Source organism: Pleuronectes platessa, chromosome 14, assembly GCF_947347685.1.
Source record: "Pleuronectes platessa chromosome 14, fPlePla1.1, whole genome shotgun sequence".
NCBI classification, from domain to species: Eukaryota; Metazoa; Chordata; class Actinopteri; order Pleuronectiformes; family Pleuronectidae; genus Pleuronectes; species Pleuronectes platessa.
The window spans coordinates 17,521,513-17,593,601 of NC_070639.1; the positions used below are offsets into that span (position 1 = coordinate 17,521,513).

General features: G+C 42.4%; 1 protein-coding gene across 1 annotated transcript; it reads right to left on the bottom strand.

Moving 5' to 3' along the window:
- Positions 1–37,527: 37,527 nt before the first annotated feature.
- kcnj3a (potassium inwardly rectifying channel subfamily J member 3a) lies at positions 37,528–58,710 on the bottom strand. The gene is made up of 3 exons (XM_053440206.1): positions 58,033–58,710; positions 56,604–56,820; positions 37,528–38,123 (listed from the first exon to the last, which is right to left on the bottom strand). The coding sequence occupies exons 1-3, from the start codon at positions 58,708–58,710 to the stop codon at positions 37,528–37,530; spliced, it is 1,491 nt and encodes a 496-aa protein (XP_053296181.1).
- Between the last annotated feature and the right edge of the window lie 13,379 nt (positions 58,711–72,089).

Sequence of the window (72,089 nt, forward strand, 5' to 3'; positions counted from 1 at the left end):
TAATATTCAGTTTTATTTTGAAAATGAACTTGGTGGCCCCCATCATGAATCCAATATATGTCTTAATCTTCTGGGCTCTTGAAGCCCACAGCTCTGGAAGAAGGCCTTTGACTCCTGAACCTAATAAGGAAATCACTTGTTTTCTCATCCATCTTCTCATATTTATAAGGCCGGACACAAAACAGTTCTTTATTCATGCTATATTATATTAAGACGTCTCAAGTTCTTTCCTAAAAATCTATGCGTTACAGAAGAGGCCTGAAGCAATAAAACTGATTAATTATAATTCATTATTGTCATTCATAATTGTCATTATGCTTTTACACACATTATACATACATTATACACATATATGCTTATATCTATATACACACAAACATACATATTTACACATATATGCATTTAAACATAGGGATAATATAAATATACACTAACAGATACTTGTAAAAAGAGATATGTATATATACACACACACATATATATATGCATATAGATATCTATATGCATATACATCTATATATGCATATAGATATATACATATATACGCTGTACGTCCAGTAGACAAGATGAGCATCTCAGCTGTTGTTCCTTTGAACTGAACATGGTTGTCAGTGGCAGTGAATTTAAGCGTTAATTACGTACTAACCTTTTCAGAATGGATATTTAGACGAGCTGTGTCCTGCAACTGTGAATGTTCAGGAAATTAAAACATCCAAAGACCAATGAGTATCTACTCACATTAGCATAGTCTGTGAAAGCCCAGTGCCCCAAAACATGCCACGGAAATCCTCCCCGATTTATCTTAAAATAGCCACTTAACTTTGACTGACACTAATTCTTACAACATGAAACTGTAGAAACCCCTTCATTTCCCCCTTCTGTCTCTGTCAGAAAATTACAAAAGACAGAGTTTTGTGATGTCGCCAGCGTGCGAATCCCTTTATTCTGTCAGATTACAGCATTTGATGTGACGTAGAGCGGCACTCTGGCCTCACATGCCTGCCAGAGAGGGGAGACCTGTCAGCGGCAGAGCAGCGCAGTGCGGATCATCACTCTGACTGATCCACGGGCCCGGAGACTGTCATCTCCTCCGACTGTACAAGTCAACACAAATAAAAGTGAGGAAGCAAAAGCCATAATGGCCGGGAGAGATCCGGGCACATTGTGGCCATTACTTTTATTCAAACCTTACAGATGACATGATGTGAAAAATGAGCCTGTGTCTAGTCGGGTGCCCATTAGTGAGTGAGCACATTATCTCCCCTTTTTCACATTGAATCTCCTCCGTGCATGCAGTGGCAGATGCTCCTGAGGAGTCACTCACTTTTATGGGCTTTTGACTGCCGCACTCTTTTAAATACAGGGGCCTGCACCAGGCAGAGATGACGTATGGCTGTCAGTGCTCTTTAGCTCCCTGACAGATGCCTTTCAGTGGATCTCCTCTTTTAAAACCCTCCGTTTCAAACTGAGGGGGACAGCTCACCTCTTCCCTCACCCGGCAGACAAGCATGCATCAAACTGATTATTACAGCAAAGGGGGTGATTTTCAAAAAATCTTTATTACCAGACAATTACAGTGCAATTTACTCAAGTATAGACTAAAGGCAGTCGTGAAATACAATTCCCCAAAACCCTAAAGAGTGATACTACACAGGGGAAACTAAAAATTAATTAATATTGAGTCTATATTGAGGATTTTAGGGGAAGATAAAGGTAAATTTGATTGGTGATAAATGATAGACTACACATACTAAGAACATTGTAAATTATTTTTATTTAGCTCAGATTTTAAAAACAACACTGACTCCTCTTTCTTACACCCCCAATAGTCCTTAAAACAGCTTCCCCAGCTGATGAAGGAAAATCAATTACTTTGTCAAATCGCTGTGTTCCTGTCATGTTGCTGTGGTTGGAGCTGACATGGCGACCGAGTGCTTCCTCTGTGCTTTGTCCATCCGTGAGAATTTCACAGGGGTCTGCGTCAAATTCTACAAACTCATAAATATCTGTCCCCCTTAACATGCCAGATCTTTCTTGTTGTCACATGGGAGAGCGTTATATGAATCTAAGGAATCTAATTACAGTTTATTGGGTTTAAGGTGCCATTGATGATTATCTGCAGATTGTCATATCTGCCAGTTTCACCTCTATTGGTTGATTGACAACCTTTGTATATATAATGGAATTAGAGGATCCACTTGACGCTGAAACTGATAATGAACTAGAAAGGCACTCTCATACCTCTGCCCTGGCCCAACAGGCCCCTGAGGAAGCCACATTCAAAATCCCTGGAGCCACATTTTTATTTATTTAATTTTTTTTCATCAAGATTTCTGAGTTATTATTATTGAGAAATCCAGGAAGGTATTGAAAAACACCTTATTTCACAATGTTAAAGAAAATTAAAAAACTCCTTGGGTCATGCCCCACCACTCCGCAAAATCCTATGGAAAAAGGTGGGGTGGTTTTTGCGTAATCCTGTTAAACAAATAGGCAGCGGTATAAAATTGACTTGCATGGAGACATTTTCATCAATATGTTAACTCCCATGCAAGAGCAAGATTCACTTCCTGATGCAGTCTTTAAAATAAATGAAGCAAAAACTAAATTTAAGTTAAGTTTGTCTAATTAGGTTCTTTAAATAATTCGTCAGACATCCGTTAAGTCCCTTGCCAACAATATAAATCTGACCTTTTCAGTGGTTGTTGGAACATAAGTTAAGAATTACTCAGCAAACTAATTAGATACGTACAAATATAGGAAATAAGAAAAGTGGGAAATTAACATTGACATCATAAAAAATCTGAAAACGGAGAAATGTGTATGCGGTAGCCAGCAATGCATCAGTGTGGTACAGTTGACAAATATGCAGCAGCACGGAAACCACGGGGCGGCTCGAGTCTATTTGAAAGTAACATGCACATTATTCTACAATAAGAGATGCAGCGCTACAGAGCAGAGCTCAGAGGTGGTGGTCACTGACAGAGGGTGTTGGCTTCTCTCAGGCATGAGAGTGAACCAGAGCCGCTTGGTTCAATCTAATCTCTGACAAGAAACAACAAGCCTCTGGGACGCCCCGCGGTCCACCTCTACACCACACAACATCATAAGCAGCTGAACTCAAGGGGGTTAAATCTACTGTAGCTGTCAGGGGAGAAATAGGTTTCCATTTTACAACTCCAGTGGCAGAGAGGACCATACCAGTGCTCCTCTGTTTCCCCCCCGCTACTGCTCACTCGTTTGAATCTCTCTCGTCTCTCTCTCTCCTGCTGCTGTCAGTTTTCCCTCAGTTCCCACAGACACACACTCGAGGGGTTCCCCCGGTGACTGCGTCCCATTACTACCCTGAGACGGCTGCACCACAGAGCACCGTCACCCCAAGTGATGCCACTCAGCTCCCCACATTTCACCGTCGAGCAGTGCACGAGACAAACAGGGTTCAGTGGTTGAAGCGCCGGCACAGGTTTAACTCGTCGGTTGGTTAAAACTGAGAGAATTCAAAGAGAATCCATTAAGTGCATGACTGTCTCTGTATTTTGGGTAATCCTTTAAATAATAGTTATTCTAGGCCTTAACCTATTTATTCAAACTGGTACCAGACCCATCATACAATATAAAAAATACTGATTGGATCAGAAAACATTTAAAGATTATGTAATCGTACTAGTCACATAGAACAAGACAGCTTCACAGTTTTTATACAGCGGTCGTTTCAGATAACTTTCATTCCAGCAGCAGTTCCACAATGTTCTTGTAGAGCAAAGCTAACCTGGACAGCAACAGAGTTTATTGTCCTACTCAATTTATAAGTTACAGGTATATTGAGAATAAAATTACATATTTGACAGAGTTCTGTTGATCAAAAACTATTTAAATATAACGTGGTACTTTACACTTTGAAATATTGTTTGAGTTTAGGGGTAATTCTGGCTTCCCATAGATATTTCAATATTCCAGTAAAACTACATGAAAGAGAAAAAAACAGTATTTTTACAAACGTGCTTGTTTTGCAAAATGTTTGTGTGTGTATTGGTATAAAAAAGAGGAGGAATGAGGTATTAGCCATTTGATAAATTCTGAGATTACATCTTATCCTTTTTTTAAATTACCTTTAACCTTGTGCTGGGCAATAAAATAAAATAAATTTGAATTATTGCAATATAAATTCAATCAATAGCAATAAAACAATATCGATATATAGCTTCCACTATGCTGACGACATCAGGGCAATGCTTGGTAATGCTTGGTAAAGTGTAATGCTTGTGAGGTGTGTTTACAGAGACACGATTGTTCACAACGTCTGTTCGGCTGTCAGCGTTTATCCGAATACACCAAGTTGCTGATGTGATTCCACATGGATCTCACGCACCGTCGTGCTAATCACCTGACACACCTGATTTCCCCGCTCACTCTCTCCACTCATCGAAAGCAAATGTAGCGGCAGCTTGCGATCTGTTTGTTTGGAGATGTCGGAAAGGAACCAAAGGCATGTATCATCATGGAATAAACGCCACTGCAAGATGTCACCGGCTGCACGTGATATGATGAATTACAATCATATGTTAATCAGTCAGAGTTGCAGTAATGGGTTGTTTACACGGCGCTCCATCACAAGCCTCCTCGGACTGTTTTCTCATATGGAGATACGGATTCTTGAACAGACGCGACTACAATGAGAATACTAATGAACAGATTCAACTTTTTATTTGTTTGCTTTTCTCCTCTTTATTTTGTTTATTTTTAACTTAAGATGCATCCAAGGAAAGTACGCAATGAAACGTGTCTTCGGTGAAAAATTAACTGGGATTTTTCAAGCGATTATAATGACTTTGTTTAAGTCTGCCTGCACATTGTTGTTGTTGTTACACAATCTACGTACTGCTGAGACTTTCCATCATTACTCACTGTATTTTTCTCAGACATGGATGCAAAATCATATGTGTGTGTGTCTGTTTGCGTGCGTGCGTGTGTGTGTGTGCATGTGTGTGTGTGTGTGTGTGTAAGGTTGGCCACAGAGCAAACAGCAGTAGGTCCAGCAACAAGGTCAATACCTGCGTAAGTACCTTTTTATTTCCCCAGCCACCCACAGTGTTGAATCCTGCAGTTTGTCCAGCAAACTAACTAATGACTGGAGCAGCTCTCCCGCTTCGCTATTGTTTTCCTTTTTCATCGGTGGGCGAGTGTGGAGGATCTGGGAGGTATTTAAAGTAATTAGCAATCATATGAGGATACAAAGATGGGCTATATCCTATACATCCATAGGGGGGTTTGGATAAGAAAATCAATACATAGGTTTAGAGAGATTTAAAAAGCTCTGATGGTTCCCTTTGGCAGCCCTGGTGTTTTTCAGAAAATGTACGAAATTGAATGATTTAGAGTTCAGAGAGCAACATTTATTATAGTGGGGAAAAATCACTGCCTAGTTGTCAAACCATATATTAAAAATGTAACTGTTTCTCTACCAATTTAAGTATTGTATAAGAAAATATCAATAAATGATTCAAAAGCAACTAACTGACTGAAATTCATATTCAAAAGGATTCATAACATTAAAATGAACAATTTGGTACAAGCAAAATCATAATATAGACAAACTGGCATTTGATACAATCAGTGGTCTACTATTATGTCTTGAGACACACTTAGATGTACACATCAGAATTGTCAGTAAGACAGTTTCCTTAGAATCGTTTTGGAGAACAACATAATAAGATCATCACTTCACAACACTGTTTATGAAGTGCGGGGCAATGAATGAACAATAAAATTGTCACACCTGCTCCAACAGCCAATGAAATCCCAGAAAGAAGGTAAGGGGGGGGGGGGGGGGGGGTTCACTGCCTATGAAGAAACAACACACCACCTGAGACCTTTGTTTAGCTGCTATCTCACCTGCATGTTGTCTGACTGGAACAATAACGAACATTAAGCATAACGGAGAAAGCACATGAAGTTTTTCAGTCTGAACCGACTTGGGGACTTTGAGGACTTGATAAATCCAGCTCAGTGAAAGCAGCCTTATCCTCAGAGGAGGATATTAAATCAGTGAAATTGCAAACAAGGTAATATTTTTAGAATATAACAAACGACAATATAACTAAAGTCATTATTACAGTATATGAAATATGCGACGGGAGGCGACTGTCTTTAAATAAATGAGAACCGAGAGTAAACAGAAACATGGCGCGCAGAGACACACTTATAAACTCTGCTACAACTAAATTGCTTCCCCACTCCACATGGGCTCAATATGCGATTTAAAAGAGCCTGGTGGTGGCAATATTCCTCTGATATGGTGTTTAGTTTTAATAGGAGCCGTCAGCTCAAATATGAGCTGACAAACACAGCAAGACAAACACAGCCTCTCTCTCCGGCAATGAAATATACACTATCAAATAGACCTGTACCTTTTTGAATCCGCTGTGTGGGTGAAACTAAAGCGCAGAACAAACAGCATTCTGATATGGCTCTGAGGGTGATAACGGCGTCTGACAGGGCGGAGAGAGCAGGCTCTGGGCTCGGTGCGAAAACACAAGCCGTGATTGACATGATTCCCTGGCCTTAGAGAAGTTTACCTTTTAATAATAGCTCAGAGAGACCCTCTCAACAACCTGGCCCAGACTTTCACCATCAGCAGGCACTGGCTGGGGAGGTGTATGTGTGTGTACTTATGAGTTTTGGGGTTGTGTATGTAAGTGGGTGCGTGTGTGGATGCACACGCGTGTCTGTGCCCACTTGTAGCAGATTTCAATCAAGGATTTCAGTCATGCCCAAATAGCCCTTCTCTTTTGGGCCGAGTTGTTTGAAGAAAATGAGTGGATTCAGGATCAAGAGCCTTTCTGGAGGAATTTAAGTCTGTTTGAGGATTACGACTTCTTCATCCTGTACAAAGCCTGCTGAGCGAGCTAGACGCTAGCCCCTGGGTGGCCGGGCTTACCAACGCATTCAAGGCAGTGATATAGCATTGATAAAACCTGGGGAAGACATCACAGACACAGATATTCCAAATAAATAAGGAAGTTAAAAACTTGCCGGTTTCACTCCAGACATATTCTGCTATCGTGGTTCTAAAATTGTTTAGAAGTCGAATGTGTTTGCACTGAAACTCACGTAGGGCCTTTTACTCTTAAGATGAATTAATAGCAGGCCTGCATCCTGCCTTGGTGAAATCCTGCAAACATTTCTCTGTATTTCTGACTCATGCTTTTCTGTTCCTGCAAGAGCTCGTTTCCCTGAACCCAACAAACCTCTGTGCAGAAGCCACACCTCCGTCCATCCGACTTATGAATTACAATTAGCGCGGCGACATGGTCCCCTGCCAACTCCCATCAACATCTTCAGACTTCAACAGTACTTCCTGCAGCATCGACAACATGCCCGATCCGCTTCTGAGAGATGTCACCAACACACCGAGCCTCCACAGACAAAAAGCCGGAATGGCCACGCGACGGAATCTTCATTAGTCAAACGGCTGATGAGCGAACCGTGTCAGCGACGTGGCCAGCTCGGCGTGGATCATCTCCGAAGCTCAAATCTGTCACCATTTACCCTGTTTACAGCACAACCTCAGAGCAAAAACAAGAAATCAATAGAAAACGGGGACAAATCACTGGAAGTGCCAATATTTAAGACAGCTGAGATAAAGGGCTCGCAGCCCGTAATAGATTCTTTCCATTTACTTTAAGCTCATCGACCAGAGGTTTCATCAATTCCTGATAAGACCATTAGTTAGTTGTTGATAAAACTATTTAGTATCATTATAACTAAATAAAACAAATGGAGGCTGTTCACAGATGAGATAGATTTTCCAGCAGTTATGGGATATTCTCAGAAGAGCTCATCACGGAGATTTAAGCATGTAACGTGTCTGCTTATCCAGTCAAATCTACCCTGCAGATCCTGCTCTGTAATACACATGTAAGTGGATGTGTGAGCTTATAACACACACACAAAAATAATCTGCATTCAGACTCCATATTACATACAACTCCCGCCATAATGGAACAGGAGCATTTAACCTTTTCTTAACTAATCTGAAATCTCAAGATTCATTCCTATCACCAATAACTTTATTGTTAAGCCCATGAAAGGATCACACAAACGACTAAATTCCTGGGAATAATCCGGGCTAAAGGGTTGTGAGGCAACGTGCTATTACATCATTAAATTTGGCACTTTTAAAAAGATGCGGCCACACTGATCTCAGCCGACTCCCGACAGCGTGGAGTCTCCAGAATGCCAGCTTTGTTTAGAAGGTTACGGGACCTTGTTTGACCCGAGAGCGGTGCTACTCTTGGAAGTGTGGCACTGCCGTACTTCACACTTGTACCTTTAGCTCCTGATCGAGTGCACCCGTCCGTCCCCATACAAGATGCAGCCACACAGAGCAGAGCAGAGCCGGGTGAGGCGAGGCGAGGGGAGACGATCATCTCGGGCAAACGAAGCCACGGAACGGGCAGGAAAGAGGAAGTAGCATCTCCTACAGACAGTCACAGCAGGGGGCAGACTAACTATAGCCACATCAATGACTAACTCTCACAGCAAGGACACCTCCCTTCACTTTGAAAAGAAAATAAATTAAACAACAAAGGGGGACACTGACATTCACTGCCTTTCAGTTTATTGCACCAAATAACAGCTTGCTGTACGGCCAGCACCAGGATGACTGTGGAGTTCAGCGGCCAGCGAGGCGCCGGTGAAATGAGGGAAGTGGGTTTTTTTTAGAGCTGAAGTTCCCTTTCCAGCAGGAGTGATGATCGCTATATGGATTCAGAGATGAAGCAGGAAAAGTTTGCCTTATATCTCCTGGCCCTAATGTGGTCATTCTAACACAGGAGGAGACACATCTTTGTAGTTCTTCATGCATTACACACACAATCAATAATGGAAAAATATACACTGCGAAAGGCCTTAGTCGCACTGCCTACGAGCGGCGTTGATAAATGATTTTGTGCCAGTTATGACAGCAAGGTGCATGCAGTGAAGAGAGTGGAAGGCCTTTTTAATAGTGCAAGGAGAGAATTAAATCAAACCCAGGAGGGCCTCCACTGGAAAGGAGAGATGCTGCATCTCCCTGCTCTAAATCACAGCTCTACTTAGGCACGGCCCTCTCTTTCCCCATTTCTCTACATTATCAGAGGAAACCTGTCACTGCTGTCTATGGCAAAGTTTACAAATCATGATTTATCAGAGAGAGGATCTCTAAACACCTGTGAGAGGAAATAAGCGTCCGCTGCATTATTATTTATGGGCCAAAAAGTTTTTTCAGTCTCCCTTTAAGTTAAGAAAGAATCTAAAACATTGTAAATTTACATTTTTTTTTTACAATGCAATTATATTTTTAGCATGAGAATTTTTTGGGGAAAAAGACTTAAAATTGGATGTATATTTATAAAAAAATGCTGACTGCATACACCCTTTTTTTTTCACACTATGGCGTGTAATTCATGTGCAAACAATGAGCCTGTTTCACATCCTCACTGTAAAACCTGTGTAATACACAATTCCTTATTATCCAAGTGTGGGAAGAATAAAAAAGGGGGGTTTTAAAAAAGGAGTGAAAAGTTTCCAAAGGTCAAAAATGAATCAAGCTCATTACCTGCATGTAGAGGATCCAGGTTGTTTCTACCTCATTTAGCAGATTTTTAACCTCTATTTTCTTCCCAAACGGCTGGAGGTTCCCAAAAGAGAGGACATCCATGGCTCCTCACTTACATCTGGATGAGCAAATCACTGTGCTGCTCCTTTGGGCCTCCTGGAAACACAAAACACCACCGTTCTGTCAAACAGACACAACAAACTGTGCACAGTCTCATATTTGTGCACAAACATCATCATACATACTGCTTAATTATTTTTAAACCTGAGACTTCATGTGCATCATCAACCCAGTTTCAAACCACTTTGTGCAGTACAAACGGGCAAAGCCAAGCCGGCTGGGGAGAGAGAAAATCCTTCTTACTGGCCACCGAGGCCAGTAGCCAGCACTTTATCCAGTAAACACTGCAGAAGAAAGCCACAGAGCGAAAGCCATGTGAGGGGAAGAAGTGAACCCAGAGGTCAGGCCACTGTCTTGTGTTCGATCCTGACGCACAACTTTCTCCAAGCAGGAGCTTCTCATGGAGGAGACACAGGCAGAAGCAGACACACACACAGGCCTGAATATAAAGAGCTTTTTACATATTGAAAATGTATTATTATTGTAAATATATTTTAATTACTTGCCTGTCAATAAGGAGCAATGTGCAAATGCACATGCTGAAATAGGTAGCTAAGATTAATATATTCTAAAATCCAGATCAGTGTGACTTGTTGTTTTCCTCAGGGAAAGAGATCCAGGACAGAGTGAAGGGGGATTTCTCCTGCATAAATAGCTGTGGAGCTAATTTGAGCTGATTTAGGTTGTTGGGTTTATGGCCTAAACATTCTGCTGTGTTTGACTGTACAGTTTGGAGCGTGCACAGAGAAGTAAAGAGAGACCTAGGATCAGTGAGAGCCGACATGACGACAGTAAAACTGGTCAATTAGTCTGAGAAAACTGACATAATTAACACACTCAGTTACTCAATACCATTTTTATGCTTCTATTCTGTTTTAATTTGACCATTAAAATCTGTGCAAAATAAAAGATAATAAAAAAATTGATATGAGAACATGCAATTTAACATTTAAGACATGGAAATATTAAATTTTATTCATTTAAATTTTTTTATAAAAAGGTGCTAATCTCGAGTTGTATTTTCTACACAAAATGGAAAAAAAAAAACACAAATTAAACAAACAAAAAAGACATTAATGCTCTGAGGGAAGTCCGGGCTGTAAATGTGCACAATATTCCACATTATATACATGTCATCTCAGAGTGCACTCCAAGTGACGCAGTGTCAAATCTGTGTGACAGATTTAGGTGAACGCTGGTGAAGGGAGCCCTGCGTGGGGAGAGCGGCTTAGGGCTGACTCAAGCAGCTAGTACAAGATCTCCAGCAGGCAGCAAGGAGCCCTGCTCACCGCCGAGCCGCTGCCCGGCCAGACCACCGACGCCGACAGCCGAGCAATAACCTGACACCATTGCCATCTTCTGACTGCATTCACACACGAGTCTGAGTGTGAGCTCCTGGGGCCCGGACCAGCTCACAGGGCTTTGCATTGGTCAGAGAGATTGACAAGAACATAAAGCAAAGGCACAATTTCACATTGCTGATAGCCCCAGAGTCAAGGGAACTATATTTAAGGAAAAAAGAGGACATGCAACTATGTAAAATAAAAAGGAAGAAGATATAAATGATATATTCGAACATATACTATAATCTGGAGACCGATTGAGTTTACAAACTTGTGGCGTATAGATCTAAAGGGATGTGAACAGTGAGCTTGTATGAGACATGTTTGTGAAGGGTTCACATTTGGAACAAATATGTTTTCTTTATTTTTAATGTAATGTCTCCCTCTTTTGGTCGATGTTGTAGATTGAATGAATTTATAAAGTCAAGGCACTTTTGCATCTGAAGTCCATAACAGAGGGATTTTTATCATAGCAGAACTTTATTTCTTTTATATTTTTAACCATCTCTGAATTTTCGTAGCGGTCCGGATGGCCTGTGTTTTTATATAATATTCTAAAACAGAATTTATGATTTTGAGGTTGTAAATTATATTCACTTGGTTATTTTTTGTTCAAGTACAATTCAAAATATTTCATCTTTATTGTTTTGGGTTCTGTCATCTTTGGTAAACTAAAGTAATAAGTATGATTTCTTTAAGAGCTGGACGCTGCCATGTTCATCCTGAACTCTGGGAGCTCTCTGACATCTAGTGGACAAAGTGTAGACTGCTTCTAGAGGAGATCTTGCCTGGCTCTGTAAACGTTTGCATATCGTCTTCTTCACTTTCATGGTCTTCACACCAAATATTGATTTCACCCTGGATAAAATGCTCAAAAGACTTCTTTTTTTTTTAAGTTCAAAGATTCACTTTTGCTTCTTCCTTGTATAAGCATTATTTGACTCTTGATATGTTGCTATTGATGGAAATTATATATTTCATACTGTTTTAATGATATTGTTTTATGTTTTACTCCTATAAACCTGAGAATGAAGCAGAACTATTGTCTTGACTGTGTATTTTGCTTTTCATCTGTCCACTGACAAGTAATTTATTACAGTGCCAGAAAGTCCAACCTTTTTCAATCTGTACCATAATATACTAAAGACGACGATATTGAACATAGCACCAGAAGTGAAACAGAGCCAGAATCAATATTTAAATCAATATAAGAACAGACTCAAGTATTGGAGGAGCACATTTAAAACTGTTAATTGTGAAATGAATGGAGGAGAAGCAGAAGCTGCTTAGTAGAATGAGCTTTATACAGTATGGAGCAATAACTGTTAATTAATGAGACATTCAGGTTATAGGCTTAACAAATGGGATTTTCGCAGCTTGTAGAAAAGTAGCTGAGAGGAGAGAGCAGAACTGACAAGTACAGTAAATAACAGTGTTTTAAAAAAGCTCAAAGGCACAAAGGCAGAGCGGCTGAAGACATCTGGTACATTTCTATCAGCTTGTAGACAGTGGAACCAAAGCATTTCTATTCATGATAATAGACAATAAATAATAAACTTAATTTGTATAACCCCTTTCAAAGCACAGATCAAATGTGCTTTATGAGTTCAAATCAAAAATTGAAGGCAACCAAAAAAGGGGAAAAGTTAAAAGCAAGTAACAAGAATAACTATTTAAAACACATTCAAAGAACACAGAACAATGGATATAAATTATATAGTATATAATGATCATAATAATACAACTTATTTATATAGCCCCTTTTAGACAGCATAGCTTGAAAAGTAAATATGAATAAACTTGAACACACAAAAGCAGTAATATGACAATAAAAATAAATGAACAAGTAAAATAAAAGGAGAAAAAAATCCTGAACACAACATCACATAAAATATATAATATAATATAATATAGAATAATATAATATAGGAAAAAAATGCCAGGTGAGAAAAGAGTAAGTTCAATCAACATTGTAACTGCCTGTTCTTATCAATATACTAAACAAACAATGAAAATCTCCACTTTAGGTTATATATATATTTATATATATAATATTTAGCTTTAGCCTCCATTTTGAACACAGGTGGTCTGAACAGGTGAGTTACAGGCCTCTCGGTTTGGGTCATGGTGACATCGATAAGAGAAAGATAACACTTAACCAATTAACTAATTCTTAACTAACTAACTAACTAACGTTGCCTCGGTTCCTTTGACACCTCTGCACGCGTCACTTGACGAACACAAACAAACTTAGACCTTCTCAGCGTTTTCATCACTTACCGAAGTTTTTAATTCCTTTCCGCGTCGCAGCGGGTTTTATCCACGTTTGATAAATGTTTAGAAGAAACACGTTGACATCAAACTTTACATGAAACTAAAGAAAACCTGTCGTCACCTCCACTCTGATACGCTACTGACCGGTGGTGTGTTGCGGCCGGAAGTGACATACTTCCTTAATGCTCTTATAAAACGCGTCACTAAAATGTCAATTACATTATTGCGTTAATTGACTCAGACATGAAGACGTAATATTATAGCATACTAAATATGTATAATTTTGTTTTATTCGTACAGGAGAAAAGAAAAAATTGAGGGAAAAAAATACATCATTAATATTTGTGATTTGTTATTGATTTGTATGTTTTGTTTTCTTTGTTTAGCTGTGTATCTGCTTTGGTTGGGTCATAGGGAGATTTTGTGTTAGTTTGGGACTTTATTTATTTCTATCTTTCTCTTTATTCTACCCTCACTTCTTCATACTTAATCAGTTAGCCAGTTATTTCACCGACACAAACAAATAAAACTTTTGGGTTCAAACAACATGAAAGGCATCCGTGTGCACAACAAAACAGTAGCAGAAAGAAAGTTACAAAAGATATTAAAAGTTAATGTTGCAAGACAAGAATGTAACATAACAAAGGTTATTTTATCCACAAAGAGTGAAGTCAGTTACTCACAGGGACTCCATACAGATATAAAACATTTAACCCCCTAACTTACTACACTTCAACCATCTGTAGGCTGGGTTGATGTAACTGACCATAGGTGTGAAGAGTGTAAATGTCTGTCTCGGTACGTTGGCCCTGTGATGCTCTGGAGACTTGTCCAGAGTGGACTCCACCGCTGGACTAATGTCAGGGATCGGCTCGAGCTCCCTCGTGAGTCACATTGGATCAGTGGTGCAGTTTGATAATGGACGGACATGTCAACTGACACATCAGCCGATTGATACGCTTCCACTGACAGTTTAACTCTTCTCCTCCCAGCTCTGAACTGTCAATTCCACTTCTGTCAACACGTGCACTTCTACACTTTACGTATCCCCAGCACTTTTTGTTTATCAGAAAATGTCATGTGCTTTCACTTCAACTCTTTTTTAACTGATCATTCTTCTGCTTTTTTCTCTCTTTTCAACTGAGAGTTCAATGGTTTTCAGTGCGTGCACTTCAATTATTTTCACGTTCTACATAACAACTTATACAACGGCCTATTTTCACTTTTAAACTCACACTTCAATTACTTTACTTCAGTATTTCTTACAAGTTTAATTGCTGTTAAGCTGACAGAGCGACCCCAATTTATTTTAGCAACATTTATTTATTCCTCTTCAAATGACAACTTCACTGCTTTCTAGTTTATTCATTATCAGGGTTTAAAACAACACTTCATACAAGATTTAAATTAAAATGTATAACACACACGTTGAAGGTAAACTCCTGTTTTTAGTGAATCTTGTTAAATATTGTCTTGATTTTCATATTTTACTCAATCATCAAATACTTTCTGTTTCTGTGATAGTTACATTGCAAATATTCAACAGAACATTTTTGTCATGTTGTCTCCATCGACTGGACAGAACCAGTGAAGCTGACAATAAGTAAGGTGTTGATACCCAAGTTTGTACAGTTAGTTGTTATGTAAACAAGAACGAGTTGAATAATGTCTGATCCCTTCTGTGTGTCTGCTTGTATTCTCAAATATTAGAACTGAATGAGAACTTGGAAACCATCAAGAACCGAAAAGCTAGATACAGAGAGTTGCACTCCACAAGAGAGATGGAGAAACAATTATTTTGTGTTGAAGTAAAGGAGAAAAAGTAAAGGACAGTGTGCCGTAGGGACACAATCATCATTACAGCTGGAAACAAGCCCGTAAACTGCCTGAGTTGGGAGGACAACTGCTCCTGGAAGAAGTTACTACTCTTTGGCAGAGTTTAGTTGCCTCAAAAGCAGCTTTAACAGGACAACGTTCTGACAGAGACAACATCAGGTATATACGTCATGTGGTGAGTGGGTTAAAGGCCAAGAAGGTGAAACATATTTGTCTTGCAGGACTGTCACAGAGTGGGTCACTGATATAGCTCAAGAGAAAAAGTAAAGAGGAAAAAAAGATAAGGAAAAAAACTATTTCCAGTTTTTCTCTCGGATTAACAATGGAACCACAGACATAACAAATATCACCCTACAAGTCCTTCTAGTGCTTGAGAGTAATTCTGGTTAGAATAACACTAGGAAAATTGAGGATTGTTTGGTCTTTGAATAGAAGAAAAAACCAATGAACTAACAAATTAAGAATGTTTTAATAGTTATTTTTAAAATTTGTATCTATACAGCAAAAAAAAAAACACAGCTACCAAGTGCTTTACATGGTGGAAAAGAGTTACGATAATCCACATGTAGGTAACAAAAATGGAGAACCAGAATAAATGAAAGTTTATCATTCCAAAGATATGTTTTGCTAAATTTAATTTAATTAACCCCGGGTTTAGAGGATGATGGTGTGACGTTAATGTATTGTTTTACATTGCATGTGTCACGTCATGATAAATCAGTCTCCTATGTCGCCTGTACCAGGAGCCGCCCCTGTCACTGGTTATCTTGGCTCGCTGTCTGGCCGGTAACCAGCCGTCCGGACCGCTCCGTGAAGAAGGAGGAGGAGATGTTTCTTTACTTGGAATGGAGCCACTTTATTTCTCGGATATACAGCAGGAGCAACACTCGCATCACATCTAGGTGCTCCGTCACTTCTCCTTATAAACACACTTTTAGCGTATTTTATTATTATCTGAGGGATTTATACACACTGTCTGATAAACATTCCGACAGTAAAGGCAAGGGGTAGTGATGGATAAGGTTTTCTTTAACAAGTTAAGTCTTTCATTCTCACTGTCCACCTTAAAACTATGAAATGAACTGAACTATGAACTAGTTCAAAATTTAAATGGTGAACTATGAACATGAGCTATTCATGTTTACTTGTATGAACTGAACTTTGAACTTGTTCATGAGAGTAGTGAACTTGCACAACACTGGCTGTCAGTCACACCACTAACTGTCTGGCTGAAAAAAAGTGGCAAATAATGAACAGTGAGAATCTGCAGACTGCGTCGGGTCCACTTCATCTTCATCTTCAGAGCAGCAGGAGAGAGAGTGAGATTTGAGGTTTGACTCTAGAGGACAGCAGGGAACATCACACTGAGGTCACCAACTGAGTTTCTCCGGCTGAAACGCCTCGAGCCCATTGGGAGATGCAGAAGGTGCAGAAGATGATCTATCTATCTATCTATCTATCTATCTATCTATCTATCTGTATATCTATCTGTATATCTATCTGTCTTTCTATTTGTCTATCTGTCTGTCTGTCTGTCTGTCTATCTATCTATCTATCTATCTATCTATCTATCTATCTATCTATCTGTATATATATAGAATATAACTGCAACTGAAAAGAAAAATTCTTCTTCGCAGTCCCTCAGTCTGAAATGTGGAATGATGCTTACAGATTATCTTCTGTGCACTAGATGGCAGTGTTGTTCTAGTAATGTAATGACTGAACCTGTGGTCTGATCCGGGTGTTCTCAGCTCAGCATGAGACCAACACTCATCAGAACTGCTATCAACAAGTTGAAGCTGGTTTCTATTTTCACTTAGGGACGTGTTGCTTGTTGTGTATTGGTCGTATATTTGAGTTCCAGTGATTGGGCTGAATGTACATTTCACGTGTAAAATATAAATCAACTGCAACAGCCAATCAGTCCAGGAGGCACTGCATGATTCTGCAGTGATAGAATCTGACACGTGTTAGAGCATCTCTTTCCATCTGATATCGTCTGACTGCTTTCAGGTCGGCTGCTTCTCTTCCTGTACCTGGAGTTAATATTGCATAAGCTCGGTGTTGTCATTTTAAATGAAGATGCATGATGCTAACACGCTCACATCCTGCAGCCTCCATGTGTTCCCACTCAACTGAAGGATTATCTTGCATTCCCCTCCTTATTACACACGCTATAGGTCCCCGGCTTTATGTTTTATGAAGAGCGGCGGCTGTAAACACGCAGAGTCTCGACGGTGCCGGTGGATTATTCGTTGTTATTATTATTATTCAGAGAGGAACAGACAGAACCAGACATATTGTGTTTAGAAAAATCTATGATGACGAATGAAAGTGTCAACACAACCTCGTTACAGACGATTCAGGAAGATGAAAAGTATTATTGCGCTGAGTGTTGTATGAATATGGTGAACGAAGAATTAACAGATGCTGAATGTAAGTTAGAGACGAAACATAGAAATGCATAAAAATCTATTTGATGTACCTGAAGACCGGAAAACAATCTATGAAGCGCAGTGATTGTAGAAAACTCAGACTTCATTACTGGAAGTCATCTTTTGTTTAGTTGCTTTTTCAACATTTATTGAGATCAGAACAATGGATGTTTTTTTCTTTTTGTTCTTTGATATAAAGTAGATTTAATTATTCGGTGCAGGAGCTTTTTCAACCAAGGTCTTGTGATTTCTACTCCCAACACTCTACATTCGACTTTGACAGATTTTGATTTTGATTGATTTTTCATTATTGAATATGACGAACCTTGAAGAAATGGAATACGTTACATAATGATGTTTCATGTTTTGTGCTAGGAGTGGCCCTCCTGTCCCTGGCATTGAAATAAGATGTCTTCATTCTTTATAAAAGAATAACAATCTTGACAGGACATCAAGTAACCTATACTTGATATAATAGTACTATTCCATATATATATTTCTTACTGTACATATCTTATTTATTTAAATTCCACTTTAAATATGCACAATACTCTGCACTTTAACTGCCTTTTTTTGCACTTCTGGTTAGATGCTAAACTGCATTTCGTTGTATAAGTACTTGCACTGTGCAATGACAATAAAGTAATCTAAACATGGTATCTGTTCCCTCCCATATGGTTTAATAGTATAATGGTTGACAATCCAGATGAATGTTAAACTAAGCATTTGCTCTGTCGACAGATCTATGTTGTAATAAACTCATATGTTTAAGTGAGCAGGGGCTCATCCAGGGGTGTGGCTATGGGGGCATGGCACCAGATAAAATCTAATTGGCCCCTGTAGTGCCCCCTATCCTGTCAGCAGTCTTAAAAAATGTGTCACTACTAACAATGCTATTGTAAACAATGTGCTTGAACAAGGAAACAACTTTTCTACAACATAGTCAATGGTGCGTGGCTTTGCTCAAACCTATAAATCTAACGGTAAACAACTTATGACATAAATGTGTATCTAATTAAACAAGGAATTCTGTAAGGATGGTGCATGTACAGTATAATTGGCCCCTCTGTGTACACTGTGGCCCCTTTATGGCCTCTGAATCAGGAAAATCCTAGATCCGCCACTGCAAGTGAGGACAACCGAGGCTTATCAAGCACATCCTTTTATTCACCACTGGGAACACCAATTTGAAATTCATCCATTTTTCATCAAACACCTGCGTAAACGATTCAGCTCCATCGCGTGTAAAATAACACAAACATGTGTTTTTAATGTGTGTCAGTCCAGGCGTGCAAATGCAAGTTCTGTATTACAACCAGCCTGACATCCTCCTGGTGCTGTGCTCTGTGAATGATTTCCCCACAAATCTGAATTGGGTTCCAGGTGTACAGTGTGAATAGCATGAGGTATTATGCAGGAGAGAGCAGAGCACTTCCCTCCCAACCCCTGCAGAGCGAGGTGGCCCGGGCGCCACATCAAAATGGAAAATCTTCTGCACCTGACAGAGCTCGACTGACAAGAGAACTGTGTCTCATTATAGGCGACTCATTATCTCCTCTCTGTGTGTGCATTTTGTGTGTGTGTGTATGTGTGTGCGTGTGTGTGTGTTTTGCCTGTGCATTAGCATGTGCGTGCGCGCCTGCGTGATATGACATTTTCCCGTTGAGCCTATACAAGACAGTTATGAAGGCATCATGTTTTCAGCCAAACACACTGTGACCACCGGGGGGGGAGGGGAGGAGGCCAGTTTCATAAATTGCCTGTAAAGTGACAGCCGCGTGGACGGAGGTCAGCTTATCACCAAACGGGATGATCCCCTGACCTTTGCTGCGTGTCCGCTAATATAACACATTTTCACATTCTCCCTGATAATGTGACGCCCTCTCTCTTTCCCTCTTCTCCCTCTGAACTTCCCTCCTCGGTGTGTTCACTGGTGTGTTGCCCTATCAAGCTCTCGCTGTGCACTGACTCCGCGCTGCCGGAGAAAACATGTTCTCAAACCTCAGCTTTCTTGATTCAAATAGGTGGCGTGGGTATGCGAGCGAAACACCACGTTCTCTATTGTCGGCTGTGAGGATGATATTAATTAGCATAATTGCAGTGACCATGTGGACTGAGGTTATTGTGTGGCTGCTGGGCTGTCTGTTCTATTGTAGCTCCTCATGGAGCCTGTGGATTGCTCATTGACTCACCCAGCAGTAGTGTTTCCTAGCAACGCCTCTTGAATGTACTGTACAGTACTTCCCCATCGCACAGGCGCCTTTAATAATCTGCTCGGCTATTTCCATGTAAGCTTTGTTAAAAGATTTATGGTGCATTTGAAACTGTGCTGTCCTCGTGTCCCGTTCTCTCAGTGCGTGGCGGTAAACAGGGGCAGATCCAAAGGATGGTTTACAGCAGGGCTTTCCCATGTGTGTGTGTCAGGAGAATCAACACGATGCAGGAATGTAAGGACTCTGGTTCATTCAGTGGAGGCAGACAGAAGAAAATGCTGATGATTGCTCTGAATAGAAGAAATGCTCTGCTGGAAGATCTGCTTTGACCTCAGCTCTTTCATTAACCGTGCTCCTGATAGACATTTTTAATAAGTGAGGATCATTTCACTGAGGGACCTCGACTGTCATGACGAGGCTGGTGACTGCATACATCACGGTGTTACACAACACTCCCCCACCACGGCCCCTGTCAGGTGTATTGTGGCTGTGCACTGCTGCGCAATTAAACAAACAATTAAACACAAAGGCAAAGGCTATATGAATAGAAGAAAAAAAAGGAGTGCAATAGAAAGCTGTGAGCTGAGGGCAGAAGGAATTGAGACGGGGACAGAGGTTATCTGTTTGCAGGTGATGAATCCTGAGCATTCCATGTACTGCTCTTGCCTGAGTCCGGCTGTGAAATTTATGGGCCGTATAAAGGCTCCTCATCACGAGGCTGACAGACAGTATATATTCTGCGGGACAGGAGATCATGACTCCTGCTGCCTTGTGAAATTGCGACCGAGATCCCTCTGAATCACCGTGCAGGGATCCGTCTGCATGTGGGCTGGTAGGCAGACCTCAAAGCTTTGGTCTTGGCAAGGAGTGGAGTTTTTATATTTTTTATTTTTTTATTTGTCCGACCCCCCTCACCTCACCGTTATCCCCGGGTGATATATTGGCAGCCCTACCACGGTTAGCGCCCTGAGTCATCTGTCCGTGCACAAATACATTCTTCAGCAGCATCAGCGACTTCATCGTCTAACTTGTACTGAACCCCGGGGTCAGCAGCCCCTGTGAGCACAGCTGGAGGCCCCTGAACATCTGCCTGCACTGTGTTCACCTGCGCTGCTCGTCCACTTGGTTTTGTTTTATTCATTTCTCATATTAAACCTCCCCCTCCCATCATCATAAGCTAACCTAGACCCATGAGTGCCGCATTTAACACATTCTGTTCCTATTCTCTCTCTCTCTCTCCCTCTCTCTCTCTCTCTCTCCCTCTCCCTCTCCCTCTCCTTCACCTTCTCGCCCTCTCCTTCACCTGTTTCTGTCCAGTGCTTTTCCCTGAGGTGAAGGAGATGTTGTCTCCCATCTGGCTGACTTCACTGCAGACTGACAGTCTGTTGTACTTGTCCTGTGACTCACTGCTGCACAGTGTTCTACCTACAGTCCGAATCAGACAGTTCTTCTTCATGTAACCACTGTAAAACCTGAAAAATATAATGGACTTTGTTATAGTGGAGGCTAAGGCAGATCCAGGGAAATGTGAACGTGCACGGAATTGGGTTTTGGTTTGAGATTCTTTGCTCAGACATGTTCACAACAACACTGAAATCTCCACAGCTTTCAGGTGAGAGGTGGCACAGCAGGCGGAGGCATGACGCAATGTGTTAATCATGCAGCGGAGATCACACGTTTCGGTTTACGGCACATCGGCATATCGGTACTAATCACCAAAAGCTCTCTTGACATTCTCATTGGATTCTTCTACTTGTCTGGCACAGCTTTTTCATCCTGAGATATTTGTTTTTCTTCTGGTCGTTTTTTTGTATGGAAACGTCGTTCATACACCCACTCGCTCGTGGTGAATCCTGCTGAGGATCTTCTGCTGTGTTCTCACATCGGCTCCTTCGTTCATTCTGCACAGTTTTTAGTTTTTAGTCGTGAGGATCTCACTTTCTCAAAAACAGCCCCTCCGGAGAATGTTCGGTGCATGTCTGTGAGCAGCTTAATTAGCCCTGTCCTTTCAGTAGTCTTGAAAAAAACAAAGCTAGCTGCCTACTAACAATACTAACGATAAATATGACAATTTTAGAAGAATCTTATATCCGTCACTTGCTGGAGGCAGAAAAAAACCCTTCTTATGTACAGTATAGGTAACAGCGACAGGATTACTCACCGACTGCGTCTGAACTGGCCACTTTATTAGGTTATTAAAAGATGTTAAGTAAGTGTGCACTGCAGTTTCTTCCCCCTACGAATCGACACTCATCTTACAAGCTTAATCGCTATTTAGCGTCAGTAACTGCAGGGTGGAAATGTGACACTGATATTACCATATTATCCCACTGAGATAAGATTCTCTTCAAATCTGTGTCTATATTTAAACATACACACACAACACACATACACACTGGAACCCCTGTGACTAATGGCTCTAAGCATGAGTAAAATGTTTTTCGTCTATTCTCCAAATGTATTTTTCTTTCAATGAAACAACTGGAATTAGTTTTTTTGTATTTGTCCCGTGACTTTAATTAACCCAGTGATAATATCTCTTTTGTTCGAGGGTAGATTAAAATTTCAGGTCAGAAAATGGCAGGAGATGTCTGGCACTATTTGCAAAGCAACCCGTCAGTGTTTCTAAATTAAGCCATTAGGAGGCCCATGTCCTGGACCTGGCCTTGTCTGGTGTTAATGAGGCACCTCAGCGGTCCGCTGTGGTTCCTTTCAAGGCCGTGCAGTTCTCTTTGGGCGAGGATAAAATGAGACGAGGAAGCGTGAGTCAGCAGTAAGAATTTGCAGCGAGGTGATTAAAGGTAGTAGTGAAGACCCTTTCTGGGAGCAAAAGATTAAGGCGATGCTAGTCTCTCATCTTCCTCAAAGCCGGAGCCATTTGATGTGGCCCCTATGGGTTGCTCATCCAGAGCCGACATTGCGCAGCAGCAGATCACAAAAATGAAATTGAACATATTCAACTATGTTTTGATGAGAGTGGCTATCATTAGGCGATCGGTAGATTGGCTTAGCACATCACAGATTGCCTTTTGAAATTCCTCCTGCTGAGGATTTGGCAAGACAGAGGATTTTATGTGTCCCGAGCCATTTGCAAAAGTAAAAGAATATACTGTAGTTATTTTGACGTGGATGAAACAGAGATTAAACATTTGTCCGACTAAGGAAATTAACTGCCAACTAGATGTCATTATTTATAATTATTTAAGTCCTTTAACAAAATAACAATTATTTTCTTGGCTCCAGCGTCTTATTTTTCTTTCTTATTCTGAAAACTAGATTAACCCTCAGTAGGGCGCATTCCTCCGCCGAGGCCAAGTAGTCCCTTTAAGCTGCTTCCAGTTACATACACTTAAGCCCCTTTTTCCACAGATCCAAAAACCCACTAAAACCTGCTAACATCTGGCTTATGGATACAATCAGTCTTCACTCCCAGGTTATATGAGTATATGCTTTAATTGGCTCTGGCTGATCGGCAGTGATGGAAACATGACGCCCGGGTGAACAGGATAATTTATCCTGACAGCGATGTGAGAGAGCGTGTCGGTCTTCGGGACATCGAACATGAAACCCTCTAATTTTACTGTAAAATAGGTCAAATATATGTTTAAATATATATATACATATATATATATATCAAAATCTGTCAACATTGGCAATCAGTGAAAATGTCAGTAAAACGCACAAACGTCTTGATTTGATAAAGAAAGTGAAAAAATAATTCAGGCTTCAACAGCTAAATTTAATGAGTTCTTTCCTGACAATCTTTTAATCAAGTTTTGTATTAATCCGTTCAGTAGTTTTTGAATTGTACTGCTAATTAACACACAACCAAATACAAAAAAATCATCGCATTCATTGAGGGTATAGATAAAGACAGACAAGGGACAAACATGTCCCTCCTGACACCCGGTGCCTCTTTTCTACTTCTCCAACAAAATGCTTCTAGTTCTGATAGGATAATATCCTTTAATTTCATTCTGCTGATTGGAAAAAACAAGCTATTAGAAGAAGTTTACTTGGACGTCATGCTGAGGTGGCAAGTCAAATAATTCCTCACCTCACCACGTTGGCTACAGCTTTCTGTTGATGCAACTTATCTGTAATATGCAGACCTTCACGTGTGACAGGCTTTAAAGACGTACAAAAAAAATGGTCCTTCTTCTGTAGAAAGCCTTCAGCCTGCGTCAGCGACAGTTCATACCTTATCACATTCTGCTCAGGGACATACACACAAGCAACTTATGGAGACAGCTTGTTTGTGAAATTGTGTTCGCTGTTAGATTTGTGACCATCAAACCATCAAATGTGTAGTGAGCCTCCACATTGAGGCGGTGTAGTACAGTGCAGTGTGTGTGTGGGTGGACAGTATGTGTTGATGTGCATGTTTTATATTTTATGGCTGTGTGTATGAGCGAACGTGCCCCGAAAGGACCACCGCACATTCCACTTCCATATGTCCCTCATATATAACTGAGGGGGATAATCATATTAGAGTGAGTCACACTTGACCTGCCTCGCCGAGGATTTAAATAGATCATAAATGCAGTCGCAGTGTTGAGGAAATTACTGACATGTTACCAACATGTCACATCTGATAATGTGCCGTTTGTACAGCGCGGTGCTGCAGATTGTAATGGCCTATAATTTATGTAATGTATTTCAGAAGGACGATTATTCATGGTCATTGTCAACTCTGAGGGCGATGGAGCAAATGATACGAGGGTGTTTTTGAAGGCTCTCATTCAGCCAAGGTTTCCCTCCTTTAATGCTCTCGCTGATGTTAGTGATGTCGGGCCGGGGCATTGTGCGATACGTGGATGAAGCCATTAGCACAGATACATTAAACATGAGCCATGAGCTGGGCACTGGAATAAGAGGGAACAGATGGTAAGCATATTTTGAGCTGAGCCAGAATTAATAATTCGCCCAACTGATGACACAGCAACGCCGGCAACAGCTTTTTGGAAGCGTCCAGGTTGTTGTGAGTGAAGTTTGGATTGGTACATCTTTTTCTGTCTCTGTGTCAAAAACCTTGGATCAACACATTTAGAGAGATTTTTTTTATTCGAATATTGAAAAACACAAAACCATGTAAACATGTGAGAATGGTGTGAGAGACCAGTGCAAGAATCCCAACACCCACAAGCCCGTCTTTTGATGTATTCCCTCTGGTTTCGCGGTCCCCTCACTGTGCTGATCTTTGCTTCACCTTTGTAAACAAGCTGTTGCTGTGTGTGTGACATTCTGCCTTTACAGCAGCTTAGCTCTCCAGGTTCAGACGGTGGATGTTTGTCCTTCAGGGGACAGTTGCCTCAAACCTGCCTGTCAGTTTAAATAAGAGGTGGCAGAGCAGTTTGCAGCAGTTCTCCCGAAAGCGCTCGGGGTTTAATCCATTTCAAAAAAGGTAATGTGCCTTAATAGATTTTCTTCTGCCAAGTGAGGTAAATCATTTAATCATTTAAAAAGGCCTTATACATTTTAACCGATGCTCGTGCGATTCATTTCTTCACGGAGTTGAAGAGTCGGTGACTTGGTCAAGCTTTCAAAACCTATTACGTCAGATTGTTTCCCCATCAGCTCACATGTCGAGAGAAGGTCCTGGTTTTTGTCAGTCCACTGCTCACAGACTGTGAACCAGATTGTTATTGGTTCATCAAATAGGTGTTTTTAACACACATCTGTCCTATATACAGGGGTGAATCCAGGGGTGGGGCAGGGGGGACTGGAATCTGAAATCTGATGGGGATCTTTTTTTCAATAGTAAAAAATCTGAGCTGTTCTTAAGTACACAATGTGCTTGAACGAGAAACACCTTTTAAAGTATATTCACTGAGGTGTGGCTTTACTCAAAGCAAATAGTAAACAAGGAATTACTTAAATGTGCACCTGAATTAAATATCTTTGTTAAGTGTGGCTCCTTAATGGCCCCTGATTTAGAGAAAACCCAGATCTGTCACTGCCCCCACACATAATCAAACAAGTAGGTTCAGTAGTCTGTTATTAGGTAGGCTAGCTATTTATCTATCCCATAGATATGGGCTACTAAGCCCACCAGAAGGTCCGGGGCCTGTTGTGACACCTGAGGTCTCGAGAGGGACCCTGGAACAGAGTCAAAACACAGAGCACGGTGGTGGTGCGTTCAAGGATGTTTATTGATCGTAGGAGAGAACAGAATTGCGGGTCCGCTGATGGCTCCGTGAGGTCTTCAGGGTGGTGGTAGACAAGACCGCTGAGAGCTCCGTGAGATCTTCAGGGTGGTGGTAGACAAGACCGCTGAGAGCTCCGTGAGATCTTCAGGGTGGTGGTAGACAAGACCGCTGAGAGCTCCGTGAGATCTTCAGGGTGGTGGTAGTCAGGACGGCTGAGAGCTCCGTGAGATCTTCAGGGTGGTGGTAGTCAGGTAGGCTGAGAGCTCCGTGAGATCTTCAGGTTTAAGGAAGACACGAGGGTCCAAGGGTTAATTCCTGACGCACAGAGGGAAAGACACGGGGGTTAGAATACAGGGTTCTAATCCAGAGATAGTTAACTGAGCCGAGAACGAATAACTACCACTGTAGTAACGAGGACGAACTGGCGATGACTCGCAGCACAGCCAGGGCAGATAAAGCCCGGAGTTGATTGGTGCAGGTGCGCCTGGAGAGCCGGGTCATCACCGGGATGTACAGCACCTGTGGAAAAGGAGAAACGAGAGGGGAGGGGCACTGGAGGCACAGAGGAACTGTGACACCTGTAATGTCTATTAAAAGATTCTTCATGTAAATCTACATAATCTTTAAGACTTCTGGTTTCTGTTTCTGATTTGACCAATCAGGTTTGAGCAGGCTTTGCTTGCTGGTAATAGAGATTAGCCAAAATGGCGTCTGGACCCGAAACGAATAGAAAAGCGTTTTGTGTTTGTTTGCTGTGTGGAGAAACATTCCACTCCTGTGATAGAACAAACTAGTCGGACTGTAAACAGTGTTTGGCGAACAGAAGACTTGGCCCTGATATCCGCTGTGTACATCGCACGCCCCCAACTATTGGCTGTTAAAAGTAGAGACGAATTTGTCGATAGTCGATGGGCTCCGAGACTGAGGGGGCAGTTATCACCCGTTTGTTTCAGTGAGACAAAATGGTTGGACACCAGTTTGCTCATGTGAATGCCACCAACAAAAAAAACTAATTGTGGTTATTAACTGTGTGTTTTGGCAAGGACACAAAGTAAGTGTGTTGTTAGTTTTGTGATTTGTGTTTATTAGCTATTAGAGTTGCAAAGTTGCATTACACATGGAAACTTTTTATCTATTGGCCACGGCAAAAACCCAACTCCTTCTAACAGTTCAGGTCCTATTGTGTTTAAGCAGTATAATGTTCATTTTTTTCCTCCCTCTCAATGGTGATGTGTTTTGACACTTGATGATACGGCAGCCCCACCAAACCACCATGGTCATTACTCCTGCAGCGTGGGAATTTATTTTTTTCCGCAGTAAAGTTTTGTTTGACTGCATTATGCATTAAAGTTGCTGAATGATTTATTCCGTCTGACAAGTAGCCCATAATTGAATATACCCTTCAAACGCGGTGCTGTGAAAGCTAACACACTCGCCTCCAGGAAGCCTACTTCCCATCCTACCCCAATTAATATTATTTCTCCGCGATATAACTCTCAGTCTAGCTCTCTAATAACGGTGAAGATGGAGAGATAGAGAAGAGGGGTCAAGTGTCAGTTTGAGCAAACCAATTATCGGGTGTTTTTTTTTTTTATGCAGCAACACTCCTCATCAGAGTTTTTGTTTTTTAATAGATGGGCCGGTAAAAGTGAGCTGTCTGCAAAGTGTGCTTTTACACATCGGTATGCATGGAGATCTCCAGCTCCTCTGACTCAACAACACTGAGCCTTTTCTTTAATCTGGGATCTGTTTCACTAATACAGCAGCGTTAAAGCACCGCTGAATTAGCCCGTGTTGTGAGGACAGACCTCACACCAGCAGGGACCTGGTGTCAAGGGTCACATTACCTTTCTCAGCATGTCTTTATCTTCATTATCCCATCCCCCTGTCACCTATCGATCTCTCACCAGACCTTCAAAAAGAAACAGCGGGAGAAGAAGATTGAGCTCCTTTGTGCTCGCATGACCCGGACGAGCGAGGGGAAGACGGAGAGGGGAAAGAAAACAGCACTTCATTCTGCAACATTTAGTCCAATCAGCTCCCTGAGGCTGAACGCCGATGGGAGGCTTGGCTCCCGTTGTGAGGGAAAGTGGAGGCTGTGAGCGTGCTCTCTTTTTCTATAGCATCAAAAATGCATGCGATGTGGGTGAAGTGCATTATGAATTACATGCAGGGGAACGTTCTCACTAATCCATGTAGGATGTAAGCACATGGATGTTCAGCATCGGGATCTCCCGACGGATCGGCTTCTGAATCATGAGCCATCCGGATGTTTTGAAATTCAACTGAGGAAACATGAGATCAGATTTGAATGTCAGTTACGTTTCTCGGTAATTGCAGAACCGATTCTTGTGTTTTTCGGAGAGCAACATTTTGTAGCCCAGTGATACCTAACAGCAAGTGAGCCTATGGTGTATTTAATTATGCAATCACTAAGTAGGTGAGAGAATTAGAGGTATTCGTTGGTAGCGTCTAAACACCTGACCACCAGGGGGAGAGCCCAGCGCTGTTTACAACCACGCTAACAAATGGAACACAGTGTAGACCTCTGAAATATTCATCTCTCTGCCGACAGAGCAGACCCTGACATGGCAGCGAAGAGACCATGATAGAGCGAATGACCAGCAGCAGGACGGAGGCTTTGCCCGGCCAAGTGGAACCACCCTGAAATCTCCAGTGGACTTTTTTTTCCTCCTGCGGCTGAAAATGTGGAGCGAAACCTACCGACTCCTTCTCATAGAAAAAGAACACATGCGGTTAAATGTAAATCTACATCGAAATGAAAACCTGTTAGGTCCTGGCAACGTGCGGATGCAATGCATTCTGGTTGCAGTTGCTAGGAAACAAGTGCTTAAGGGGAAACCCTTGTTATGAAGTATTTAAAAACATGTAATTAATTGCTATTTTACAGATAGAAGTATTTGAACACTAATCTTAAACACAATCAGCAACTGTAAGTGTGTATTGGATCTTTTTTCCTCACACAGTTTGGATAAAAGGTATAAAAGCATCACTCACAAATTACCTTTATGGATTTTTTTTCTCTCTATTCGCAGTAGATCTGTCCAAATCATTGTATGAGACAATACAAAGGTTGTGTGCGAAATCAAAAAGTCTTTGTGCGCTGTATGTCACGCTCGCAGAGGAACAGAGCGCGGTTCTGTCTCCGCAGCCACGGAGCCGAGGCTGCAGCCGAGCATCCGCCACCCTCGTCTGAACAGGCCTATTCTTAGCAGGCACGGATTGGGCGAGAGCACTTGTTTTATTCCAGTCCTACCGGCTCTGCCTGAAGCACCACAATTATTTGGTGCCCTTCGAGTATGAAGAGTCATTTTGCTCAACATCCACCACATGGATGAACACAAGGTGCCGGGATTTATGAAGGTTCACTGCAGCTTACAGAGACATTCCTCGTGGCCATGCACAAGCCTGGTGTGTTGTTGTTTTTTTGCTCATGCTGCAATATCACTTCAATGACTTAATGACGGGGTAATTTGTCAAGACTACAATTTTTGTGTTTCATACATTTTTCACACGTCAAAATCTTGCTTGTTTGAAGACACAAAGCAGTAATAACGCACCACAACGCACAAGGATTTAAATTAAACCATTTATCATTCTTCGGTGCCAAATTACTCCACTAATGACTTTCAGATCATTTTCTGCTGAGGCTCGCATCAACTGAATGACACGCGTTGGCTTCCCATGGCTGGAAAAATGAAGACGTGCTCTCAAAGCAGTTTCTTTTTCTGGCAGAGGAGGTAAACAGCCGCTGCCTGATCTCAAAGCAAACGTGAAATAGGGAGCAGATAAAGCGTCGGCCACAGAAATGAGATGTGTCCTCCTCAGCCTCTCTCTCCTCTGCACTGTCGGTGACTGAAGCAGAGATGGATTTTGACTCAGGTGCAAACTGAGTTTTTTTGTGGACGCCCACACCGGCCTGTTATCCTACAAATACAATACACCAGAGACAAGGCATCTGTTGTGGCTGTGTGTGTGTGTGTGTGTGTGTGTGTGTGTGTGTGTGTGTGTGTGTGTGTGTGTGTGTGTGTGTGTGTGTGTGTGTGTCTGTCTGTCCATGCAAAAATATGCAGGGCTGTGTTTGTGTCTGTGGATAGATTTTTTGTGTAATTTGTCCTTTCCACCTTTTCTTTTCCCGTATATGAAGCAAACCTCTATCAATACACTGAAGAGAATATAAATACACCAAGCGGGGGGGGGGGGGGGTTACTGATTTCCAATGCAAACCTCAGAGTGCAGATCGAGGTGCGGCGTGCCGTCTCGACAGCGGCAAAGCATTAGGGCTGTTGCAGCTGTTTCCACCCTGAATCATCAAACCTATTTGTATTGCCAGGATAAGAGCTGAGGGATGAGGAGGGAAAGTGTAAATGTAAAACAAGTCCTGACAGGATCTGACAAGAGACAGAAATATCCTCTCTCCCCTCTGGTGTTCTCTTTTACACTTCTCCCAACCATTTTAATCTCCCCCTTAATACCATCCCTTCCAGACTCAACTTTGATCACTGTCATTTCGCTAAAACTTACAGGATTGGAAGGATTGAGATAAATGCATTATTCATCCCACTCACCAGTTTGGGTCTCCTCCGCCGCCTGTAATGCACTTCTCTCATCTCCCTGTCAGTTTTGCCTTTTGTTCACTCTGCTCTGTCGGCGGGCGGCGCAGATCTTCGGGGATCTGAAATGGACTACGGAGTTTTAAAAGGAAAATGTCCCGAGTTCACTTAAATTTGCTTCATATAAAACCTAAATAAATAATATTGCTATAATTTGCGATCTGAATATGTTAAAATTGACCAGGTTCATAAATTTCTCTTTAACATTTGCGTGTTCTCTCCATGTGTGTGGGTTTTCTCCTGCATATCAAAAACATGCAAATTGGGATTAATTGGAGACTCTCCATAGGTGTGAATGTGGGTGTAAATGGTTGTTGGTCTATTATGCCCTAACTATGTGTGTTTTAAAGGTTTGAATCATGTTGTTGAGGAGAAATGAATGGATGTTGAATGAAGGGGTAGAAGTGAAGATGTGTCTCATAGGCTGATCTGAGAGGGTTTACTGGTGACCAGGCAGAGGGAGAGTCACTGTCAGGGAAGGGAAACGGTTTGGGATGAGATAAGTAGGATGGATGGATGGATGGATGAGACTCATGGGCAACTGCTTAATTTAAGTACATCAATGTAAACTAAAAATGCCGTTCGTTCCCTTCTCCCTTGCAGTGACCGTCTCTGCTAAGCATCAGAAGGCATGTTGAACAACAAGCAGTGATCCCACCCGCTTATTTGAGAATGATCGAATCATGAGCGCCTCGAGCTACAGTGAACACTCAGCTTCCCGGCACGACCTGCACCTCGGTAAATCAAACCCAGGGCTTGTGACACAGGAGCCTCTGCAGTGGTATTGAATTGGAAAAATCACGACAGAGGCCCTGAAATCTGATTTACTCTCTCGTCAACTGGACTAGAGACTAATCTGCAGATTTCAGGAGGCCACACCCAGTGACACACTCGTGACGGTCGGTCCAACATGGTGATGTCTATAAATACAACTTGTGCTGTCCCAAAAAATGTATCGTATAAATCGGCTGGATTTTGATAGGTGATGTGAGGATGTGTCTGAGGGAAGGGGAATAAAAACACACCTTCATCGATACTCATAGGAAGTAACATGAAGAACTGTAATCCATATGTAATATCACCCCCCCCCCCCCCCCCCCACACACACACACACACACACCCCTTCTTGGAGTTTTAAATGTCCTTCTTATGGACTTTTACATCTCCCCATTGTCTTCTCTTTTTAATTCAAAACTTGTGTTCCTTTAATTCTTTATTTTGTTATTTGAATGGGCTTTTGAATATTAATAGTGAACCTTCTGTTTTATAAAATGACAAATAATTTGTTTTTCGTGTTCAGTCAAAACAAGTCTCTGTAATCTCCTTGGTCAAACAGAACTGCCATTGCACCTGATGCGACCACGAGAATGATGTCACAGTGAAGCTGACCTTAGACCGGTTAGTTATGAGATGTCATCACTTCATCTTTTCATTTTATTCATACATTTGTAATAGTTAGTATATGAGTTCTTGAGCTAAGGCCAGAGCACCAAACTGTAGCCAGTTCCACGTTGAGTCTGAGATCCCTCAAGGCGTTGCTGATATATCACGTTCCCAAAAAAGGACAAACAAACAAAAACCTGAAAAACAATTCCTCAAGCTGCGGCTTTTGTGGATGTGTTAAAAAAAAGTTCTACAATCTTGTACCACAACTTTAACAAGTACCTGATGGATGTTGAAGATGATCTCAAACTATAAGATAGGACCAAAGGTGTCGCTGAACTCAGGAAATACTTCTCTCACTCACATTCGAACTGTATCCCTTCGTATCAAATGATGGTGCATGCACTGTTCTCTGTAACTTTCTGAAACTGACAGTCTGATATATGCACCCACTTCATGCCAGGATTGACCAATGGTGCCACAGTGAGAAAGCAAGCGTGTCCTAAATTTATTTTCCGTCTTGCTCTCTTGCTCTTTGCATTCCTCACACAACCTCCTCTGCCACCTTTCATCTCAAACCAAGAGGAACAATACAAAGGCCTTCGAGGAGAGACTGTTTTAAAGTGGGCACTATTATCTCTGTGTATAAACTATTATGGCGGCTCACCCACCTCTCTGAGGTCTCACTTTACCGCCTGCAGTCGACTGGGACTGCATGAAAAACGCTTTGTCTTTTTAACGTAGTGGGATGACAGGTTGTACAAACTAGTTATTCCAGGTTAACTCAACCTTATAGCAGCATATCAAGGGGAAAGAAAGACCAGAGGAAATATATGTACTGTATGTATGTGAGAAGGCTAATGTCCGAATCAGTTGCTTCCTGCGAACCCCCTAGTGAGCAAACATGAGAATACAGCTTTAAAATGTCTGGACAATTCAAAGTAAGGCAGTGGGAATGATGATGGCGCTTCTAACATGTGATGGAAGCGAAAAAAGAGGTTTCATATATGTCAAAAAGACAAGAGATTAGAGGGTTTTAACGATAAGGGCGGCGCTAATGTGCTGTGAACAAAGAGACGTGATTTCCACAGCATAGTTTATACGTCATGTGTCTGGTGTTCTATACCCGGGCACCACTCCTCGTCTGACTATCTCTGCTATGTTCTTCTTAAGAGAAAGGAAAACCCTGGAATATGTACTGACCCAAGTTCATGTCTGAAAACAAAGAAATAGCATTTGTGCTTGCAGTATTGAACAACCCGTTGTGTTACGAGCACAGAGTAATAAGACTCCTTTATTTCATTTTAACTAGATTCCTCTCGGGAGCCAGGTATTGATTTTTTTCAGGCCAAACCCTAGCCCATGGAAGTAAGCATGATATTACTTTTATAAACCTACATGATGAGACATGTTTATGTGTAGCGGAGGAAATGGCAGACCAGGCAAAACTCAGAAAACCATTGTGTTAGTGTGAAGATGTGTCTTGTTTCCCAGTGTGTCAGACCACCAGTTCGCTCCGTGTCCCATCCCATCTTGCCACAGACACATGGTGATGTGTTTAAATGGCGGTTATCGTGCTGTTTTTTTGTACTTTGGACATTCAATGAAATACAAAGTGTGGTGACACGGGAAACCATTTCTCTGATTTCTTTGTGTTGTTGAGTATTTACGGGAGCCATCTGGATTTAATAGAGGCTGTGAGCAGAAACAGAAAGTGCTGCCATTTCAGGCTTTAATTTGTCCAGTAATAAGCAAGCAGCTGTTTTATTTGCCACAGGCTGAGTCTGTGTCAGATAGTCTTTGTCGAGAAACCTTATAATGGAAATTATCACTGGTTACATCTTCCTGGAATGCTAACAAGATTGTGAACTCTGAATAATGATTTTCTTGCCTCCTACTGTAATCCTCTCACATCTCCCAAATTACACTTGAGTCAATTATTTTAGTATTGACACGCTCTCTGTGTGAGGAGGCACTGATGGCTCCAGCGCTAGAGAAACTCATTTCCCTGTGACAAAAGCTAAAGGAGAAAAAAAGGTGACATTTAAAGCAAAGATCTCCTTTGTCATGAAGTGAAATCGTTTTGTGGTAAAGCAGGAGCTGTTATAACGTGGCCCGAGGGGATTTGCCCCCCCCTCCCCGAGGAGTCGGAGCAGGATGCCTTCAGCTGTTCTGGATATTCTGATCCATCCCATGGGTTTATATCAGAGAGTCAGAGTGAAACAAACTGCCTGTGACGACGACAGTCACGCCACTGAGTTTATCTCCACAAGTCCGTTAGGGTATCTCCTAAGGTACAGTTGTTATTTACACAGCGTATTTGACAGCAACAGAGAGTGTACCGTGAAATGTGAACAGCAGCAGTGATTACACAGGGTTTGATCAAAACAAGAAGAAAAAAGATTTCTCTCGCAGGGACACTGGCTCCGCGTTGAAGTGGGATCCTTTTCCTGGCACAGTGTTGGTCCAGATTTAGAATTAGATCGCATCAATTCTCAGCCCTGCATGTGTTGTCAATAAGGCAAGATAACTGTACGAGAATAGCTCGAGCGAGCCGTGGTGAGAGCTGTGTCTCTTGTGTTTTCGGGAGAAGAACTGCAGACAGACTCTGAGAAGATACAATCGTCTACATTTGTGCTCCTGAGATTTTTTTGACAGGGTTTTGGTCGAGTTATCTCCTACAGCACATGTTCGGTATCTGACGATGTAGAAATAAGGAGAGATCGGCCCGGCGTCGCATGATTACCGGGGCTTTGTCTGTGCTTTTGAGCGGCTAACATTAGGTAGAGGCATAAGGTTGCTATAAGGGGGTATCTTATCGATTTTGGCATTAAAGGAATAGTTTGACAATGTATTGTTTCTTGCCAAGAATCATACGAGAATATTAATACCACTCTCGTGTCTGTGCATATTTATGCATGGAGCCCAACTGATTACTCGGTTGGTCAATACAAATTGGCCTATATGAGCCTTCCACGGACATAATGGTGTTGGTTCAAATTATTTTTATTTATTCAAGTTGTATAAATATATATACATACAGTATATGCTTATTTCTGTCTCAGTCAAAAGAAGCTATATCATGCAGCACTTCCTCCGTCCTCTCTACACATAAAAATCTCCCTTCATGTTAACACTGTTACAAACATTTAACTGTTACAAGGTTAGTTGCTTTATTTAGAAGCTTGGTTAAGGAGTAAAGTTCTGAAGCTGCCTCTCCCAAACATCTATCATGGTCAAGCTCATAGGATGTGTACAAAGATGGAGTCATGACTGCTCCCAAAAGTGAAGCCAAAGCGTCTTGATCACCACCTGGTGGTAGGCTGCAGTATATGTTCTGCAGTCCTACCTCCTCCATGACAATGGATGGGACATGGACCAAACAAAAAGTCATACAAAATCGGTTGAAGATGTTTTTTGTAATGTTAGGTAGTTCTTATCACACTGATATTTGTTCAAGTGCAAATTTTTCCAGTAAGTTTTGTTTTCATTATTTGTTTGATGCTGTGAAAACGAGTGTGTGCATCGATTGGAACCTTGCAACCGCTGCCCCACCCCCCGATCACTACGGGACAGACTCTGGCTCCAAATGCTCAAGATGGTGGCATTCGTATATCCAGGATCTTTTGGCTTCAGCTCTGGACAGTGGATACAAGTGAAGACTCGTCGTCCATCTTTATATACAATCTATGGTCAGGCTCTATACAGTATGTGGCTACGGCTAACACCCTGTGAGCTTAGCTTAGCATACAGACTTGAAGTACAGGAAAGATCTGGCCTGTTACCGATCAACGAATCGTTAATAAAATGTGTTATAAAAACAATTTGCCATTTATAAAAGTGTGTTGTTGTTACACTTCGGCCTTTAAAACTGACAGAACAGACGGATTAAAGAAATTAAATACAGAGCCAGGTTAGGTATTTCTCAGGTTTACCGTCTTTATGCTCTAATCTAACTAGCTGCTAGCTCTTTAGCTTCACAGTAACTGTACAGATGTGAGAGTGGTATCAAACATTTTCATCTAACTCTTGGCAAGAAGGCAAATAATCATATTTCCCAGAGTGGCCCTTTTCCTTTAAGGTGAAAAGTGATTTGAATGTGCTTTGCCTTGGGTAATGATTAGACTTGTATGGTGGTAGATGCAGCTGCACAGGCTCTTCACAGTGAGGTAAGAGCGTTGTTGCTCTTCCTTCATTTTGACCACCTCCCCTGTCATATAGGCTTACTTAAAAAAAACATATTTGATTAGAAGAGGATACGCATGCATTGCATCTGGTCAAAGTAGCGAGATGCTTAACAGTTAGTTAGATCTTTATTCCTGAAGAGATTGGGTATCATACAATGTATTTTATGCATTTAGAGAAAACCAGATTTGATGGCATGGATTCAGTAAACAGGATGGATATCGGGCTGTGGTTGACCCTGTGGCTATATCAAGATTATAGTCATTTTAATATTATTGCTTTCATCACAGAGGGAGAGAGGATGTGGACCGTCACAGGCCCACCTCTGAATCTAGTAACACCTAAGTTGAAATTCTAATGGCGTGTCTGATATGACTACACAGGCCTACTGCAGATTAGTACACTGACTCTGTAGTGAGAGTGACTGCACAGTACTGAACTGTAGCCCCAGAGCACTTAATTCATAACAAAATGCCCATAAAATGCTTTCTAATATCAGCGGGTAGTATAGAGCGATTGCTTTGTGCTTATCAAGTACAAATATGGACTCTTTCAACTTAAGTGTTACTTTAATAAGCAAGTGAAGTTGTCTCGCATTGTGCCCAGTTCAGATGGGTCACATGATGCAGATAACGCATTTTCCAACGTAAAAACACATCATCTGGCAACATATTCGGAATTCGATCAACTAATAAAATCATAAAATCGCACATGGTAAAATAGTCTATATATGAAATACCAAAAAAATACAGCTGTGAACAAACATGAAAATGGAAACAAGGTAATATAGTTAAGGCTAAACATCTTTGTCTATTACCTTTGTATAGCTAAGTCAATAAGAGGAGCATGCAATCAACATAACATTGCCACAACTTTACGTTTAAACAACAAAAGCAATCAACTGAAAACAAACGTCATGTGCCTTTTCGCCACCACAAATCAGAGCCGTGTGATGAGAAGTTTCCCACGTAGTAAATCATATGGCTTTTGTGCAATTTGTCACCGTCAGTCAATTAACCAATGAAATCGTTCATGTAAAGTAATATATCCATAAATGACATGCCAGAAGTTATTGAGATTCGGTTCTACATGCGCTGTTTCTTACATGCCAGATTGTGCTAATTGTACATCGTCCTAAAAAAAAAGAGTCAGAGACCTTTCATCAAAGCATGTACACTTACACCCAGGGACACGTGTGCTCAATTCCATCACCCTACTTTATATAAGGTATTTGTGCACAAATTCTACATTTCTTTTAATATAAGAATATTGTTCGTTAATAAATTAGGAATAGTACAAGGACTTCAGGTAGGGGGGAATAAAGGTGGATGGCAGAAGTTTAAATATGTCGCCTGCTTTATGTAAAGCGATCTGAATTCATCTTTCTGAGTTTGGGCGGTAGGTGTCCGTCCATCCTGCCCCCCACTCCCCCAGACATTCGCTGCAGCTTGGGAGGTAAGTCCGCCACCGACTTGCTCATGGGCTCTGTGCACATCTTGGAGGCCTTACCGCCATGCTTATCATCAGAGACGCCGGGAACAGAGCTGATTCGCTGCAGCTTCATGGGCAGGTCTCCGAAGTTGTAAGTCATCTCTGAGGTGGTGGAGCTCATCCTCAGAAGCTTCTTGGGCAGGCCCTCCCGTCCCGACATCTTCTGGAGCTTGGTGGGCAGCTTGGTGGTGCTGTCATTGTCCTCCAGCGTCTCCAGGCAGTCCAGGGAGCTGTTCTTCTCCCCGCTGTTGCACAGGGATGGAGCCATGAGGGGCGAGGAGAGGAGCAAAGCCTCCTCCTGCTCCTTCACGCTGTGCGGAGTGGTGGGCACCTCGAATGTGGCGTGGAACTGAGAGTAGTCCACCTTGAAGAAGCCTTCCTCCAAGGAGATGACTGGGAAGAAGCGGTGTCCCCACAGGACCTCGTCCTCGGTGTAAGACGTCCTCGCTTGGCAGGTCATCCCTGTCAGGGAAGAAATAAAACACACAATTAACTCAGAGGCTCCACAAATTATGAAAAATTATGTGTCACAGCTCAGCACAGCAGAGTCGAATGGTTTAATACGAAACACTTCATGACTCTGGTATTAAACAGCAGAACCCTGATTTCATTATATGCTTGGCACTGCTCCATTAGAATCAACAATATTCGCCGGGATTCCTGCATCACAAAGCAAACAATACTGCAAACACAACCGCTTCATTGAATAAGCGCTTAATGTCTTACCGAGCCAGCTGCCTAAATAAAAAAGCTTAATTGATTTTCACTTTTCAAACATGATGAGCAATTCTCAGCCTAACTTGAAAAATAATTAAAAGTATAGCTGAGTATTTGCTTTATGTTTTGTCTATTTATATAATATAAATGGGTAATTATATATAATCATAAAGGCCCAGCTCATTCTAATTTGACAACTAATGCCAAACTGTCAGTGCAGTGTTTACCTGTGAGTCCACATTACACTAAAAGAGAAATATTTTAAATTACTAAGGAACCAACTAAAAAAATGAATTGGTGAGAAACAAAATAATTAAGTTTGTTCAGATTGAGATTAACAAGTTATAATAAAACAAATGATCACTTTAAATTGAAAAAATAAATAAATTCATTTGATTTGTCTTTACTTAAGCTGGTGAAGTTTCTTTTTTGATTCCAAATGAGGCTAAGGTCGACACATAAATAATATAGACAACAACCCATAGAATTTAATGTATTTTTTAAGGAAAAAATGTGAGTCTACATTAGGAAAAAATAATATTTAATTTAGATAAAACCCAGGTCTACTTCACCATCAGCTCTTATGCTACTTAACAGTTCACTCCCCAGTTTAATCTTGACTAGTAGCTACAAAAGTTAAAAGATTAAGATAATCAATCTCCAGAGAGACAAACCCAGACAAGAAAGTCTGAAGTCTAAATTACATCAACATTTATTTCTGTGTCGGGAGATTTCTTACCCAATACAACTAATTAGATTTCATCCAAAACACAAACGGTTACAAAGTACCAGCTTCATAACATTGTTCGTCTTGAGAAAAGACAAAATGAATGTGACAATTTGCTTAAAAGCATTAAATTCTGTCATTTGAAGATTTGCAGGTTAAAAGATAAAATCCTTTTAGCATGTTCTGGGTTTGTTCATGTGCTGCATCAGATAGTAGATTATATGATACCCTTTAAATAAATCATCCCTCACAGGGGACTCTGAATTAAACCCCTGCTTTAAAAACTCCCCCTCGTATCCTCAGAAACAAATGAATGTAATTAGAAGATTCATGAGGTTTGCATTAATGATCAACCTTTTTTTTTTACATTCAAAGTTATTGGAAGCGTACAAATGATTACTCAGCACCATCATATCTGCCTGTGCATTATATCACACAGCACTGCTTACAGCAAAGCCCCATCCATCTTATCATATTTAACATTCTGCTCGGGAAAAAACCCTTTAATTTCATACAGAAAGTGAGCATAGAAAATCTATAATTACTTTTACATACTAGAACAGCCCCACCCCCCCAACTAAATTGGTTATATCAGTCCAAACAGCCATTCTTTTAGCAGAGAGGAATGGCTGGGGGTGCTCATGTTCAGGCTTGTTAAAATCCATTAGGAAATCAGCGACTGCAGTCAGTTATTATCACGTGTTTTAATTACCAGCTTAATATTGTTCTGGCAGTGACAGTTGGGTCCAAAGTGCTCGTTCACAACTAGACGCCCCCCCCCGGTTGCAAGGATCCAGGAGAGCTACAGGGGCATCTGTGGTTTTTTTGCCCCGATTCCCAAGGTCATAAAATAATCCACTGATCAAGGCGCTGTACACAGGCGCAGATGTGCGAGAGACTGAACATCGAGTGCGTTTGGGGTATTCACAGTATTACTTCTGCACTATCGAGTCAGAGTCACGGAGCCTTCGGGCACATGGAAGTGTGCAGCAGCGGATAAAGCGGGAAAAACTAATGAGAACTTTAGGGCCAAAGCGATCGAGAGTAAAGTGTGAATGGAAATCTTATGTTCTTGTGAGCGTGTCAGCCGCCTTCGGGCAAAACGCTGTCGACCATGTGATCCTCAACAGGCTTCTGAGAGCTGTGATGTATGAAACGCTCAGTTTTTTATGTTCCTAACAGCTATCGAACATCCACACTGGATCTATATACAGGACTAAAACATCGATAGCAAGATGCATGAGGAGAAAACACGTTTAAACAAGTGAAGTGAAACCACAGGTGACGTTGCCACAGGAAAAAGAGCTTCATCTATCGGCTAATAACAGTGCTCTACTGTTGGTGCAGATGGTGTAGGAGTAACTGTAAGACCTCTGTCCTGTGAACCCTGCAGGTCTGGGGGGCTGAATCCCCCCCCCCCTCCCCCCAAAAAGACCACTCTCGGATGTAGACGATCTCATAAACCGTAGCTTTCTTCAAAACCTAACAACGGCACTAGACTTAATCGTGGCCATTAATATCCAGTTAATTTCCGAACATTATTCAAAGGTTGATGCCTGAGCAGTTCCATAATTATAAACCTGGGCTGCCTCATATACATCCAATTGTGTTGCTAAACACCAGCTGTTACGCAACACCCACGTTCATATGGCACACGGTGTAACACACTCGGCGATGCTAATGAAGTGTGTCAAACCACAGTTCATTTTGAGATGGAAGCTGACACACGGTGCAGAGGGATATGTTCGACTCGTACAATTGAACATCCCAATATAGCACCAGCATGAAAAATAAAACCCGTATTTGATATGTTCTGCAGTTGCCGTGTTTTAATACTTAAAATAGAAATCCAGTCAAATGAGAATACTCATATCCGTGTGTATTTCATGCTGGTAAATCCTTATGTAACTCTAAAATACACGCCTGCCGAGGACTCTGTTTCTATGGAAACAAAACTGTAGGAATGTGCGCATGCAACAGCCACAAACCTTCCACTGCTGAGTTTGAGCAAAAAGTCACAGTGACAACACAAAACAAAAGTTTCTTTCTTACATCACAGAAGCAGAAAGAAAAAAATGGAAAAAAGCATAATCCAAACTGCTGCGCAGGGATTTTTCATTCAGGGTCAAATCATCCATCCACACAGAACCTCATCTGAAAGAGCCTTTGTTGTGGTGCAGCGGCTAAATCACACATGTTAGTGGCTTCTCATCAGCGAAGGCCAGAGCCCTTATTAGAAATGTCATCGTTAATAAAGCACAGAGCAGCTGCCTCTTCCTCTGTCATCCGTCACTCTCGCTGCATATTGCTGTGATTCGTCTGCGGTGTCTACGGCACACGTGTTGGGCCGTGTCAGAGCACATACACCGACAGAGTCCTGTCTGCTGGGAACATGCAACTGTGCGACATCCCAGCTGTGACAGAAACACCTCTGATGAGGGGGGAAGAGGCTGTGAGAGGTGTCGCTAACAACAGTTCACATATGTCACAGAGTGAGAGAAGACAAGTTCAGTCACAGAGTCAGATTAAGTTTGGGCTGTTTTTTGACTATATTCTGGGTTCCATAGGTCCACCTGACTTTAGCTTCAAATAACAGATCATTTCTTAAATAACAACACCATGAAAATAAAAGGTTTTCTGCCCGTTTGACACAAACGTTGCAGAGCTTTACCAGAAACTTTGTAACGCCACACAGGGTAGATCTTTGACCATGAGGATGTCCTTTGGAGATATGTTTATAAAACTATAAAAGGAAAACACATATGGAAAATGTTTTTAGTTTTTTTGTGACAGAGAAATCCTGGTGTTAATCAAACGGCAACTTTTCCAGTAGCATAAGGTCCCATCTTCTGAAGCCTCAGAAGCCTTAATGATGAAAAATAATAAGAGCTAATTAACCCATGAGCAGATTTATTCATTCTTTAACTCATTAACAAAAGGAAATAGACAATGTTAACAAAATGAACAATATGAATAATACAGTCAGACCACTGTAGAAGAACGAGGGGAGAGAAGGAAGCAGGAGAAAACAATGAGGGAGAAACATCACAACGATTGGTGGAGAGGCAATTCTTCATTCAGCTCATTAGGAGAGAAATGTGTAACTCTGTGGATCCATTACACTTCTAATTTCAGTGAATGGTTATCTGCTCCCCTCTGTGACTCAGTGTGAGCCAATACTGATCCATTTCAAATCCATAGCAGAGCGGCCGTTCACAACAAAGTGCCGTACAGTGACAGATTTAGCTACGCTGCTGTAACAGAATCAATGTTGGAGGAGTCAACTGTGTTCTGGTTGATTTGGCAGGACCACATGTGTGTCGTGGGCAGGTAAATGCACTGCTGTGTGTAACTTATCGTATTAGCACAGATCATTTAAGGGTAAACGCCTGCCCCAGCTCCAGGTTAGGGTTCAGTCATGGAGCCAGAAACACATTTTAGAATGAATTCTGAATCCATGTCTGCTAGTGATATATATCTAGGTGCCTCTTTGCAAATATGTTCATCAGATCAACCGTACAAGGTGCAGTGTGTTCATATGGTGCCTCTCTCATCTTATGACCAATCAGAGTGCCTTAAAGGACAGGTTAGATCCCACATGCCACATTATCACACAGAGTCCGACAGCATTTTGGCATCAGAGGCATTTAAGGGTTCAGTGTCTTGCCCAAGGATAATTTAAAAGCATGCAGACACCGCAGGAGCCGGGGTTTGGAACCAACAATTAGTGGACAACACCAGAGCTATAGTCAATGTGCAGAGAATTTGACACCTTTGCCTTGTGCAACATTTGCTTTAATAATGATAATTAAAGGCTTGTTGCAACTCAAAGACTAAAGAGCCGGTACATCAACAAAACTAAACCTAACGGGAACTCAAACGCATCATCCATCCATCGTTCATCCATCATCCAGGACAAGATTACAACAATGGACAATTTAAAGTCTCCAGTTACCCTAATCCCAATCTGCATGTGTTTGGACAGTGGGAGGAATTAGAAGTAGTGTGGAATACTGGAGAAACACACACAGACTGAGAGAACATGCAAACACCGAGCAGGGATTTGAACAGGGAACCTTCTTGCTGTGAGGCAAACACTGTGAGTCGAAACACTGTTCCACCGTGCCGCCCTAAAACACATCATCTTCATTTCATACAACTATCTCGACAGTATATAAACTGAGGGATATATATTTCCTGAATAGATAATTTATATCTTAATCATACAAAAGGGTGAAATCCTAAAGTCCTTCATCGCTGAAGTTCGCCAGGCGCTTTACGGTTCGTAATATCATAACATGTGACAACAGGAACGGCATTAGAGTAATCCTCTGCTGAATCCACACATTCCGAGGGGATGTGAAAATGCATTTCATGAAAGGTGAATTTCAGAGGAGGAGGATGAGCATAGGAAACCAGAGCGGAAAGAAAATGTCAGGGTTCAGTGGATTTGTGTTGAGGTTTTTTTGGCCATCATAGCAAAAACCACACCACTAAAAATAATCCAATCTAAGTGACTATATAAGAGGTGCTCTCCCTGCACTGAACAGTGTTTCACCGACTCCCAGCTGGTTCCATTAGGGACCTGGGAAGAAGGCAGGAAGTTGTGTGTCAAGAATAAACTTTGAGATTGAGATTCCCAAACGCCATCTCAGCTTGGAACTCTTAAGTAAATGCTCTTTCCCCCTGTGACAGAGAGCTAGCTGCTCCTCTGGTCTCACAAAGAGAAGCAGCCGCAGTCAGCAGGGTGACAGCCAAGATAAAATGGGTTCTTTGGTGGCTGGAATAGAAAAGCACTGTAAACTCGGAGGCAGGCTGCCAGTGTTTCTTGATAGCAGCTGGAAAAAAAACAAAAAACAAAAACCTAAGTGGTATTCACAGTCCCAGTCATCTGAAAGGAGCTTATCCAGGTTGTCGAAGCCGGAGGATCATATCCGTTTGGGGCCCTGCGTGGCTCGGTTGTGTCCTCGGCCACAGAGCTGCACTTGACACAATGAGGACAGAGGAAAGTCAAGGGGCCGACCCGAGAGCACAGATCTATTTATTGCACCTCCGGTCAAATCATCCAGGCAGAGGCTTATTCCAGATTTTAAAATCAAACACATCAGGGTTTTTTTTCATGATCCGACAACCCACAGGCGCCAGGCAGCTGACACTGGAAATTGACAGCCATGTGAAAATGAAGGTGCGTATGACTTCTCTCACAAAGCAAGGCGCTGGAAAAAAGTCAGGTGGGCGTAAGAAGAGTTCCTCACAACCTCACATTTAATGACAAAATCACAAATAACCTTCCAATGCCTCTGTCTCTCTCCCACTCTCTCTCTCTGGCTTTCCTTTTCATTCAGTCACTCAAAGAGTCACACATACACAGACACACCCACACACACACACACACACACACACACGCAAACTCACTCACCAGTGCAGTGCTGGCAGCAAAGTCCCCTGACAGTCTATCACGGATGTGGAAGCAGCTCCAGTGTTATGTATGAGAAAAAATGCGAGCGTAAACAAGCATGAGATTCTGGATGCTGCAGAAATGGAGCGCCACCACACAACCCTGTCCAATACTCATATCCCATTGTATGTGTATCTGCTGCACCGCTGGATTGTGAGGAAAAACAATAATGTAACAATTACCTGTTTTTCATTTGAATTCCGGGGATCTGTGTTACAACATGTGCAGCTCCTGTGCTGAGTAAGGTAACTCATGTAAAGATAGGAGGATGAGAATATGGAGATGCTGAGCTAAGCATCTAAACCGTCGCCTGTAAATAAAGATGGATGACATAACCACTTCCTCGAACTATCAAGAAATGAAGCCAAAATATCCCTGATACGGATGCTGCCATCTTGGTCCTATGATGTGCACTTACAGGAACTAGCCTTGTAGCGACGTCCTGGACTGGGAGCTAGCTCAGCAGTAGATGGAGACTTTGCTTATCCCACACACCAGGTTATGTTATGAGACTGTGCAGTGTATCTTACACCCCATTTAAAGGGTGGGGGTCCTACATCGCCTGCAGCAGTCTCAATGGCCCAGCAGGCGTGTTGAGAAAACTCTCCAGGTTGGTCTTACAAGGACGTGATCCCCCATACACATGTGTTCTACAATAACAGAAACCATCTTTCACTAAATCGGATTTAAGTGACTTTGTAGTCCATGTCCCCCATCCACTAACACGGTGGAGGCAGGGGTTGTGACACATACTGCGGCCAGCCACAAGGGATCGATAGAGACGGTTTGGCTTCACTTGTAGGGAGCTGTCATGTCTTACATCTTTATATTCCGTCTTTGTGTCTCCCTGAAGAGAGGAAAGTTCAATTCTCGAGTCCCGGTGATATATTTCTGAGTAGTTTGGCTTTTCACACCAGACTTCTTTTTCTTTTCTATGAAATATAACGAAGGATAGAGGAGTTTTGTACCTATAATGGGTTTTTAAAAATCCCATTTTGTTACAGACACTGTTATTGTGGCCATGAGTCCTGTCTCATTATTTCGTTTCTATGGTGACCACCATCAAGTGGGATAAATGTAGAGGAGGAATCCAGAAGCATCCAGTGACCTGTTTTTCACAGTTTGACTTTTCCCAGATTGAAATGAGTCCCCTCGGTTAAATAACGTTTTGGTGTGTGATCCATTAGTGAAGGTGGCTTCTGGATGTTTCGGAGCTCCGAGGTTTTAATCCAGCCGCACAGCGCTGACTGAGTGATGAGAACAAGTGGGAAGCCGGTGGAGGGGAGCAGGCAGGGGAAGTGCACTGGGTGGGGGAGGGGAGCGCCTGGATACTGAGGAGATTGCCTGAGTGTGTGGAGGCTGCTGGAGAGGGAAGGAAGGGAAGGGAATTGGAGCAGGGGGGCTGCCAAACATCTCCACTCAAGGTGGGGTGTCAGGCCGGCTGCGGGAACATATGGCCGCGGGCCATTCACACAGTCAGGAGAGCGCACATTACCAAGTGAGGGCAGTGCTGATTATTGCTGTTAAGGGAACCAGTTGAGCAAAACAGCAATCGATGGATTTCCTTTAGGCCAGACCATCACTAATGGTCAAAAAGGGAAAATCGCACTGGGGATATGCTCACACCACCTGAAGCTATAATTATTGAGGGCAGAAATGATCAGAAAACCACTTTCAGACAATGAATGAAAGCCATTTAATGTCATATTGATTTCAGCTAGTAAGGCTACTTAGTTTAGAAGTTACAGCTGGACGACGGGGGGGGGGGGGGGGGGGGGTTCTTAAGAGATCTTAACAAGGAGAGACTCCCTGTTCAGATCGAGACTCCATTGTTTTGTTTTTCCCAGAGTTAGTCACTCGAGTTAGAGAGCAGATTATCCCATTAAACTCCAGCATGTCTGAGTGACAAAAATAGAAAGTGACATCCCAGAGGAGGGTCCGGCTCGAAGACAAGCTTCAAGAACAACATGTCCGCACGGCTCCTCGCTCAGACGGCGCGATTGATTCACCTGCACTTCAGGGACGGTCGCATCTCCACCAAATCAATCCTGCCACTGACCAACACTGCAACTGCAACAACAACCGTCCTCGTGACCTCAAACGAGCGCTGCGACCATATCATCTCAATTATGGCCATTTAGCATTTTCCTCCCTCCTTCGAGTAGACGAGGGTTAATGTTGAGGTCTCCCGTTTGTGTTGCTATAATCATCAGAGAAAGTGTCACAACTTCGCGGCGTGCACGCCTTCTGAGACAATAACAACGGAGACATAGTCAATTATGTCTGACTCTTCGCAGCCCGTGACACGGAGATGGCGGCGCATTGTCAGAGAATGCATTCTGTGTTTGCTTTCGTCACGGAGCAACTTCATCGCGGGTCCGACACCACCCCTCGTCTACCAGTGATTTAGTGCCATCCAACAGGGACTTGACAAATCCCTCAAGACACAATTACCGTTCTCCCCCCTTGGGAAGCTCGCACAGTTCATCTAAAAAGGGATAATGAATCCGGGATGTCATGGCTGGTTCACTGCACTGCCCATTATGTGGAGTTCATCCCCAGTGCAATTATTGTATGTACAGAAGACATAGGAGGTAGATCTCACAATGCCTTCCTGGAATATCCTTGTTTGCTTATGTAAAACTAGTCTCGCTGACTTCAGTGTTATTTGATAACAGTCAGGCTGCCTTTCAGCAGAGTGTAATGACTCATTGTGAAGTCACTGCAGATATACAGATATAGCAACAAAAGCATGTGCAGGTTATAAACTAGACTGATTCTTGGAATGACTAGATAGCTGTATTTTTTCTATGGTTGTGTTGAAGTAAATATTAATTATATTGTCACCCTGTGCACAGTGTAGGTAGAAGGCAGTCTGCTACAATCCATTACTCAGTAGAGAACAGCAGCGGGAGGAAGACGACTGATTGAGGATGTTTTCACTAATTGGACCTCTTGGAATTTTTAATTGGACACCGCTGGTCTAAAGTCTTAAATATAGTTAATAATCAGACTTTAATAAGAGTGCATAATAATTGCTATTAATAAATGTATCAACACGATGCCAGTCATTGATGTTGAGTTTCTCTTATGCCCACATGAGGTGCAAGCATAGGACAGAATGAGCCATAGGTTGCTGACTGCAGTTCAGTCAATGGCCACTGGTATCACTAAAGACTAATAATGATAATAAAGTCTTTGAAGAAAAGATGCAGAAGTAACATCATGAAAAGCTCCTTAAAACAGCGTAAAGTTTAATCTATTTCAAAGTTTCATAATGTAGAATTTAGTGTTGAAGTTGCATGTTGCAGCTGAATGCCCCTCACCTCCCCCTCCCCTTCCAAACATGAAAGAGAACCTGTGTTATCCTTCAATTGTCATAAAAACAATTGTCCAGTTTGTACTACTCAATGTGGCAGCCTCCCTAGAGAGGTAAATATTGAGTATTTAAATATAAAGGGCTCATTCAAGGGTCTTTTTAAAATTAGTATTATTTATTTATCTCATCCTTGGCTCCACTGGTCTGCGGGGTGCCACAAGGTTCTATTCTTGGTCCAATCCTATTTTCACTGTACATGCTCCCATCAGGAAACGTCACCAGCCATTTTAATGGTAGATCAAATCATTCCTTTGCCGATGACACCCAAATCTTGTCTTTTAAGCCAGACAGTAATGTCCTAATAGAGAGCCTAACTGCCATCGAGGATTGGATGTCACTTCTCGATAATGAGGGATTTCTTTCTCCCACAGTCGACAAAGTGCTTGCTCATTGTAAGAACTGTTCGGTCTCTCTGTAAATGTTAAGGTCTTGACCTTATTATGTTATGATTTGGCCTTTAAAATTGAAGTGAACTGAATACCTTTTATTATAATTCTTTCTTCTTTTTGCAATGAATTTAGTAAAAACAGGGTAAAGAAAACAGATTTGTACAATTTAGATGATTACACAAGAGATGAAACATCAACAGGATTATTTTATATTCAATTTCTTTTGTTTGGGTTGATTTCTTCAGTAACAATTCATTATGTCCTATAATATGTCATGACATGGTTTTATGAGTCATGACATATTATTTTGTGTGGCAGCAAGAATGCGTGTGTTCGTGTGTGTGTGTGTGCGTGTGTGTGTGAATGGGTAAATGGTGAAAGTGCTGTACAAATACAGTCCATTTATTATATTAATCTGGAAAGTAACTAAAGATACTCAATTGAATTAGACTTGCAGTAAAAAGTATAACTACCTGAAATCAGATACAAAGTACTCGTTCACACTACAGAACTTTTCAGATTAAAATAATAAATAATATAACCCATTGTAAATAAAGATTACCACAAAATGTACATTATTGCCTTATCATATTCAGGTCCAGGTTCTTTGTATCACTACAGCTTTCCATGCACATTGTAAATCCTATTAAACATGATAAACATGGCTGTGCTGAAATATTCAAAGCAGGTAGCTGTAAAAATGTATCGTTAATAAAGACAAATGAACCCAAAGGGTGAAATCCATTTTAACAGCTGGGAGCTGTACGGTATCCAACACGTGGCTCCTCTCCATCACCTCTGCTGCACAGGTGGAGCTCAGCAGGGGAAGACACTTCTCTCCGGAGCCCTCACCCGGAGCATATTAGATTTAATTGGAAACTCCGCTCTCTCACCTGCTCTGTGGCACTAACTCCACCGCTGAACCCACTTTAAACCTTTGACCCACGGGGGCTTTGGCGGGGAACACGACACTCGGAAGAGAGCGCTCGCTTTCGGTGTAATGACTCAGAATGAATAATGGTCACTTCCCGCAGAGGACTGATCGGCCTGTAACAGCAGCTCATATCCGGGGTTGGCCTGTGTCAGTGTTTACCTGAGCTCCGGAGCTTCCGACTTCAGGCGACCCCAGACCTCCGGGGCCACAGCCTCTCACTCCTATGATTGAAACTATCAGGCCTGCAGCAGCACAGAAAGCTCTCCCTTTTTGATTTCAATTACTGCTGCGGATGATAAAACACAGATCAAGCCATGACATCGGCTGCTCGGCTAATCACTGGCAATAGATGTTTCCAATTAATTATGCTCGCTGGCTTTATTACTAAACATAGTCTGAATCAAAGCAATTATTACTCTAATTTTCATTTTCTAAACATATGATCCATGTGTATTTGTTGCACAACAATGACTTAATTGGAGTGTATTGTGTAACTAAATCATTTTTCCACTGCACAGGTCTGGTTATTAGGGGAGAGCGGGGTAATGTGGGACATCGGGTGAGGTGAAACACCCCCTGTATCTAGGCAACGGAACACATTTGTGGTCATTTGACCATTATGTTTTGAAGCCCCTCCCATTCCCCCCTTGCCATGAAGGAGAAGTTGGTGCTGGTGCTGTGAAAAGTATGTTTTTTCATAAAAATGTGTTTTTTGCATGTAAAAGTAAATTTTCTTGCTTTGAACTTAATCAACTGTTGTGTCAAAACAAATTGATTCAGGTAGAAAAAATTATATCATACATGTTGGTGAACTTCCAACATATAAAACCATGTGATTGATGCTAGCTGAAGATTAGCCTGAATTGATAAGAGATGTTGTTTTTCTAAAACGGTGGCTGTGGGGTAAAGTGGGACAAATGCTGTTGGCTAAAGTGGGACACTGTCTCACTTTACCCCACCATGAAGCACAAGTTAAGTTTAGTCTTAAACATATTTTGTCGGGATTTTAACTATTACAACATGTGTTGTTGTGGTAGTTTTAAAGTGGAAAAAGTAAGTGGACCACTTTACCCCGTAGCCGGGGTAAAGTGGGACACAAGACCACTTTTTTTAAAACAATCACAATTTCACTGCCCTTTGTCCTGAAGACATTCTGATCATTTCCATTGCTAGAAAACATCCTGAATTAATGGGAAATGTGTAAATTTTACTGATATATCAGTTTAGCTCGCCTAGAGGGGAGCAAATGTAAAAAATATCCCACATTACCCCGCTCTCCCCTACTCTTATTGACCTTAAATGAGAAGCAACAGTCTATTTAGTTCCTTTGTACCGAGAATGAATATATCTGGTCATAAATCCATCTATGTGCATGATTCAGATCACAATATTCTTTCTTATTGATCAGGTCCAAACACAGTTCAAGACAGTTTCCATGCACAGGTAGAAATAATGAGCATATACTGTCGGTACTTCATTATACAAAGTTATTCTCACCAGTAGCACATTGCATTCATGCAGATCGAAACATATGAATAAACATGACCAGTTGATCCAGTCTATATGCAACCAACCCCTTACCACCCACACTCGTTTCAAAACGAGCAGATAACTGGGATATTCAATTTTTTTCATTCTGAAACAGTGAAGCATAGGAAAGCCCTGCAGCGATAGGAATAACGAGGGGGGGGGGTCGACAGAAATCTTTGAAAACAATTAAGATTAATGCACGACTTTAACGAATATGAGGAGGGAGCGTTTGTTGATATTTTTGCAATAATTTGCCTCATAATTCAAATGAAGGGAGGAGATGCGCCACAAAGTTTCATGTAAAACACACATTCAATAGATGAGCTACACAAACATGGAGATAGTGTAGAGTGTGTTTTCCGGGAGGTCAAATTTGAAGCGTCACCACACAGATGAAATAAAGTTTCAGAGTGAATCTCACTGAGCGAACAAATACAAGCATCTAAATAAACACTTAGATAGTTTACACAGTTTATCTCGGAGTAAACTTTATGCCTATGAATTTTAATAAATAACCTGGGTAACTTTGCCAGCAGTTTTAAATGTGACAGACACATTTGCGGTGTTTTAGGAGTTTCAGGGCGAGTTTAACGATCGCACTCATTTGCATTAAAGTCAGGTCAATCTGAGAGGGAGAAAGGTTTATGCTGATGATACAGTTTGCGCTCATGAATCACTGCTCTTCACAGCTGATGAGTGAATTTAAAAACACTTCTCCGAGCTGGTGGAGATCAGTGTGTGTTTTGCCACCGTGTTAGAACCAAGACATTATACTAAATTTCAGGTTTGACTAATGTGCTGACAGAACGTCTTTCTGTCCCATAAGGAAAACGAGTTCTCTGTGAATGAATCAGCAGCTTGTTTACCTTTGTTGCTTTTTACGAGTGCACAGACGCACGTCTTCAGCGTATGTGAGCTGCGGCGTTTAAACAGGAGCGTTGCGGTGATCACTACGTCCTGTGCAATTTAGAGAGGGAAAATCATGAAATTCATTTAGTTGTGCAAAACCCACTGATTAGTTTCATGGTTGGAGGAACATAAACGACTGCTACTGGCAGCGACAGTTTATTTCGGGTTCTCAAGAATCAGCGCCACAAATGAACAGATTGCCTCTGGCCTGGGATTTAAGCCTTTGTAGTGCTGAACAGCATTGCTGGTGTTAATGGGACACTTATCTCAACTCCTGACGTATTTTAATACTCCATGTAGATTCCACTCGGGGAGTCAAAGTCAGGTCACCGTCGGCTCTGTCGTGGAACAGAGGAAATGTCCCTGCGGTGTCATTAAAGCACAATTTGTTTTCATATTATTTTGTATTATTTCAACACATACACACTGTGTTCTTAATATCTAGTATAATTTGATATCAGTGGAGTTGGGAAATAAATGAAAGGCCCTGGACATACACACACTGACGCACTAATTCACGCACTAACACACTCACACACACACACACACACACACACACAAACACACCAAATACCTCTTTTCAGATGAACTGAAGGAGTTAGGTGGAGCTACAACATGACAGCTACCAAAAGTGAAAACAGCTCGCTCTCCCCTGGTGGCCGGGGAGAGCGAGCCGCCTATAATCCCTGCTTCCTCCATGTTCGCAGATGGGACATGTACTATACTCAAAAGTCCAAGAACACATTGAATAACATTATGATTGACAACTGAGAATGACTCATGATTGGTCAACTAAAACTAACAATCTTTTCAAATTTTGACCGAAGTACTTTTGTTGCTGAAACCTGACAAACAGATGTGACTCAGAATGTGACGCCTGGGGTCAGGAGCTGAGATGCTTTGTTCACTCACCACCCCCCCGGGCCACCTGTGAGGTGAATAAGACTAACAAGTCCACCAACCTTAACGTCCATGTAGGTCATTTGTCTCTCTAACCTCCGATATGACTCACGGAGGCGTCTCCTGAAATAGCTAACGTTCGAAGGGGAACTAGACCTTGGTCACCATGGCTACAAATAATAAACATGCATGGTTTTGTGGAAGGTAAGTGGGAGGAGTCAAGGTGCATCAGGTAACTGAAGCTCAAACCGGAGCCTCATCAGACCAGATGACTGAGTGTTGTGAGTGCCTGTACATAACCACGATGAACTCTTATCAGGCTTGAGTTTCTATGACCAGAACAGACACTGCAGAGGACTGAAATGAAATATATTGTGAGTGAGCGACTTGGCAAATGTAATGATTTCCTCAATATATGACATATACAATAGGGTGTCTGTAATTTTTAGGCAAACATTCATTAATTCCGCCTCTTCGATTGGGAGGATTTACTGCTTTTCTCTGTTTGACACCACTGATTGTCTCCGGCTTTTGAGATGTCAGAATGAAAAGCTATTTGAAGACATTGTCTTACTCTCTGAGAATTGGTGATGGGTAGTTTCATGAAACAGTTTGTTTATATTAAAGTATTCATCAATAAAGTAAACGGCACACTAAACAATAATTAAGTTGTCACGAATAAGCAACATCCCTCACACAGTTTTGAAATCATAAAATGCATTTGATATGTAATAATCCTCCATCCAGCTATTATCTGTATCGCTATGGGGGGGTCGCAGGGTTCAATCCCAGTTTGCAAGAGAAGCGGGACCCTAACCCTGGATAAACTGTATCACATGGCAAATGTACTGAGACAAACTCGCGGAGACTCACAGTCACATTCATACCTATTCTCTATATTTAGAGTCTCCAGTTAACCTAAACCCAATCTGCATGTTTTCAGAAGCAGGAGTACATGAGGCAACCGACGCAGACATGAGAAGATCATGCAAACTCCACACAGGAAATCTCCCGCCAACCCGGGATTCGAACCAGGAACCTTGTTGCCCTGCCATGACAGCACTAACCATAGCTCAAAGAGATAATATGGTTTTCATAAGCACTGTGATGACTTTGTCGAGCAGGCTCAAGCGTACAGTGTCACAGCTGAGCAGACGCTGCTGCACTGCAGAGTCTGTGAGAATTAAGAAGCTCATTGTCCCAAAAAATGTTTTTGCTGAACCCTACAATGAAAAATCTCTGAATATATTAGAAGGTATTGGTATTTATTGAACTTAAATCTGCACACACACACACAGTCAACATCAGCTGGGCTGCAGTAAGGACGTGTCTTTCACGTATGCTGAATTATATTTCTCTTCTGTTACCAAGCACCTGACACGCAGTGCAGGAGAAACGCAGAAGTGACTCAGGCTGGGTGTTGTTGTGAGCAGATTCACATCAACCAAGTGACAGGGGGATGGAGCGCTCACACGCACACACTCACACACACACACACACACACACACACACACACACACACTGACCTCACTGTAAAGCTATTTGCTGTGAAGTGAAGTGGTCTGTGTTGTTTGTATTGATTGTGATCGTGTCAGAAATGGTGTGTGTTACTGCTGTTAACGAATCCAAAACTTGTTACTATGAGCTTCTTGTTTCTGCTGTTTCTTTTCCTTCCTTACAGAAAGACTCCCCCTCCGGGCCAGGCAGTGAGTTACATGTACAGTGCATTAACTGCAATGTGGCGGTAAAGGCATCCTCAGCCTCAGCACCGTAACAACTCCCTGCGGCGCAGTTCAAAAACCAACTCAACCACCACGAAGCCACAACTGGCATCGCTCCAGAAGAAAATCTGCTGCCGCGAGACATCCTCCCGGTCTCATTTGAAAGGTGCATCACACCGAGGTGTTGATCAAAAATCTGATTGGGCTCCTGTTCAAACAGGAGCGAGGACCGGCTCTCTCCTCTGCAGTGTAGAGGTTGTCCGAGGTTAGGTCGAAATCAGCCCAGATTATTTGTTTGTGTCGTGTCAGGGGAGCAAACAGTCGCAACGCCAAAACGGGTGTACTGTTGTGTCTGTTGTTATTCAGCAGGAGGAGGAGAGATGCGCTGATTGTGAGTCTTAATCTGCAGGGAGGGTTGTTTTAAGATGTGTTACAGACACTGGTTTTAACCACATAACAAAAAGAAAAAGACAGACCTGGGGAGCTGGGCGGCTTCTTCACTAGTAAACACTGAGCCTCATAAATATTTTATCTTCTTCTTCCTCTGCTGTATCACTTGTTCTAGCGAGTGCGGCGCGGTACCGTTACACCTCTGTGGGCTTTTCATATTTAAGAAGAGATCCTCCTCAGCACCGGGAGATTTAATCGGCAGAGCAAATTCATCTCATGTTCGAAACGACGCATGTTTGCCCGCTTTATTGCCGGAAAAAATGGTGTAGTGATTCCTTTACCATAGGAATCATAATAATAATAATAATAATAAAAAAGAAGCTAAGTTTAGGTGCAGTGCTGCAATCCTGAATACTCAAGGAGAGGTTGCCATGGAAACAGAGTTACATTGGCCAGAAATGAAAGCGTCTGAGGATTTCGACTTTCACTGTACATCAATTTTTAACCATAGATTGTTTCTACATCAGCTTTTCCACCAACTTCACACGAGCACATCCGCCCCTCGGTGCAGGACCGGCTTCACAGCACCACCGTGAGCATAGCACCGTCCCACAGACTGAGGCCAAACCAGTTTAATTAACACTGAGATGGTGACTCTTATAAATGAGGACAATATGATGACACATACTGACGGCTATAAATATCTACCGATGCATCAAGGGTAATAATCAAAGCTATTCATACTTAACATCAGAGACAAGTGTGTTAGTATTACAATTATTCTCATAAAAGAAAACAATGTCAATTGTATTTTTAAACAACAAACACGTTAAGTGGTTATAAACTGATATAGTTAATAATCAAAGAACAGAAGTTGTCACTGAGAGAAACCAGAAGTTCAAACACTGGTATATCTGACGCCACTAAGTCCGATGTAGGTTCTGTCGTACATTTGGATTTATTATAAAACTTTGATCTGACTTAAATCCGGCGTTTCTGGAATCGACGGATCACATGTCAAACACATCTCAGAGACTTAAAAAAAAAAAAAAGTATGTCTCTCCGAACTATTAGGAGCCGAATATCTTTGCTAATTGCCGTCTGCAGTGTCAGCCTGCAAGCCTGCCTGTCACATCTCCATCTGCTGCTTCCTCTGAACCAACATATTACAACTGCTGCTCTGTTCGCTCTACACCAGTGAGGGAGCTTTTCCCCGCACTACAATATCAGCCGTGTCGAAATAAATGGCTGAATTTGAAATGACCTCGGGTGGAGGATTTTTCTCCGGGCGTTACTCATCTTGTGTTGAAATGGAATTCCCTAATTCCCGAGGGACCTAAGAAAGCAAATTATGATTCCCTCTGAGAAGAGCCGCTGTGAGGGACGAGTGCCGCCCGGGCACAGACGAGGAGGAATGGAATTTGTCTCCAATGAGAAAAGAAGAAAATGCCCGTTGCCTGACACGGACCTGACAGAGTCTCAAAGTGCTCAGTGGCTCTGCTCCCTCATACCCATGAGGTCTTTTAATGCATAGATTAAAATAACTGCACTTAAAACCTGCTACAAAAAAATATCAATAATCTATGGTTTATGAATGCTAAGCACTGTTATTATTATCAACTGTGTATGGCTGCCAAAGAAATAAAAATCGATGAAAAGCAATCATGAGGTCAATAGTAAATCCATTTGGATGGCAGCTATTAACACCTCTGAAATCCCTCACTGTTATTCATGGGGTCTAGAAGTACAGGACAAACACGTCCAAAGACCAAGCTACATCTCCAGCTCCTGTGTTCACGACACCTGCACCCACATAATGCAGGAAAACAGACTCTGGTCTCCACCGGGGCAGGCCTGCGAAGACGCACATCATTATTTGGGCACTCACCTGTCGTCTCCACGATCCCTTCTAGTATCACCACAATTTCAAACTGCTCCGTTTGCATGGACCTCTGGGAGAGCTCGTAGAAGGGGCTTTTGGGGTCGATCACGTGGCAGATCGTGAGCGGTGAGACGAGAAAGAGCTGGTCGGCCCCCGTGCTGAAACCCACGTCCAACTCCAACTGATCCAGCGGAAGAAACTCGCCTTCGGGCGTCTGGCGAGACTGAGGAAGCGTACAGAGAGAGACAGAGATGTTCGGTGGAGGGGGGAAGGAAGGGGGAAGGCACACTCAACCATCCATAGCTTCACACAGGCCTGTGTGCCGTCAGAAACTAAACTGACTGCATTTTTACTACGTTATTTTTAAAGCTGGAAGAATATCCCTCTCAGCTTGTGACGTGATGTACCACTGAGTCTGTAAGTGGGTTAGTTTCGAGATAAATCAGTTGTTTCAAATCTCTAGATACTCAGATTATTGGTCTATATGAAGAGACGAATGTCACTAAGATGGGTGTGGGTGCAGTCTGTCTTACTGAGTTTATATTTACCTGATTAAAAATGAATGGGAGCCCACATGTTATCTCCTAATCTAGCACGGTATCTGTCAGGTCAGGGGATTTTAGAAGAAAGGCCAGTGGTTGTCAGACTTTGGCACTTCAAGGCTCCGTAACTCACACAGACTACAGACCACACTCCCCCTTTTATGAAGGATTTTGCTTTTAGATGTGTTATTACAGGAAGTGTATGAAATCTAGGACCAAAATAGTCGTATATTCTGTCAGTGTGTTGCCTATGGATTAAATTGTAGTGATAATGAACGATTCCTCTTTTTTACAGGGACCCTCCTTACCCCTCAAGTACCCTCAGGTTGCCCTGCACCTCCACTTTGAGAACCACTGAACTGGTTTTACATGTATTTCCTCAAGAAACACCAGCAAGGCCAGTCGCCTATGTTCACTTGTATAACACCTGAATATACGTCTACTAGATTCCTATATGTTACAACTGGCGGACGTGCATTTGCATTGTAGAATGTTGTAATACGTGTATTGCAGACTTCTGTGAAGCCAGGGCAGCAGAGAAATCCAGAGACATTCTCCTAAATGATCGACAGCAGCCAAACAGAAATAAGAATATAAACAAAATGTAACATGTGGGACATTTTGGTGTGGCCATGAGTAATTTGCAAGGTTTAAGAAAAAGCTAGTATGTGCTATAGACTGTTTTTTGGATTATCTCACACCCACAGGGATTTTGGGGGGAATGGAAATGCAGTTTAGTCTTCTCATATCTTTGTGCACGGATGGTGTAGGCTTGAATGTCAGTGTGAAGGCCTTCCTGTTTATTTTTTCTCATGAAGTGGGCCATAAACAAACCATTGGACGGAACCAAAAAAAGGAATGACCGAATGCATTCACAGAGTAGCTTCACTTACTTTCAGCAGCTTGCAGCGGATCTGTGCAGAGACCATATGGCTGTTACGCAGGTTCCCGACCCTGAACATGAGAGTTAGTCTCCCATCCCGCATGGAGATCACCGCATGTTCACTGAACATCAGGGTCTCGGCCCTTTTCTTGGGCTGAGACATCTTGATGAACATGCAGCCGATCAGAAAGGCATCGACGATCGATCCGAGGATCGACTGGAACAGAAAGAGAATGATCCCCTCGGGGCACTTGTCCGTGATGTATCTGTAACCGTAGCCTATGGTGGCCTCGGTCTCTATGAAGAAGAGGAAGGCTGAGGGAAAGTTGTACACGTTGGCCACGCACGGAGTGTACTTTTCGTTGTGCACCCTGTTGAGGTCCCCTCGGATGTAGGCGATGCACCACCACATGAAGGCCATGAAGAGCCACGCGACCGTGTAGGTGAGGATGAAGATAAACAGATTCCAGCGCCATTTCAGGTCGACCAGTGTCGTGAATAAGTCTGAGAGGTATCTGCTGGTCTCGCCACCCAGGTTCCCATGCTGGACGTTACATCGCCCATTCTTGTCCACGAACCGCTGCCTCTTCCTCTTCTTCTCCGGGGGATGCTGGTTGAATCCAGACCCGCTGGATGAGGTGGTCACTACCTGGTAATCGTCCCCAAATTTCTTTCGAAGTGCAGACATACTACGATGACAGCAGAAGGGAAAGGGAAATAACAAAGGATTCGGTGAAATGAGAAAAGAAAAAAGAAAGAAAAAGTCCGGGGCTGTAGTTGCTGCAGCCTGTGCGCAATGCCTCCGTGTGCGCAAAGAGAGAGAGAGAGAAGGCGATAAAAGTGCACTGTGCTCGCCCCCAGTTAGTCTTGCATCGTCCTCCTTCGCCGCGCACTACTGCTGCTGCTGTCCACAGCCATGGAACGTCAACAACGTGCGAGTAGTGGTCAAACACCGAGCGCAGGAGCCATATGAATCCATATAAGCGACGCACGGGAGAGGAGGCAGCCTATCCAAAACGCGCCCGCGTCGCCCTCCAGGTTTTTTACAGGTTTATCAGTGGCTGCGACGCGGATTACTCACCGCCCGTGGAAAGCTGTGGCTCAGAAAGTGAACACACGCACGCGGCAAGTTTTCATGCGAAACTTCGAAATCCCTCAGTGCTCCGTCGAACGCCAGAACCTCTGCGTAATTATTCGCGGGGAACGGCTGCCGGGGTGAAACGTCTCTGCGCGCACTTGCGACCGTGATCAGTCGGTTTCCAATCCTGCCTCTCTGGTGCGTGCACATAGGAGGCGAGTGGCATGCGAGCGTGTGGCCGCAAAAGATGACGAGCAGCTGGAGGAGGAAGATCACTGTCCCACCGTCGTCATTTTTGGCTGCGCGCATCGACGCCGATTGTCGGGGCTCCTTCTTGGGCACCTTCCCCCCTTTGCTTCTAGGAAAATGTCGACAGGGCTGTCATGGTTCGGCGGTGCAGAGAGATCCACCAAATGTTTCTTTGGGCTCGATCGGATGATGCTTCTGTGCCTTCGGTTCCTCTGTGCGGCTCCTGCGCATTTCCACCTTTCCAGTAATGCACTCACTGTTGCCTAGTGGTTCTACAAGGACAGACAATTTGGAGGAGTAGGATGATGAGGAGGAGGAGGAGGAGGAGAGAGAGTTCGCCTGGTTTGACAGGTTTTCTTTCTCCAAGTGATCACATAGGCTGTGTGAAACTGCAGCCAAGATGTCATGATGGCTACAAACACAGCTATTTATAATAAATCACTGTATCTAAAATGATTAATACACTAAAACACCACAGATATGATTACAAAAATACACATTTCGTGTTGCACATACACTGCCATGAAGGATATCCTCATGCTGAGTAAATATGTATATATGTATATATTTCTTGTGACCACTTTAGTTTGCTTCTTGTTCTTCAGGGTCACCTGTGCTAGCAGTCACATGATAACTCCTAAATGTCATCCCATGGGGGATTGCACCGGCCCCCCTCTGTGCACGACATCCTTAACCAAGAAAAACAAGCGCTGCACGGAAAGCTGCTGACACTCACAGCAAGCTGTATGAGATCTCGGAGGGAGGGGGGCAATCAGGTTGCACTACCCTGAATTCACTTATCATATCATTGCCACATGGAATACACCCACTCCATAGTTACCCGGGCTCACATGGTGTCTCTCAAACACACTTGGAGGACACAACGCAGCACCATCTCTCTCTCATATTGTGTTGCTAAAATCAAGGGTATTTTTCTCCCTGATGAAAACGGCCTGAGACAGGCGTGGATCAGTCAGAGAGTAGCTCGGGGTTCAATTTAATTTGGAAACCAGGGAAAGAGTGAAATATCAGCAGATGCCTCAATTGAACTTCCTGAATCAAGCTCGATGTGGTCACTTGCAAACTTCATGTGAATATGAAACATAAATCTTTGTTACAAACTGCTGAAATGTCCAGAAGCGTGTTTGATCTTTTATATCTGTCAATATATTGTAAAAATCTAGCTTTTCGTTCATATTGTTTTAATCATTTTATATTTTTCTGAGCCAACAGGGATCAATATGCTGTGGAGTCAGTTCCAATCTAAATCCTCCTCTCCTGTTATCCTGCAGCCCCCTGTGGTTTACGGCATCATATTCCATGTCCAGTCAGAAGCCTAGTCTGCCCCCCCCCCCCCCCCCCCCCCCCCCCCTACAAACGGTGGCTTCTAAAAACAGCACAAAGGCCTGACATAAATGTTTCCAAATGAACGACTGCGTGGCAGCACAATGACACGCTGATATGCCTCCAAGTGTTGTCTGGCAGGCTCGGTGATACAGTCTTCTCGAGGAGGACACACCGGGAAAAAGATTTCCCCCCCTATCAGTCACCAGGCCGTCATAATTGCCAGGTGAACATTAGCCCCAGGCTCTGCAGGACTCTGTGCTTTTATAATGAGTGCATGGGGACATGGGTCATCCGCCATGCATTCTGGCCCTCATTAGGAGGAAAAGGCCATTCACATATTTGCAGAGTAAAAATAAGGCTATTAGTTTGGACTGGCCAACAGCCGGCCAGCTGGCACCGTGAGCCAGAGAATTTTAATTGCTGTATTTCACTGGTATACTCATTGAAACTAAAGTTTTTTTCCACAACTCTTGTCAAAGTGTCTGCTCAGTGTGTGCATTCAGCAAAAAAAGAAGCAATTAACTTATTCTACTGTCCAGATTCCTTGAGCTTTAGAGCCCCAGAAAACCTGGTTTCATATCAAAAGATAGTTTTCTGTTCAACATGACCTTCATTTATATTCAGTCAATACAAAATAACATCATCACAACAAGATGTTTTGGTATTCTGCTTTAGTAAAAGTTGAAACCAAGCTAATCTCCATTAAGACTGCATTGGTATGGTATGTGGTCTGGTCTGGTATGGTATGGTTTAGTGTAATTGAGAATGGTTTGGTTTGGGCTGGTTTTATACTGTTTGGTTTGACATGGTTTTGTATGCTTAATCAAAGTATGGAATCTTTAGTATAGTTTAGTATTGTATGGTTTGGTATAGTTTGGTTTGGGTTTGATTTTATATTGTATGGTATGCATGGAAGAAGGAGAGAGAGGCCATGCAGGAACAGATTGACTTGTCCAGTCCGGGGCAGACCTACGTCTCTGGAAGAGGCATACAGACAGAGTTTGAGGACGAGCTCAAGGAGTTGAAGCTGGTGTTGAGGGACAAAGAAAAGTTTTTCCTAGAAACAAGCAGTTTGAGACCAATATGGTGAAAAAGAACCTGAACGGAAGGTGCAACAAGGTCAAAGCGATGGAGCTTTCCCTCGACAAGAAGATGAAGCACATCATCTTTGAAAAGGACGCAAATGAAAAAGTGGCACTTGGACATAAAATCCTGGAGCTCATGACCAAGCTCAAAGCCGTCCAGAGAGAGGTCCACCCCAACGAGAATGAGTGGAAGACAAAAGTCACCACTCTGGAGGACAGAGTCAAAGCTGAGCAGGCAGAGAAAAGGAGGCTGGAGAATCTGATCAGAGAGGTGAAGTGGGCGGCCAAGCACGAGGACTCTCTAAAAAAAAGTGAGGGAGATGGAGAGCGTCGATTGTCCAGACAGAGGTTCTCCAGAGACAGGAGGAGTGGAAGACAAATGTCGATGCTCTGGAGGACATTGTCTGCTATGAGAAAATAGAGGACACGGAGAAGAAGGGTATATGGTCAAGCAGGGGGACTCCCTCAACAGAGCCAGCAACATGGAGGAGAACATGGAGCTCCTGATCGTCCAAAACCCAGAGCTTCAGGTATGTTTCCTCAGCTCAGTTTTGATTTGAATAATAACTCGTCTCTGTCTTTTACAGGAACCTCCGTTGACAACTGCCAAGGCAAAATGCAGATTCAAGAAGGAGGGAGAGAAAGTGAGAAAACTGAAGGAGACAAAAGTTTGGAATAATATGGTTTGGTATAGGTTGGTTTTATAGGGTCTGGTTTGACATGGTATGGTATGGTTTAGTATTATTTTGTATGATATTACAGGTATAATAATGTATGGTTTGGTTCAATAGTTCAATACAAACCCAAATCCCCTCAGTCATGGTAAGAAGATCATTCAATAAAAAATATGCTTTTACATCCTTTGACAGACATTAACAGAATAAATATTTCACATTCACAAGCTCCTATTTCCACACGGACACATTTCAAGATCACATGTAATCACAGAGAATATTTATACGATGAAGCATGTGGTGGGATTAAAGTGCCATTTATGGATTGCCTTTAACAGAGCGGCCAAATGGGAGTCTATAGAAGCCTTCATTTGAACCATCATTCGAACATTCCCTGGCCGCTCAGCAACACTTCTTTAATTCTGCTCGACACGCAGGCTTCGTCAGTGACAGGTAAACACAAGGAGGAGGTTGAGGTCCGGGCTTGTTCTTGCTCTTGTCACACGCAAGGAGACAGCTGATGTGAAACACTGTGCACTTAATTAGAATAAATGCAGATTGTGGCTCTCGGCTAATAATGGGTGGATTTGGAAAGGCTGCTCTTCTCAACAGCTTTTAACTCAATAAAACTCTGTCGTCACCGCCGTGGCCCGGTGTAAAGTGGTTGGCCTTTCTTGCGACAGGCCCCCCCCCCCCCCCCCCCCCCCCCCCCGTCAAAATTCCGTTTGTCAATGATCAGTAAACTTTGATTATCTTTTTCTGTAATCCGTCTCATAACAGTAGCCCGGCGCAAAGTCTGATGGTCGGGCAGGGATGCGATTGATTTATAAATCTAATCAGACCAATGTAGGACACAAGATGCATTCGTCCCCTCTGACGCAGCCTGGATAGCACTTGAGGTCATTTTCCAAGAAGATTCAGCCAATCACTTCAGACAATCTCCTCTAATTTTCCATCTTCCCTTATAATCTCTACCATCAAAGACAGATCAGGGAGAGAGCCATGTTTTGATGGATCCATTCCCCACACACACACACACACACACACACACACACTCCTACACGTTTGCCCCTTCCTCACAAAAATAAAATCACCCTGTAATCATATTCTTCTGCTCCGATATTGATTTTTTGTATTTCAAACAAAAGACATGCGCTAGTATTTTCCACCCTGCAGAGACAGGGTCCTCACACGATCGTGAGGATGTGAGCGGTGAGTGGTGGATGCTCCAGCGCTGACAGGGTCGTCCTCCGTTCTTGGCATGCAATGTGAAACCATGTGGTGAATGAGCAAAGCTGCATCTCTAAACCAGTCATTCCATGGGGGGTGCAGCAACTGGGTCAAAGCATGGAGCGTTCGAGGGACATAGGAAGTCGCCAGCATCATGTGGTGATTTGGGAACATTACAGATGTTCACGCTTGACTGAAAGAAGCGACAGCATTTAAACACAAACCGAATCCTCTGTGGAGGAGAAATAACATCTGGTAATGAGAACGATAGCTCATACAGCCACGTTGTCATTGTTGTTTATACAATCCTTCATAGGTGCACTTTAACAGCAAATAGAAATATGGAGCTGGTTCAGTCTCTGAGGGTATGTTTCCCCAATTGAAATAAGACCTTATTAGTTGAGGCTGTGGCCGAAAATAGCATCCAAACAGAAGTGTTTTGTGGAACAGCTCCTGGAGATTGATGATTGATTACTACACAATTACTGCTGAAAGCAGCGGGGCCCCACCTCCTAATCACTGCTTTCGTCTCCAGAAGGAGATTATCACATAGGAGAAGCTGGCACGAGCCTATTCCTCCCTGCAAATCAATAAAAATTACTTAAGAGATTGCAAGCATACATCAGAAATATCTCCCTTAAATCCCCAGGCTGGCTATACATTTAAAGAGATAGTGCTGTACATTTTTCCCTGGGCTTGTGGTGGGGTGTGTGTCTCCTGTGGCATCGGATCTGAGCCCCACTGAGTTAATGGCCTCAGTCCACGTCTAATTAAAGCTGCTTTTCAGTGAGGGCGCTCTGGAACTTCAGGTCCCCTCAACAATTAAGTGCAGGATTTCTTCTCTGGTCTCCAGCGAGAAGGAAAGGCACATCCAGAGGGTTGATTTCCCCACACCCCCCTTCTCCTCCTCCTCCTCCTCCTCCTCTCCCCCATCATGCCTGTGCCTATTATTGGATTCACTTAGCTGATGGAACCACATATTTTGAGCAGGGGGAGAGACAGGCAAACCGGTACACAATCAAACACATGGGAGACACATGGAGACACTAGGGGAAACAGGACACAGGAAGGTAAAGCGTCTTATTTGAAGTCGAGGCACGGAAGTGTTGGGATCGTCTCGTCATGAAGGTCTAATGGAAACAGGTTAGAGAGACAATTACATTACCAGGAGGTAACGGGTTCCACTCCTGCTGCAGTGCCCTTGAGGATGGAGAGATGCACCACCACATGAGGCGGCTTAGGGCATTGGAGAATACTTCACTTGCACATACATGTCAAAAATATACACAGATATTTGCATGCATACACATATGTATATAAATAAAGGCATGCAAACGCACACACTACACTTCCACTAGTCCACAATGTATAATGCAGTTTAGCATCTCCACTAATTTCACACTCTAAAATAAACAGTTCAACGATCACTTCTTCACCTCAGGAGCATCACATTAGCTTTAGCTTGGTTTTCCTAATTAACCGAGTGCAAAGCTTTTATATGCAGTGATTCTAGTGCATCACTGATTCAGGTCTAACACCTGTAACGTTTGAGGCTGAACTACAGAAACACTAAAAACAAATAGTGTCGCGAACTTCAGGGGTTAACCGAAGAAAATATAGAAACTATGATGTAATATGATCCAGAGTTTCTCAACATGGGTCGAGATTTGTATTCCCCGAGATTTAATGAGCTCATGCTTTATGTAGTGGAGAGCTGTGCAGCGTCCCTGGTGAGAAGTTCTGATCTTGTTCCACCTTAGAGAGCCACGGATAGCCACAGATAAAGCCTCCATTAGGGCCATTATTTCACAGCATCTCACCCCTTAATGGACTCCTCTGGTCAGGCCACACACCCACTATCTTATCCTCACGGGCCCAGTTAACCAGCCCGGGTTTGGCTTCCTACAGGTGTGAGGCTGTCTGAAACAGTCCCCGCAGGGCCCCTGCTGAGAACGTGGCGAGGCGCTGATGTGCCGTCGGCTCCACAAAGACTCCCATTAGTACCAGCACGCAGTGGTTGCCTCGGTGGGGTCAACAAACGTTTACTAAAGAGCTTGAGAGGAGGACACTTTAATATACATTTGCAGCTGGAGCATTAGTGTTGTTAAAAAGAGAACAGACTGTGTCCTGTTGAATGCCTTCCTTGCATTTATTAATATTGCAGTAACAGTTTTTTCTTCGTGTAGTGGGATGAAAGTTCAGATTATTTAGTATTCTTGAGCATTTTACCTTATTAGTCAATTTTGCTCATTCGCTTTCTTGCCAAGAATCATTGAGAAGGTTGCTGCCCCTCTCATGCAGTATGCAGTACCCAGACTGAAGACAGGGAAAAACAACAAGCGTGGCCGTGTCCATAGGAATCAAACCAGCTACACCGGCATCATCTGTGCAGGTCACTAGACTTAACATGAATATGGAGCTGTCTATAGAGGTTATGAGCCACACTATGTTTTGGCTGGGAGCAGCAACATCTCTGGCACCCAGTCCAGAAATAACTCAGCACATAATCAACCATTTAACCACTAAATGTTCTTTTTCACATTTTGGTTTTGGCACATAATAAACAAATCAAATGTAAAGTTCGCTTGAGAGGTGTCACTGGTGATCGGAGCTTCTTTTTCACAATAAGATCATGAGAGTGGTATTGATCTCTAATACAATGGGACGCTTCCAGACTCGATGCTATTCTAGGCTAGCTCATCAGTGATTACAGCTTCTTATTAACAATACGGCCTTGGGAGTGGAATCGATCTTCTATTCCTACACTTGGAAAGATAGTGAATTAAAGCAGTCGATCAACTAATCAACAATATCGATTTCTAAAGAATGGTTTAAGTAATGGTTAAAGCTGAAGGGGCTAAATACCTTCCATCCCATATCAATGCAAATCAAATACAATCCATGTAAGAATGTGAACTAATAATGATTTTTAAGCTTGTTTTTTATTGTAGAAAGAATAAAATAAATAAATAAAGATCGGTAATCAGTAGTTTCAGCCGTAAGACAGTTGCAACGCTGAGTATTCCCCAATCTCCGTCTCCATTACCCTCCATTAACCCTGTAGCTTTCCTTCTTTCTTCTCCTTCTTCTTAGATATTCACAAAGCCAGAGTCAGCGGCGAGGTCGAGTGTAAAATGTGCAGAGAATAATGAACCGTCTCAGAAGAACCTTCGTCAGGTGACAATGGAAGAAGCTTTTTTCACATGCTGGACAGAAGAGGAAGGCAGCGTGTGTGGATGTTCACGTGTTGTCTCCAAATGGTCCCCACGGAAAGGAAAGGCTAGAAAATGGCACCGGTAAGAGCCCACCCTCCGAATGGAGCCTGGTATAACGAGATGCTCGGGGGGGTCCTAAAAGCTTCAAGACAAAGGGTTATTAAACAACTGATGCGCTCGTGTGGTCTCATTTCCACTGAAATTAATGCAAATTTTATGTTCGGTCAAAGTTTTATTTATTGTTTTCTACAAAAAAGGCAAAATGTACAAACAGGTAACACTATCATTTTGCGAACAGTACATTGAAACATTACATTCCTTTTTTTATTTTTTAACACCATGCACTTTGAGATAATGAAAAACAATAAATGTTTGCGCGCAATGCAAAAGAGTTGATTGAATTTGAGTCTGAATGCCAAGCAGCCACTTGGCGAGGATTCAGTATTCAAGCAGCATTGATAGTATTTCACCATTAGTTGCTCCCTCACGTACGCTCGCCTCAGGTCCTCTAGGTATTGTGAGGATTGGTTTCATGGGACCAATGATGATTTCCAAAACACACCGCAATTTCAAAACCCATGTTAAGCACTGGTTTTTATTACCTCAATTCCAAATAAAACATTGCAAAACCTCCTGATCTCTTCACCAGTCAATGCCTTTTTCCTCTGAGGAGTGTTCAAGTTTTACAGCATCTTAGAAAAATAATTGGTTCTGTATGTACAACAACAACAATGGTGATAGCAACACGTCATTATGAACAACTAAATGTGTTGATCTCAGACAGTGATGCTGTGTACCAGTCACATTTGCTTGGGCGATGGGTGAATATATATATATACTGAATACTGACCTGCTTAACTATTAATGGGTAACGAGACGCTTGATCAAGTATTTATATGGAAGTGATAAATTCATGAGATATGACATCAATATGGTGTAGTACTTCATCTCAAATGAAAACAGACTCAATAGTCTTCTTTTTCCACAGCTAAATAATTAAACCATCTAAAAACCAATAAACCAAATGAAAAACTAATTTCTAAAGGCACACGAAATTATTCAGTTCCAAGACAACCTGTTATCTTGAGATGTTTAAAATGCAGTGGGCAATGTCTGAGGACAAGAGGGGGACATCTTGTAGAAACGGATAAAGGAGTTTTCTTTTTGTGAATGTCCTTATAACACACTGAATCTAATCCTGCGTCAGTACACGTGTTATCACTTAGAGACGACTCTTACAGCCGTTCCAAAATCAATCACAGACGGAGCCGAGTGATGGTTACTTGATTCATCCTTTCCTGCAGCCATTTATTTTTAAGTAAACTTAATCCAGTATGTTTCCCATCAATCCAGAAAGCTGCCTGACATTTTCATCTGCACCATACTGTAAATCCCATTTCTCTTCTATGGACCATTATGCAATTACTCAGGTGTCTAGGGTGGGGGAGGATGTTATAGCCGTACTCTTGCCTTCTAGTCATTTTCTATAGATGATAGGTTTGAAATCATTATTATTTTTATTCCAGCAAAGAAAAACCACTTTAACAAGTAGAGCCTGACCAATAAACCGGCGGATGGCAGACAGGAAAGTGCAGGACAGAAACACAGGGATACGTCTGTGGTAACAATCCTTCAAACAAAAAACTGAAGGGTCCTTACATGAAGCTGTATATGGTTTTTTTCTTTTGTAAATTTTAAGAAAATTTTAAGATACAGTTTATCACTAGAGACTTTTGTTTATTTGGTAAAACCAGTCATTACCTAAAAGAATAATTTATTTTCTGCTGTCACAGTATTGTTGTTACTGTTACGAGGGAACATGGAGTTACAGGAAATTTGAGTCAAACATTATTATGAACTGAAGTCTGAGTTGCATTGTTGTTTAGACATCGAATCAATTCCACAAATGACACATGGAGGAAAGTGTCTCTCAGTAACATGAACAATAAGCATCTTGTGGGTCCTCCCGAATATTCAATGATGAATCTTAAATTGCTAACGGCTGCTAGCTGATGCTACAGTAACGACAGTAGGTTCCTCGTGTCGTCCTGTAGTCACCAACACACCATCAAAGTCCGTCTCCTAGCAACACTTACCCCAAAGGTCAGTCAACCATTGTCATGGTAACCACCCAAAAAGTGGCCTGAAGCTTCAAAGTATCAAGAAATATGGTAAATGAAAAAAAATACACATTAGCTTCAGTATCATTTTTATCTTTAGTTCCCTTACAACAGTGATGAGAACAATCCAGTATTTTCAGTGTAACTCAGACACTGATGTAGCAGCGATCACAACCATCGTGTCCCATGATTGTAGCTACAGTCGCTGCACTGCATGTCACACTGCACACAGTGAGCACCTTCGCTCAGACGCTCTCCTGTTGAATCGTTTGTCCAGCAGCTAATGAGCAGTCTGAGGAGCCCAGTGTGGCTGCAGGGTCACAGCAGGAATGATATCAGTGTTCTCCATGCACAGACCTCACACATCGATCTCCCTGCTCGGACTTGATGAGATCCCCAAAGCTCATCATGTCTCGTAAATGTCAGGTGCAGCTTCTCTCCAACCTGTGGCGAGCTGTAAGAGGAGACGCGTCCATAATGGAAGATGGAAGCTGCTGCTGCTGCTGCTGCAACAGGAAGACACACATGATGTGTGAGAGCCACCTGGTGAGGGTGTGGAGCCGGGCCTGGTTAGGATGAGAGCAGGGTGGGGTCGGAGAGGTGAGGGATCAGACGTTGAGGGTCATGTTTCGTAGCAGCCACTGCTGAGAGCGGCGGCCGTTGCAGTCTCTCAGGGTGGGGACCATCTTGTCCTCCTCAGATGGCATGTCCAAACACTGGTTGCTGTTCACGTGCAGCAGGGTGAGTCGCTGGAGAGGGACGGACAAAGACACCGGCCATTACACACACGATACAAATGCAAGTTAAATACAATGAGTTTTATTAAATGTTTTTCAGTTATAACTTTCCTCGACTCGCATCATTGACTTTTCAACAAACATTGATTTACCCAATTTCACAAAAATACCTTACAACCCAGTTTGTTAAACCTAGTAACTGTAGCTGCAGCAGCAAAAACAATAGGTGCAGTTTATCCAGAGGACAGGATGTTCCAGACGAGAGAGAAATGCAGACTCCTGCCCCTTGTACCACAGCATACGGTGAAGCAGCCTGGGGAACCGAGGCTCCTGTGGTGGAGAGGCTGTTGTCCAATGAATAGAAGGAATTTCTTTGTGAACAACTCGAGCATCAGATGCTTCAAAATATCAATTTAATAAACAATACAATTATTTAGAAAAATACTTTCTTTTCAATACAGAAAAGTTTTCAAATGATTCAGTTCTCATTCCAGCAGAACGAAAGGTCAAACTAAGACAACATTCAAACAAAATGGGATCAGCTCACAATATAAAAGGATGAATAGCTTCATAGCTTTTCCTTGAATCTGCTGGAAATGTTTACAAATCTATTTTGCAGCAAAAGCAAGATGTTAAAAGATGTCAGAGACACAGTTCATCTTATAAAGGGGAAAGACAACCGTACAAATACATGTTATTCCTTTGGGTTAAGGCTGCAGTGACTTATTTAAAATATTGTAATGATATTGATACTGTTGTGGCCAGAGTCTGTAAACAAAATGTACACTACGAGTACGTAAAAGTGAAGCCAATGAAGAAATGACCAGCAGAGGGCAACTCCACTGGTTCATTGAAACCGTTTGAGAAAATGACCTTTCACCTGATTTATAACGTCAGTCAACATTTTTGATCGATCGCTGAAAGCTCAACCACCCGCTCTGCCCAGTATGGTTACTTATAGATTACAAAAACAACTAAATTGGACACCTGGTATTGGACATGCTGGCTCAATATTCACTTGACGCCATTGTAAAGGTTATTTGACTTTAACCCTCAAAAATATCTGCAGAGAAACCGAATCAGTTTGGGGTTTCTGTCTCATCACTGGTTTGCTGTTGCTCATCAGAATGGGATGTGATTCATTTCCAGTTGAGGGACACGTCAACTCATCCTCATTGTTTCAGCAGTATAAACAATGATGAATAAATATGAGCCCAGCTGTGTCAGACCTCTCCTGTTTGTCCGGCAGTGACAAACCCTGTCCTCATGACAACATGAGCTCGCATTTATCTCCTGCTCCACTCCACACAATGCCCCCCCCCCTCCCCCGGTCGCTCGCCAGTCCCGTCTGTACTGTTCTATCACAGAGAAGCCAGGAGACAGAACAAGCCCTTTAAAAATGTCCAGACTGGAAAAACATACCTGTCATGATGAGATGAACTCCTGCACCATGTGTGCATGTTGCACAGAAATACGAGGCTGTCTGCCACCAGGGCTCTGGAGATACCCCCCCCCCCCCACACTAACAACGGGAAAGGGAGCTCTCCATGCCCCTGATTAACCATTTATGCTCATTCCCACAGAAGGAACATGCTTCCGCAATTTACTTCCTTACTTTAGCTGCTTTCCTTGTCCTAATGATCACATGCACTTGTACAGGACTTGGAGGAGAAGTGTCTCTTCCAGGGGAAACACTGCTGTGTGAGGAATTGGGGGGGGGGAATTATGCCAGGTGCTACAGGACTAAAAAACAACTGAGTTCTGATACCGTTTCTCCCCTTCCCAATACCGATTCAGACGTCCGAGCCTTTCAAACAAATTGCTGTACGTTACCAGCCCTGTATGGAAGTGATGATTGCCTTTGCTGGTGTTGCAATTGGCCAAAACTTGTGCCATCCCTTGAAACTGAAGCCTTGCATTCAGTACACATCACCGATTTACTCGTGGGAGTTTCTAGCTGGAAATATTGCCTACTGACTCGTAATCGTAGCTCGCTCTGGAAATCACTTCTTCCATGCTTTTAAAAACAGCCCCTTTTAGAGAAGCAAAAAAATAAGGGATCTCTGGAATGTGGGCGAAGCTAATGCAGCTCAAAGACGTGTTATAATACTATATCACTATCATATTGTGCTCGCCGATGCAAGACTAATTTTTCGCTAGTATTGTAAGGCATAGAGCTGATATTGGTATTGGAACATCTCTAAATCTGCTGTATGTAAAAATAAGGGTTTTGGAGAGAAAACCTGCAACATCTGCATAACTCGTCGCAAAATGCGAGAACCTCCAGATCAGCATTTCGCACCCTGTTATCAGCAGCGATTGTCAAAGTGAA

Excerpts from the sequence above, each read along its gene's own strand:
- kcnj3a (XM_053440206.1), bottom strand. The coding sequence starts at position 58,710 with ATGTCTGCACTTCGAAAGAAATTTGGGGACGATTACCAGGTAGTGACC. Across the intron at positions 56,821-58,032 it reads TCCGCTGCAAGCTGCTGAAA|TCTCGCCAGACGCCCGAAGG; the intron begins GTAAGTGAAGCT and ends ACGCTTCCTCAG. Across the intron at positions 38,124-56,603 it reads AGGGATCGTGGAGACGACAG|GGATGACCTGCCAAGCGAGG; the intron begins GTGAGTGCCCAA and ends CTTCCCTGACAG.